General features: G+C 39.7%; 1 protein-coding gene across 3 annotated transcripts; it reads right to left on the bottom strand.

Annotated features, from left to right (window-relative positions):
- Nucleotides 1-29,564: 29,564 nt before the first annotated feature.
- Nucleotides 29,565-64,548, bottom strand: EHF (ETS homologous factor). 3 transcript variants are annotated; one of them, XM_031050310.2, is made up of 10 exons: nt 64,412-64,548; nt 45,775-45,874; nt 43,055-43,300; nt 42,680-42,739; nt 40,200-40,268; nt 40,040-40,108; nt 36,993-37,052; nt 34,409-34,604; nt 32,873-33,006; nt 29,565-30,900 (listed from the first exon to the last, which is right to left on the bottom strand). In XM_031050310.2, exons 2-9 carry the CDS (start codon nt 45,869-45,871, stop codon nt 32,907-32,909), a joined length of 897 nt encoding a protein of 298 aa, XP_030906170.1. In that variant the 5' UTR covers nt 45,872-45,874; nt 64,412-64,548; the 3' UTR covers nt 29,565-30,900; nt 32,873-32,906. The 3 variants fall into 3 exon arrangements, with proteins under 3 accessions (XP_030906170.1, XP_030906169.1, XP_005150679.1); XM_031050309.2 differs by lacking the exon at nt 29,565-30,900 and having other exon boundaries at nt 31,716-33,006; nt 64,407-64,548; XM_005150622.3 differs by lacking the exon at nt 29,565-30,900 and having other exon boundaries at nt 31,716-33,006.
- Between the last annotated feature and the right edge of the window lie 7,541 nt (nt 64,549-72,089).

Below are 72,089 nucleotides of genomic sequence, written 5' to 3'. Positions count from 1 at the left end.
TCTGCATTCATAGTTCACCTTTCTCTGCAATAGGGGTCAGGCCAGAGACCTCCTGGGGTCCCTTTCCCACCTTTATGACCCTGCACTGACCCTGTGAATTCACCTTTCCTCAGGACTACCAGCCTTGGAGCCTCCATCAAGGAGGTTGCAAGAGAATGCTTCACTAGTCAGTGGATACCATGGGGGCATTGTCTGAGGTATGCATTTCATGAGGACACATGTCTCTGCACATGAGTGTGTGTGTGCACGCACAGACATACACGTGGACACATGGCAGCAGTCAGAGACTGTGTTCAAACTTGGAGGCTTTCCAAGGCCCAAACGTCTATCATTTATATAGATTTTGATGAAAGATTAAGAGAAATAGTTGAGTATTGCTTGGCTCAGAACACCCAGGAAGGAGAGGAACTATTCTGAATTGCCTGCAGGAGTTGACAACTAGGAGCAATGGGGTAAAGTCAGGTAAAGAAAAACAGCTTGAACATCAGTAAAATTTCCTAACTGTGACTGTTATTAGGCTGGAATAATCTCCCCTAAGGGAAGTAATAAAACCTACATCATTTGCATCTTTGCAAACTAGACCAGACAAAGCACTGGGAAATATACTGTGGGGAACAATCCTGTAAAATGATTGCACTAATTTTTCCCATCTGTTGTTTCTTCATAGGATTGCTTCATATGTGGAATGTGCCATACTCTCTTTCCTATTACTTTATTCCCTTTCCTGTGGGCTGAGTTAAAAAGCCCTGAAGGAAATTATACCATCCTAACTGGAAAGTAACTTAAGACAATTTGCATTTTTATTTTAAAAAATACATATTTTCTCTTTAAAATATAACCAGTGATAGACACAAGAGCATATTATCTAGGGTAATGACACACTTCAGTACAGTAGGCAATTAGGTTTGCCTTAAATTAATTATTGTTTGACATGCTGCTCATACAAATACTCAGAAGGAAGTCAGTTTGACCTTAATTATTGCCTGTAAATAATCCCTGAGTTGTAACTAAGTAATGCCTTTTAAAATGTAATTATTATAATACTAAAGTTACAGAGCTCATTGATTTATAATTACTTAATTATTTATACCCATTATATCACAACTGTGATAGGTTCATCATGCCTACATGCACTAGCCTGGAAACTGATAAATTATGGCAAGGAACTTGGATTCATGTTATCTCCCACAGTTAAATGGCTAAATAATCATTCCAGTCTAGTCAAGGTCAGTAGCAGTCATCAGATGGCTGATAGACTGGGAAATGAGCTGGTCATTTCGGTACACATCCTTCAGAATAATAATGAGGGAAGGAGGGGATAAAAATGCAGGCACCTTCCGGATTCTGGGCTTTCACCAGCTAATTCAGACAAAAAGCTGCTGCTTTGTCAGTCTGATTTTACACATTTAGGGTCGTAATGTATAATGTGCTATTAGAAGTTCTGGTGACTGTGCTCCTGGGAAACAGAATACGCATGTAATTATGAAATTTCACTTGCCCCTAAACACATGGTGTGTGATAGGTTGCACACTTGCATGCAAGGGAGAGACTCGTTTTGCTTCTCGTGCCTTGCACCTTGACACAGTAAGAGCATTCCACAGAGAGTGTTCAAGCCACACTGTCATGGTTTAACCCCAAACAGCAGCTAAGCCCCACACATCATTTCACCTCCCTCCCCAGTGGGATGGGGTAGAGAATGGCAAAGCAAAAGTGAGAAAACTTGTGCCTTGAGATAGAGACAGTTTAGCAGGTAAAGCAAAAGTTGTGAACACAAGCAAAGCAAAATAAAGAACCCATTCACTACTTCCCATCAGCCATCCCCAGGACAGCAGGGCTCCATCACATGTAAGACAAAAGGCTTTGCTCTGAACTTCCTGCCCCTTTCTTCTTCTTCCCCAGATTTTTATGCTGAGCATGATACCATATGGTCTGGGTAAACCCTCGGGTCACCTGGGGTCAGCTGTCCTGGCTGTGCCCCCTCCCAACTCCTTGCGCATCCCCAGCCTGCTCACTGGTGAGGTCGGGTCAGGGGCAGAAAAAGTCTTGGCTCTGTGTAAGCACCACAAATCCAAAACACAGCCCTATAGCAACTACTATGAAGAAAATTACCCCTGCCAAAACCAGCACACACACACAAGGTCCTCTTGTCTTCTATATATTCAGTTCTTTCTCTGCCACTATCCAGTAATCACCATACAGACCACTCTGTTGTATTACATGAATTTCCCCATAGTGAGTGGGGAAAAAAGGAGCTATGAGTAATAAAGTGTTTAAAAGTAGTCAGCATGACACACTTTCACTTAAATTGTAAATCCCACCTATCAAAAGAGTAGAAAAGCCGACACTTTTCTTAAATCTTAGTTCTGAGAAACTGAATCCTGCATTTTGCTTTAAAGACCCTATATTTTGCTCAGAATAAAGAGGTATTTAGAAATAATCTGTATAGATTTCACAGCATTAAAAGTTTGACTAGGTTCGAATAAGCTATCAAAACCATCAGCTAAGCAGCATGTGAATTCTGTATGTTACAGAAATAGACCCTGGGAGGAATGGTAGAACTATGATCTGACCACTCAAATACCCATGCTAGCCATAAGAGTACTCATAAAGCAGATCTCAGAAATAAGAGATTATGTGTGTTCTCAGTATTCATACAAATTTTTACCTATTTCTTAAAAATCTGATGTTTTGGAAACCTGAGAAAACCTGGACTTTTAATATTGCACCATTAAAAAAATTTCTACTATGAATTTCTTCAGAGTAAGCCCAAGACACTGAAGATGAAAATGAAGATTTTTGTGCAAGCTGTACATACAGTTTAGGGGTTAAAACAATTAACTCTTTAAGTATTTGAGTACTATGTTCTGATCTCAGGTTTTCCTGGTCTGTACAGCATAGAGGGGAAAAAAAATTACCGGCACCATTTGTCTTAATTTCTGTGCTCCTAAAAAAGGAATATGTAGGTTCACCAGTCAGGTTATGTCTAAATTCCCCATGGTAAATGAGACTAAAGAAATGCAAACTATTCTAGTACTGTACAATCCAGATGAAGTGATAATGCCCTGCTTGTTATTACCAACATTCCACAGCAATTAGGGAATCCTGGCAGAATCTTAAACCTATGGGAAGAAAATCAGATTACCTCAAAGTGTGGTCCTGTCCCATCATGTGACTGAAAGTGCAGGATTAAAGGAATCACTATCCCATGTTTCCTGTGTGCTTTTTAGTTTATAGTGAAAAGTGTTGCTTTTTTCAACTGTCAGTTATGCAAATACAACACGGGTCCATGCCCTTCTGTGTAGCCTCACCAGTCATCAGGCTTACTCCCCATTCTACCTGCACAGACCTATTCCTTTCAATCTTTCTGTGATATATCAACAATAGGCAAATAAAAACTTGCTTAAATGTAGAAGCCATCCATTCCCAAGTGTTGATTCTCCTGGGAAGGTGATAAATGCCTCTTATCTATTCTGTTTTTTCAGATACAACATGAAGAAAATGCATAAATAAAAAAATTCATTCATTCATCCATCCATTCACAAAAGTTTCATTTATCTTCCTTAGCTGCAATGCCTACTGAAGAAAATAATTTTTATATTGCTTGCATCTTGTGATTTTTCTTCCTTTTGGCATTTTTTATCTCAGGCTTTGAATATAAACTCTCTAGTGCAAGCGCTGTCATATCGTTCTGTATTCCTCCGTCATTATAACCAGACAAGAACAGTAATAAATCACTTAAAAAAAAAGAAAACAACAACGAATCAGAAGTATCTGGAAGACTAGTTGGTATTTAAAGTGTATCCTGAAAAAGTACAGTATTAGAAAAACAACATGGACAGCTGGACATCTCTTAGCTTCAAACATTTTGAGTTTATGTATTTCCTATACTATTTTACATTGGCAGATTGTAGCACTTAGCTGAAATAATCAAGTAACTTTAACCAGTAAAAGTAACTGTAGATCCAAAAGCATAAAATGATAAAGGTTAAAACTGGTATCAGAGTTACCCTGTGCAGGAAGTAGCAAAGACACAAAAAAGTAAGCAAATCAAAATACTCACAATACAAACAGTAGGGGAAAAGATGCAATTGTGAAGAACTGGTAATTAAATAATCACTGTAATGGGAAAAAATTACTTTCCTGACATTCAAAGGACCAAAGGAAACAAAAAGTAAAAAACAAAGGTCCTTAAAAAGAGAAGCTGATCTGGTTGTATGCTAGTAACCCAGGGACTGAACTTCTGCTAAGTTCTTCTCAGCTAAATAAACCCAAAGCCATGAGCAACAGCTGTAATTCTGTTTTGCAGTATTTGGGGAAATTTACAGTATTTTTGTTGGATATTTTAGAGCAGTAATTCCTAACTGAGGTCTGGGAGTGGTTTTTAGCTGATGAGTAGAACAGCAGTAAACAGCATTTTAGTTAAAACTTAACTGAGGCAGTGTAGGGTGGCCTTTAAGAAAACTTGAAGGTTGATTCTGATCCATCAAGCCACAGCATTCAGGAACCAAGGAAAACCAAGGGAAAACTGGGGACTTGGAAGCCCTGTGATTTGAATATGTGCACTGAGATACTTTAAAGACTTGATTTTCGGAGATGGCCCCTTGATACTAAAACATCCTAAACAAACAAGAACCCCACCACATCAACACACAATGATTGTGAGTGCTCAGAAAAACGATTTTCAAAGTCCACAGTAAACCCCTATACTGGGATAAAATGAACACGTAACACCAACGATTCCTAATGGAAGTCAATTATTAAGTAATTTAACATCTCCCCCCCCAGACAAAAAGGACAAAACAGTAAGGCATTCCCCAGTTCTGGTCTTCATCCCTGCTCCAATATTTAGTCTATACCTAAGAAAGTCTTTCTTCTTCTGCATCACTCTGTCTGACAGGGAGAAAAACCTTTCTTCTTCTTCGCCCTATGTGGGCATACTGGTGTAGGGTCCTGCACCTGTACCCTCTGTAATTACTGTGTATGTGTTAAAACAGCAAATGTATCGAAACAGTCCTCTATGGAGGCAAGGCACACCCTTAAGGACTGATTTTCCATAGAGGAGAATCAGGCACAGTGATTGCTGAAGAGATGTCCGCAAGTGCAGACAGAAAGGCCAGTAAGGCCATAGAATACAGCTCAAAGCTTGTGCAATGCACATCTTAAAGAGAGTTGCTCATTCAAACTCATCAGTAGAGGCTTGTTTGCTCCTCCTCCTCAAGCATGGCATGAACTCACTCTGTTTTTTAGAAACATTATCTGTATATATAAAAATAACCTGTACATAAAAAAAGCTACTAATAAAAAAAAAGGCAGAATTATAGTAGTACCAACGAGGCAGGACCTTAGTTTTTAAAGGATATGTGTACATAACAGAGACAACCACTACATCAAAAAAAAAAACAAAGTACGATCAAAGCATAAGACAACTTTGATAATTGACAGTCTCACTTGCAGACACCAAATGAATAGACACCTCCCTGTTCACTCCTCACTTCTTCCTCCCAAGAGGGGAGGTTCTGCAGGCATGGTGCCCTGTTCATATAGGACCTATTAGTACAGGGTCTAGCACAATTTCAACCCTCTTCTAATTGAGATCTGTAAGTAGTAAAATACAGATTGGTGTTGCTCCTAATTAAGTACATCTGTTTCCACACAGAGCACTTTTCTGTCAGCTTTAAGAAACACCCAGGACTGGCAAAACAGACGCCTTGAATTAGCACAGCAGTCATATGTGCTGACATGTGTAATGTAAGCAGATTGTCCCACTTTTCCACCCACTGAATTCCTGTTGCTAATCTAATTAATACCCTCTGGGTTTTTTCAGATGGTCACTTGGCTAGTGACAGAAAAGAGAAAATGCTTGGGTATCTCGTAACGTGTACCTGCGTTTTGTCTGACCCATCTGCTACACACTTTCTTTCTTTTCTTTCCTCGTTTATCTTCCTCCTTGCTGTTCACCCCTTGCAAACAGGGTGCCTCTGCTTCCTTGGAAGCAGCATATTGAGAAGTAAGTATTTAGGAGTATCGAGATACAAAGAACCTGGTTGAATTGGAAGCCCAGTCAGTGTATCTCTCTCTTTTCCCTACATTTTTCAGTTTATTGCCTCTGTTCTCCTATGTCCCTACACCTTTTGCATCACTTCTCCCACCTTCAATAGTACCTGCTTCTCACATTGCATGTGAAGATCCAAATTCCACCTAACCCAGCTGGAACAAATAAAGAAATTGTGAAGACATTCCCAAAAGTTAAGTAAGGTCCACTAAGTGAATGTAGGAAATATATCCAGTTACTGTATGTACCTGAATTTTTATTATTTCCATGGCAAGGAAACAGCCATAGTATGACTAAGCAGGCTTGTATGAAAACATAGGCCTCATATTATAAAGAGGTCTTTATTTAAAGAGGACTAGTTTAGCTGTGTATTTGCTTTTATGCAAACCTTACTCTACCAGAGCAGAATTCTTTAACAAAAAGGCTTGAGAGATAAAACTCAAACTGTACCAAGCCAAATATTTCACAGAGCTCTTGTTATGTTGAAACAACTTAACATGCTGCTAGCAATAAATAAAATATTTTCATTCAGCCAGACAGAACAAAATTAGGACCAAGGACCTGAATTATTTATCATCGTAGCCCTTAGACTAGATCAAAACCACTCCCTTTTTAGTTGCACCATACTATTTTCTCTTTGGGAAGTCACTAGAGGGCATCGTCACCTATCCAATCTTGCCTGCAGACCATGTCAGAGCTTTCGTACCCTACCCTCCAAGAGCTTGCCAGTGAACAGGATGGGTACACCTGTGCTGTTTCCTGTAGGACTGCCGTGTGGAGAGCACTGTAAACTCATCTTTCCAGTCGCTCCACAGCCCTAGCAGAGGGGAACCTGCAAGACACCAGGAAAACGAACTATGCTGGATCACAGCAGGGAGGATACAAGAGTATTTGGCTCTCAGCACCCTTTAACATTTAACACACACAACAGAAGAGCCTGGAGTACTCCCATGGTTAGAGCAATCATCTGCTTTGTAACCACAGCTGCACAGGAGCTCCCTCTAAACTATCGCTTTAAAAATGGCACTACCAAACAGAGATGTCCATCAACTGCTTGACACTCTTACTTCTTTGTAGGGTTGTCTGTAAAAAAGGTCACATAGTGACTTTTCAAAATTGCCAGGCAATTTGGGAACATGAATGCTGAATAGAGTACGAGAAGATGATTTGCTAGACTGAGGGCAAGAATAATCTCTCAAAGATTCATCGTAAATGTGTCTACCCTGCAATACTTGTACAATAACCTAGGTCTCATTTATACACTAACACTAGTACAGCAAGCATGATAGTGGAAAGGTCTGGGGGTTCCATGAACTAGAAACAGAAGGGAGAAGGCCCAGCCACTGACTTTAATATTTGCACACAGCTGCTTTACTCCTATTCTTTATCCCATTCTCTCTTCCTTCTTGTGCTTCCTAGAAAGTCCCAGGTGGGTCATCTCCATGGCTTCATATTCATCACCATGAGCACAATAGGATTGCTTAATATCACTACTTGGACAGCGTTGCTAGAGATAAAATGTGCACATACAAACTGGGAGCTTCTGAGCCCTTGAATCTGATTACAGACAATGCTACACACATACAAATTCACGCTCAGGTACTTGTTACCCCCTGCATACCACCACCATGTCCCAGTGCCACCACCTGGGAATGGTGTGGGCATGCTGGGGTCACAGATGTCATGTTCCCCTGTCTCAGCTAAATGCAGGGCAGAAGAGATTCCTCTCATATTGCACTGCCTACATTTTCCAAATCAGTTTCTTCTGTGGGTGAAGAGCTGTAATGCCTTGAGAAAGGACTTCATCCCTCAGAGAACGTGGAAGGAAGCACCCCTTTTTTCAGGAAATAATGAAGTTCATAGAGTCCACAGACAAGTGACATGATGGTTCATTGCATACAAGATACACCTATGCCTCAGCAGGGTCTTCCAAGAGCAATTTTGGACCATCTCCAAAGCCTGGAGCAGTGCAAAAAAGCACCTGAAGTTCCAGTGTTGGAAACACCTGTTATACAGGAACAGGTCTACAGGTCATAAAAAGTTTGTGGCATTTTGATTTTTACCTGGGGTTTTCCCTTCAAAGGGTAGGTACCTAGAGTTGTTCTATTCAGGCTGACTCCCATGTGTGTGCTTTAGTTTGGAGGGACTAAATAAGCAGAAGATGTATAGCAACCCTACCCTGTGCTATTAGCGCTGTGTACCCACTATAATGTGCCAGAGCAGCTTCATCATCTAGTTAGCAAAACAGATCAATTGTTGGAAGCACAACAGGAGGACTAGAGCTGGAGGGGACATAGATATTTATCTCTCTGAAGATGGAGGGACAATGCTATAAAAGGCAGGCAACATAAATATGAAAGTAGGGAAGAGAAAAAAGGGGGAAACATTGGAGCTAAAGCCCAATTAAAGGGGTAATATATTCATCATTGGGGCATAAATGATCTTGTCAGCTGCACTGTCTGAGACCTGGAAAAGATGACACTTTTGCATTAGAAAAATTGAAGGAAGAGACTCATACGCTGTCATACAATTTTGGGTATCAGAAACACCAAACTCAGTTAAAAACCTCTCTGAAAATTTCATGGAACTTTTTGTGATGACAATCATTGATGGTTCCATGGAACACTAAGAAAAAAAACACTGTAGAGCAGAAGCTTACTTTTTCCTATATGTACCTAATAATGAAGGTTTCCCTGGACTTGAAAGAGTGGCTCCTGCCTTTCTGTGTACATACAATGGGAGGATACTTAGTGATTATTATTCACTAAAGCTCCTGTACAAGGCAAAGGTACAGAGTGAGTCACCTTAACAGAAAACCACCCATTCCCAGGCCTACAGCTCTTACTCACAAACCAGCATTTAGATATGCAAATACCAACACATTGTTATCAGCAGCTTGTCCAATAAGATTTCCTTTGTTTCATCAAAAAGGTGTATCAGTTTTGTACAGTTGGCAGTGAACATGCAAAGAGGAATTTCAAAAAGCAAGACCAGCCAGAACAGCAGCCTCTGCCAGTCTGATTGCCGGCATTGCTGATGTCAGATGATGCATCAGGAGCTTAAGGTGCTAATGACTTGTTGATGTGTTTGACATTATGCAGCTATCCCTTAGCAGGTATTTTCAGGGTAGGTATTGTTTTTATAAATGTTGTATTACTCACAAGCTGGAAGTTTCAAGGGAAAATTTTGAAAAGAGGATGAAAGCTGGAGGGAATGGTGAAGAAGTTTCAAGGGAAAACTTGTCTGAATCCTCACATATACTTAGTCAAATACACAGAAACAAAAAATACCTTGTCCCTGGTCACAAGCTTGTTACAGAGTCAGAAATATAGGACACCTGGCTTCACCTTCTCACCTACAGTCATTTGTTTATATTCATGCATACGTATATATATAATCAGACGTAGTCCTTGAACAGAAGTTGAAACATATTCAAAAAAAGAGGAGAGAATTTGACGTAATAGATCTAACTAAATTATCACCCTGAAATAATCTGACTAGTTTATCTTCTTTGTTTTGGTTGGCATTTCTTTTTTTGTCTGTCTTTCCTTTGGAGACAATTTTTACAGCCTAATTAACATTTTACATGAAGATGCACTCCTTTCATTTTGGAGAATTAATCACATTTAATCTGCAGACACTAGCCATTATAGCAAATCTGTCCTTCCATCGTGACAAATAGATTATGAGAAAATAAATGGAAAGTGACATACACATTAGCCTGCAAGTGTTTTTGGCAGCAACTGACTGGCTTTTCTAGCTACTATGACTTTAACCCATCATCACTTTTTCATTACAAATATCCAAGTAGTTGAGTGGGTTAGGTTGCCAAGTGGCTTTTCCAGGCATTTATTATTACATTAATATTGTTTATGTTTGAAATTATCAAACCCCTTCTGAGTGAATTGCTTGCTTAAATACAGAGTATCTGCTGTTAACTTGAGACAGGCTGCGTGGGGTAGTTTTCGAGTCAAAGCTCTTTAAGGCAGGGAGGAGTACAAATCCAGTTGCAAACGGGAGAATTCATTAGAGCATTTTGGGTTGCAATATCCAAGGAAATTTGTTGCACTAGTGAAGGTACTGGAAAAGATGACATATTCTTACAAGGGACTTCGTGTAAAACATGAAATATGTGTACCTATATGAGAAGGCAACTGAGCAAGAATACAAATGCAGTGAAATATGACTAAGAAAGAAAGGAAAGGGGGAACTACGAGTTCTTTCTAGATGAAAGGATTAGGAAGTACGGAAAAGATTTCCATAACCAAAGAAAAAAAGACACAACTGTTGCATTTTGCAGAATTAATGCAGAAATAAGGCTACTTTAAAGAGTGTGTGTTCTAGGGTGACTGATATCAGCTAAATAAAGCTAATTAAAGATATAAAGGACTGAAGCAATAAAAACATGACTGAGCTATTCAACCAAGTGTGATAGCTTTGCATGACTGATTATTCATGAGCTACTCCTAGGTAGTTAAGAAACATAAAATATGATTAATAACCTCCAGAAAGAAAAACAGCTATTTATTAAGAAACCTAAATTTATGGTGCTCCTAAAACTAGTATAAATATTTGAATTCCATTCTTAAAACATTCTTAAAAATGAATACACCCATCCACATAGTGCACATATATATATACATACCTATGTTTCCTAACTAGCAGTTAGAAAACAGACACCCATGTATGAAATCTAAACACATATTCCAAATGTATTTTGCAATTAGTTATAATTTCTACCGAATTCTTACCATGTATATTTATGCAGATCAACTCTATCAACTAAGTAATATTAAATTAGCAGATCTTTAAAAAGGAGAAATTATGTACAAATTTTTTCTCTGATCAGGCTGAAAGCTCCTCTTCACAAATATGTAATTGAGTAGTATACTAAGTGATGACTGTAGAGTGTATTAGCAACTCTTCATTAACTCTTCACACGCAGTAATTGCAGCTCATTTACTCCATCAGTTAGCTGCTAATACTGCACTTTAAGTGGATATAAGTGGGGGTTAACTACACTATGAACTATCAAGTCATTGCATAACATCTTGGAAATCCCTAATTACAGCTCAGGATTCGATAATGAACCAAACAGATACAATCCTGAGAAACATTGTGTTAACAAAAAAAAAAAAAAAAGAAAATAATTCTTTTTTATTCATCTGGGCATCACAGCAGGAAGAGAGGCAAGTGTTCATTTCCATGTGATTTGGGGGTTTTGTTAAATCTTTTATTTTTCTTTTCTTTTTTTAATTTCCTCTATCCATTCTAAACATGACTATTTATCTTGGTTTGCTGGTTGTTTTGCATTGAAGAAGTACAATATGAAAATACGTGTAATTTTAAAAAGGCATGCCATTATAAGCATGCTTTATTGTAAGCTTTAAAGTAACATAAAACAAACACCAAGGAATACCTATCAAAGGTTTTGTAATAATGTTGCTTGACTGTCAAATGCTCTCATGGATATTGCTACAGTTGCCAGTTTATTTGCAACTGAGCTATTCAGGTGTTATGTGGAAGTAATTTTCCTGGAATTTCTAGATGAATCAAACACTAAATTTCACAGACTAGCTCAAAGATGGATATTGCAGTTTTTCTTTCAGGACAAAATCACAGCCCAACTTCTGCAGGATCTGATTCGGAATTGTGCCATCATATTTAGGCTTTCCTTCATCCTATGTTGCTCACATTGTATTGCAGAAGGAAGAGATATTTTTAAAGTATGAAAGCACAAAAGACAAACAAAAAAAAAAAAAACAACCCAAACCAGAACAAAAAAATCCAACCCCCAACCCAACCAACTAACCAATGAAACCAAATCCCAACAATCTAAAACACCTTCACATTGACTTCTACAATTGTTTTCCACCTTTTTTTTGCTCCAGCATTTTATGAATAATCTACAGCACTATATCTGACATTGATTTGCTCTGATTGCAACTACAAAGTTCCCAGAAACAAATAGAAGTTTATATTTAAAAATCCTTTATGTCACATGGGTATAGAAGTTACTTCTAAAGATACAGTGGTTCTTTATATGGTTGCTGCTATGTCTAACTCCACTGGAGTCTTGCTTACTTTTCTTTGCCACCGATTAACTGCTGCAGCTAAAGGAAACGGACAGATTTTGCAAGGACTCTTCTATGGGGAGTTCAGCTTTCTCTCACTGGCTAAAGTTTTTGTCTCTCTTACTACAGCCTGGTGATAAGCAGTCATAGTAAACGTATACATTCTCATTTTCCTCCTGGAAATTCTGTAGAATGTCATGGCTAACTGCTCTGTAACAACTTAAAAATACCTATGAGTTCTGCTACAGCAATATTATCCTTTTAAATTCAGTAGGATGGATTACAACATGCAAAAGTACTTATGCACAACTTGAAAAGTTCTCTACTGGACTTTGCAGGATTTCATCCCTTCATCTTTTCAAGACAACTTATCCACAATGCTTAAACACAGCTTGGAATCTCTAAAGATGCTAACAGCTGTAAAACAGTGTCAGCAAAATAAAGACAGACCTACTTCCAGAAACACATGCATACTTATGCAAAACAAATTAATAGTATGCTCATAGCATTAGATATGAAATAAACTGGTAGAGGTTGTCTAAGCTGCCTGTCTATGAAGCATTTAGAGACTAATATAACCAATTCCAGAGCCACTAACCTCATGTGGTGTCTGTTATTCGGACAACTGAACTTCCCGTGTACTGAGCACCTGCTCTGAATTATCCTCCAAACCGGCTTTGTTTCAAGAGGCCTTTGTAATAGCAGAACAATTAGCCTCAGTCTTTTCATACTGCAACATTGTCAGCTCAAGAGAGGAAGATAAACAATGCAAATGATGACTGGAGGACTCGGGGAATTTAATAAGCAAAAATACCACATGCAAACTCTGGTGGGTAGAGAGATTCCTCTAATATGTATGAGTGTTGGTTTTAGAGCAAGATGGAGTGATCTCATTGGCATAAATTATTGCCTAAGCATGGAACATTCCTCTTTGACCTGCTGGATTTGGACAGCAGGTTTATGGGCTGACATGCAACGTTGACCCTGAAGCTATTCTGCAGATACTGAGAAACACTCTGGAAACAACCAAATGGTCCAGTTTTCAGCTGGAGTCAAGGCATTCAGGCTGTATGATGCAAGCACTTGTGCTGCACGATAAAAAGCATTTTTGGCATCTAATAAACTCATTGGTTCACATAGGCATTCACTCCTATTGTTGTTGTGGTTAATAGTAGTAGTGCTAATATCCAGAGTAGCAGCTGCCAATTTCAGCAGGGACTGAGCTTTGTGGGGAAAAAAAAATCAAAAAAATCAAAAGCCACAATCAGTCTAAAAGAATTTACACTAGACATAAAATCTAAAATGTATAATTCAAAATTGTATTTAGTGACAGCTGAGGGGGTCATGAGTCACCACCACACACTGCCAAGTTTCAAGGCAGAGTAACACAAACCAGAAGTGAAAGACCAATTTGTGTGTATATATCAGCCAATGAGAGCATCGGAAGCAGATATTCTGCCTCATTGGCATTCCCAATTGCATTTTTATTATTACTGTTTTGTTTCAACTTGAAATTAAATCTAAAAGAAAATAAAAGGAAAACAGAAAAAAAAAGTAAAAGGATTTTCTTCTAGAAACGAATATCTAATGCTTGAACAGATGTTTTTTTCTTTATAAACTACTTGCCAAAATACATTTTGCAGTGAAATTATTCTTCCTCCAATTCTACCTTCCTTTCTTTCATTAAAATCACACAGAAATAATATTCTTAATCCCCAAGAAGCATCAATATTTTTGCTGCAAACTGTTGCACAACTTGCGGTATGGACTAATGCCATGTATTAACCATGAAGCAAGGTTTGACGTAGCTAAAGAACATCAAGTACAATACCGCATTTTATCAAAATCAAACAGCAGAACAATGCACACAAGGCTCTTGCAAATATACCAGACCCATCAGATTTCAATCTGATAAAGTCAATACAGGGAAGAAATATAGGGTACAGTCTGTCCTCATTAACAGAGAAATAGGCCCAGCAGTTACATTCTCCCTCTGCAGCACTGTTCTTATCCCAACAGACTTGGGAACCAGCCTCTTGGGCTGAAATATCATTAGTTTGAAGACCTGTGGTCCTTTCACCCTCAGAAATGCCATAAAAGGGACTTACCCAGCTTCTCCCCCAGGCGGAAGGACCACACAGCATCTTGGTTTTATGGGAGTGCCTCCTGGGAGACCTTCAGCATGGGACTGACTTGTCCCCAGCTCTGCTGGCAGCTGAGAGAGGCACACACACACGGATAAGCAGCCATGAGAGGCTTAACATCCACCATATGGCTTAACATGGTTTAATATGTCCCTTACAATGAGGAAGAAATGCATTAAAAAAGAATATGGGGTGCACTACAGGGAGAGCAGCTGTAGAGGTCTGGCCATCAGTGTTGAAATGAGGCAGCTCACCAGTGCTGCAGCCATCCCTCATCTTCCTGGATGGGTGTCAGCACCAGGAGCACCATAGACACTGGATGAACCCCAAGGATGAGATCAGGCAGCACAGTGCCAGTGGACTCCAGCTGCATTCACTGGGGCTGGCAGGTCTGGCTGGGGTTGTACAGAGCAGTACATGGACTAATTGCCCCAGGGGTTTAGCCCACTTCCCAGGCAGGTTTGGCTGTTGGCCATGAACTCCCAGTTCAAATGCCACCTGCACCTGAACAGGCTAAATGAATGCTACCTCTGGTCCATCTGCATGCCCAAATGACATATCCTGTTATGACATGGAGAGTCTACACTGACAAGTTAGTGGAGTCCATGTACCTTTCATTGTCCCATTACAGGGACAAAGGACCTGATCAGAGTGCATGCCAGTCCAAACACCAGAAATAACATAGAATCACAGAATGGTTTGGGTTGCAAGGGACCTAAAACTCGTCTAGTCTCAAACTCCTGTCAAGGGCAGGGGCACCTCCCACTGGACCAGGTTGCTCCAAGCCCCATCCAACCTGGCCTTGAACACTGCTGAGGATGGAGCAGCCACAGCTTCTCTGGGCACCCTGTGCTAGTGCCTCACCACCCTCACAGGGAAGAGCTTCTTCCTAATATCTCATCTCAATCTCCCCTCTGTCAGGTTAAAGCCATTCCCCTTGTCCTGTCACTTCAGGCCCTTGTCAAAAGCCCCTCTCCAGATTTCCTGATGGCCCCTTTAGGCACTGGAAGCTGCTCAAAGGTCTCCCCAGAGCCTTCTCTTCTCCAGGCTGAACAAGCCCAACTCTCTCAGCCTGTCTCCAGAGCAGAGCTGCTCCAAGTCTCGGAGCACCTCCATGGCCTCTACTGGACTTGCTCCAACAGCTCCATGTCCCTCTTGTGTTGTTGCCCCCAGTGCTGGATACAGGACTGCAGTGGGGGTCTCACCGGAGCGGAGGAGGGAGAATCCCTTTCCTTGACCTGCTGCTCACTCTGTTGGTGATGCAGCCCCACACATGGGTGGTTTCTGGGCTGCAAGCGCACACTGCTTGGGGGGGAGCTTCTTGTCACTGAACACCCCCAAGTCCTTCTCCTCAGGGCTGCTCTCAAAACATCACTCTTAGAGCAGTGATCCATCTAATGATGTAAGAGATGAACCCTGATAATTAAGGAGCTACAACAACCTTGGGCAGCAAGCATAAAACCACCTGTGAGCCATTTTTGCTGCACTGGGTGCTGCGCACAGACAGCTCTGCCGAGAAGCTGTACCAGTTTTGTGTCTAGCCTGCTTCCAGCACCCAGCCTGGCTGCTCATGATGACCCAGGGCATCCCAGCACTGCACCCTGCCCCGAACTGCAGCCAAGCTGAACCAGCTGGCTCTAACACAGAACCTTGGCACATCACAATGCTTTTCTAAAAACACTTTTACTGGCATTGCCAGATTCCTCACAATTTTTGCTCATTTTGGGGGATATGTGTGTGATTCATGCTGTGGAAGGACCTGACTGCACTGCATAGCACAACAGTCTGCCAGGCTACGTGCTTCCCTTCAGTGGAAAACACTGAGTTAAGGTTACATTCCCGAGAGTCCCACATCTTCATGGTTTGCATTCTGGTGTATGCCTCCAGTGCAGGACCCACCTTGCTGAAGTCAGTAGTCTATTTGTGAAGTGAAACAGCAGTGCTGTGAGAAATTATATTTGGTGATTGTTCTTTCTTACATCTTGTAAATACTCTTCATGTACCTTTGAGGATTTCTGTAATGTTTTTGGCAAGAGTAAGCATATGCAAAAATTTTTTTCTTCTCTATTTCATTAATTAGTAATATCTAACTCTGCAGCCTTGTATATTTAAATCTACATCCATAGCATAACTTGTGGTCAAGATGCCAACTGTTCTTCCACATACATTTAATTTGCCTGGATGAAATGCTGATTCAAGTGGACTTCATAGAGAAGTAAATCATTTAAGCATGGAAATGAAGATGTTGCATGTGAGAGATCTTCCCCAGTCATCTCATTACTGAAGTTTAATCTCCACATCTTTTTGTTGGTCTGATTAGGCATATCCTGGTTCCTATTAGGCATCAGGAAGAGAGCAAGTTATCCTTAGAAGATAGCAGTGAAGCTCAGTGCTTGCTTCCTGGCACATCCAAATCCCACATAATTTCATGTGCCTGAGGATGACAGTAGCAGGTGCCAAGTCATTCTATGTATCCAAAATCCTTTTTGCTGTGGTCTAGCAAGCTCAGGAAGACATTTCCATCTTGTTAACTCTTGGGTCATCTTCTCTGTTTTGATTTTGCTCTGAAGTTCTCCAAACACGAAGGTAAGGAAAGGTTTGTTCTAGGTAGTAGTACCAACTTAGCAAGTATTAAGTATATTAGTCATTAGAACTTATCTGTAGTTGCTACAAACATATCTGGTCTGACACCAGAGCCAGCATGTTTTGCATAGGTCTTCTACTCCTCCTGGAGTGCTGTACAGAGTGTGCTGTTTAGCCATGAACAGTTTGTCTGCTGCCACTCCCAACATAGGCATCACATATTCTGCTTATCCCAAACCTAATGGTAAACAAAAAGCTTTCATTGACTACAGAGGACCTTCAGATGAATAGTCTGCAGACAGCCTTTTGTTACTACCTCCCTAAATACCAAGGCTTAGAACTTTTATGCCAATGTATTTTCTTTGTCTCAGCAATCACCAGAGTGTTTATGCCTCTTTTCTTGTCACTTTGTTGATAGTGACATGGACATTCCATGGTGGGTAAGATTTCTTCTTTTCTCTTTATCTACTTTCTAAGAACTCAGCTGCAGACTGAAACTAGAGAATGGAAGCATGTTGCAAAAAAGATGATCTATTAATGATATGTGAAAGGAAAAAGAAATAGCATAAACTTCTTTAACTTGTTCAATTTCTTTTGAAACTGTTTCTTCCACATATGCACCTTCACATGAGACTCCTTTGTCTCCCGCTAGTCAACAACTAGAATGGGACTGGTGAAAAGTTTTAATTTTCCATGTGGGGGGGGGGGAGGGGGGGGAGGGAAGAAAACGCAACTTGGCAGTTGGTTGACTGGATTATGTGTCAAACCAAAAATGCCTATATCACTTTGTATTTTACAGGTTTTGCCATTTTTTTAATGACTATTATTTTGCTAAAATCTTTCACTATTCATTTACCACAGTCCATTTTACACAGAGCAATGAGTTTCCATGAGGTTTTTAATTTTGGGTTTTTTTTGTTGTTTTGCTTTTTTGTTTTTTTGTTAAGAAAAACCCAAACCAAAGAAGAGATCTAAGATCATGTCAGTTCATCCCTCACCCAAATGAAAGATCAGTTCAGCTGCACTTATGTAATCCCCCAAAGACATTGGTCTAACTTGTTCTTACAGATGTCTACTGTTGGGGTTCCTATCCGTACCATCACAAATCTCTTACGTACATCTAACCTGGATTTCATTTGCTATAGTTTAGGCTTGTTATACTTAATTTTGTCTAACTGGAAGTAGGGAAAAGTTTATCTTCTTTCTTGCAACTTTTCATGTGTTTGAAGACGGTTATAATCTTTCTGTAAAATAACCCCAATTCTCTAATCTTTCCTCATAAAACATGTTACTAGATCTTTGGCCCATCTTGTTACACTTCCAGGCTCCTGGTTTTGTTTTGTGTGGTTCTGTGTTTTGGGTGTTTTAAAGTTCAGCATCCAAAACTGGACATGATACTATAGCTGAGTAGGCTGGAAGGTCAGTACTCTTATCTCACAGTTGTCACACCTATTTATATTCTCATCTATTTTTTCACAACAGCATGGCACTGCCAACTCATGTTTAACTGGTAATGCTATGTTAATTTTTTCTACAAATAAGCACCCAGTAAGTCATTCACCACCACATATTGGTGTAACTGTTTCTGCAGCATATTGAGTCATTGATCATGCTTTTGTCCGTCTGGAATGGCCTTTCACTTATTTCATCTGTAATGTGTCATCATTGTTTTGATGTCTGGCATGACCTGCAAACTCAGTAAATTGATGTTCCAACCCCCTTGCCATAGTCAGGGACGCCTTGGTGAAATAAAACTGGCAGACCCAAAGTAGTTAAAGGTTTATGAGCAAACAACTCCAAACACCACTACCTGAGCTGTCTCATCTGTGGATTATACCATAACCCTTTTGTAAACTATTGTTTTCTCTGTATTAGTGCAGAAAATAAAGGTGCATAAGAAACCAGAAAAGCATTAATCTATATTATTTTCAAGGCATTACAGAAATGTTTTCAAACATATCACACTCAAGAAATAATTTACTGAGATGAGGTGTTGCAGCTAGACCTCTGACATATACATTTGTCATAAGTCAGCTTTCTGCATGCAATGCTTCAGCTGCAATTACTTGAGGCATTAAGAAAGATTTGTGTCTGGAATACAGCATGGCATAGTGATAAATAAGGAGAGCCTCTGTCTGAAATGGGTGATAGCAACCACTGCAAGATCCCTACAAGTGTTGAAAACCAATACAGCACATTTTACATTCAGACGCAAGTCCCTTCTGAAGTAACTACATAGCACTCCACAGAAGTATGAGCATACTGCTCTGTTTATCAAAAGCAGGATCTATTTAGAAGAAACGTATTTACAACTGGACTAAAGGAAAAAAGAATAAAGCTTCCAGTTCCATTATCTTAAGGCAACAGTTAATGCACATAGCATGGGGAACAAGCAAGTGGAGTTAGAAGCGTGTGCACGCCTGAAGGGCTACAACCTCACTGGCATCACAAAGATGTGGTGGGACACCTCCTATGACTGGAGTGTTAGAATTGAAGGATACAGACATTTCAGGAAGGAAAGGCAGGGGAGATGAGGAAGGGGTGTTGCTCTCTACATCAATGACTAGCTGCAGTGCACAGAGCTCCACCTGGGGATGAATGAGAAGCCAACTCAGAGCTTATGGATCAGGATTAAAGGGAGGTTAGGAACAGGGGGTATTAGAGTGGGCTTCTGCTACAGGCCTCACTATGATGTAGCGGTAGGAGAAGGGGTAATGATTTAAGGTGGAAGAGGGAGAATTAGATTAGATATTAGGAATAATTCCTTCACTGTGAGGGTGGCAAGGCACTGGCACTCAAGTTGGACAGGGCTTTGAGCAAACTGGTCTAGTGTAAGGTGTCCATGCCTGTGCAGGGAGGTTGGAACTAGATGAGCTTTAAGGTCCCTTCCAACCCAAACCAGTCTGGGATTCTATGGTAACAAATGGAGGAACAAGAAAAAAAACATAAAAAAAAAAAAAAAAAAAAAAAAAACAACTAAAAAATAAAAAAATCAGACATTGCATATGAGAAACTGAGAGATCACACGCTGGAGTGATTAACACTTTTGGACTTCAGAGTTAAGATAATGGGCTTTCTCTGGGAAACAACTTGTGTATGAACACATGGGTACATTTTCACATGCAGGTAATGATCCAGGTCATATTTATGATTTATGTTTTATTCCATTTGGCAGATAGAAAACAAGATACTCAAGAACATCTCCAAATACTAAAACTGTAACTCCTTCAGTGCTATCCCTTTCCACTGCAAGGCACCCTCAGTGCACTTGTCTGCTTTTTAGCACAGCATGACAGATACGTGAGGATGGAGATAGTTACTACACTACCTCGGACTCTCTAGCTATAAAGAAGTCCACTTTCTGCTAACCAAATATTTGGACCACAGATCTCTTACAACTTTGCACTTCTTATGTGGGGCTAGACTGAAAGGATAATTGTAGCTATCTTGCTTCAACCACCCCTCCCAAATTCACTCAGCAAAAGTCATATTTTATTTCCTGACTATTCCTGAAAGTAAGTAATATCTGCTCCTCACAGAGCACTTTCCATCTCCGCTTTTTTACCACCTGAGTCAGAAAAGCATTGCTATGACTCCACTTGACCCCTGTGCCCTTGTTTTTGGGAAGGTATGTATGCAGAACAAATGCCTGACCCAGGCATCACTCCTGAACACAGACATATAGTTGCTGCTCGCCATTAGGTGAAAGATGTGTCATTCTGCCTTGCTCCTTTGGACAGATTTGTAAACCCAAGGAATAATCTAACCCAAAGAAATTAATTGTCTGCAATCAAGCCTTTGCAGTGTTGTGATGATCCACTCTGCTTGTGGTTTCTTTGGGTTTTCTTTCAACCAAGCCCTTTGAATGGACCAGGGAATGAAGGTGTGGGAACTAACTGAGGAATGGAGCTGTGTGGGTTGATCACACAGTATTTTATTTTATAATAATAGCTAGCATATCAGCTGAACACATACAGCCAAATCATAAAAGTCTGAGATGGAAAAAAACATCTTAGGTCACACCTACCCTATCCCTCTGCCGGTAACAGATTGTTATCTGCAGTTTATTTTACATCGTGTTTTTTCATGGGTTAGGCGATTGCTCACTGCCTCTGAAAATCAGGCCCTACTGGTGCTTGGTGATTGGGTCTCAACCACTTCCCTCAGGAGACATGAGGTAATTGTTCTCAGATACTAATATGCAAATGCAGCATCTAGAGTTCAAAAGGACTAGATGCATCACGCTGCAATTTCAGTCATTAGACATAATGGTTTCTAATTCTGATTGTGCACTGCAGCAGGGTGAGAACAGCACACCTTTGTAGCCCAAGCACCTCCAACTACGCAGGCGACCCCCCAGAAGGACAAACTGCCCGACGAAGTGCTTCTTAAAACTCATCTTCATGGTTTCTCCTTTTCTTCATTATGTTCCACCCCTTTTAACAGATCTCTTCTGCTTGGTGATATACCCCCCTATCCCACTCCCCCACCCAAACCCGTATGTCAGTAGGTTTGATCCTCTTTCTTCCCTTGCTCCCAGACCACACATACCCCCCAGGTAGCATGGATGTTGGAGCTGCAGAGATCCCTGTGACTTATATGACCTCTTCACCACTCTGAGAGCACTCACCAGTGGGAGGTATTTTTCCCAAACTAGCACCTTGTGTTACTACCTCCTCAACAAACTCACCCTTGCCACTTAGCAGAGAAAACATTCAGTCATCCCAGATTCCCATGCTTTGTGTTAAGAGGTGGGGCAGGGGACAAAATTCCCCAGTTTCACATCCCCATACTCACTGGTCCCTGGAGACCTGTGCTTTCATGGGCACACAAAAACACTCTTCAGGCCAAGGAAACATTGTGGCAAAAGGAAAACACAGAACTTCCTCTGCAAAATGTAAGGAAATGTGTCGCTATATTTACCTACCAGTCCTCTCCATGAAGCAGGTGATCACTTGATGTTTCACAAATTGACTTATGCCCTTCTAACTGGAAATATCTGCTGAAGAGGTAGGAAGTCATCTCTCTCTCCTGCTCTGACTACTGCAGGTTACTACCTTCTCCCTTGAGTTGAAACTGATGATTCTGTGCCCCCGGGATGTGTAGATGAACAACAAACTTTAACCTTTCTCACTTCAGACTTCTTTTGGAATTGATCAGTCAGCAGAGCCAGCCTATGCACCTGCATTGAGACCAACACAAAAGACACACAGCAACAAGAAAAGAAAACCAGAACTGTCTTTTCAGGGCGCATCTCATATGCTTAAATAGGCTATGACTAAATTAAGCTGCAATCAAGCTTAAGGCATTTCACATGGCAGCTAAGCTGGGACATATGTTCCTCATAAGACTCTACTTCCAGCCTTGCTGTTTTCCAAGCTAAGGAAAGGCTTGATGGTGTATGTACTTTTTGAGGTGGGGGTTCTGCTTAGAGGTTCTCTTCTCGCAGGTGCCCTGTAAGTTGTCACCTTAACATTGAGCCAAAATACCAACATGTAATATTTCTCCCACCGTGTTGCTGGCTGTTACAGTGCGACTTTTGCTTGAAATGTGAAGAGGCTTTAAAAACGCTGATGGCCCTTGGGCGTAGCCACATAAAGTTATTATCTTGTGAAACCATTTATTAAAGGTGACAGCAAAGCTTATTAGCTGGCTTTGTTCTTAACTTGAGTGTAAACAAATGGGTTATCCATGCATAGTGAATTAAATTCTTTCTACACCAGAAAAAAAGGGGGTTAAGCTCCAGCACATAACTTTTCATTGTATGTGTATTGAAAAATGGCACCTGATGGAAACCAAGATAAAAGGCAGGTCTCATTACAACTGTTTAGAGACCAAACTTCATGGCACTAGAACATACTTGGGATGAGACGGTGCTTGCTCAGATCCTGTGACACTGACAATGGGTCTTTGTATTCTGCCCCCTTAAATTTTATAGCAGTGGGTTGCTCCTTGCCAGTATGAGCACACAGCCCAGCATGTGAATTGCTTTCCTTCACTGACATAGTGAGTTCAGGTTTTAGGTATCCAAAGGGTGATTGTCACTCTCAAAATTTATTGGAGTCCTCCAAACTTTCACATTTAAAGCACTGCCCACCCTGATCTCTGTTTTCATAGTTAAATAAACTAAATGCTCCATCTGACATGTTGGCAGCTGCCAGCAGTGGTGGGTATGAGTTGGGTTGACACGATGGGAGGTTTGCTCCTTCACCGACTCCAGCTTGGCCAGAGCTCTACAGAACTGCATCAGCTTGCAGGGCCATCAGGCAGCCCCTGAGCCACGAGTACTGTTATGGTTGGCTGGGGGCATAGCAGTGAGCAAGAGCCAAGCTGTGCCTGGGGTAAATCTGGGGACATGGAAGGGCAAAGTGTGTCCCTCTGCCAGTGGCAGCAAGGTAATAGATTAGATTAGCTTTATCATCTAACCCTGAATTTCCTTGAAAGCAAATAAGACTTCTATTATCCCCTCACCCCAAACCTACTGGAAAAGCAAAGAGTGTCTATATGCCATATGTGATTGCATGACAGCTGCTGAATATGCCATACCTCCCTGTACAGGGTGTCCGTCTCCATTAGATGCCTCCTGGCATGCCAATGATTTCAGCCTGAACATGCTGAAATGTTTCAGTCATGAACTATAAAATAGTGAAAAATATTGGTTTGGCATGAATGACTGGTGAATCATCAGCATTTGTAATTGTTTGGGGGTATGGAGGTAGTCTTGGCTTATTTGTATTCTGGTTTCACATGAGAACATTGATATGAAACAGCAGTAATTGAATCTGATAAGCTCTGGTGAGCCTTCCCCCAGGAGAGGAGGTACGATTTAGAGAAAGATACAAGAGTACAGAGGGAACTCTGGAAGGATGCATGGAGACTTGCAGGTTGCCTCACATCGCAACTCATAGATTTTATATACTCCTAAAATGAGTGATCATCATTTCAGGTACAGCTAATTACCTAAGACTAAATTACGATTGTATCTGCCATGAGAAGGATGAAATTCAAGGCGTTTCCTCCCCTCTCCCCCTCCTTTTTTTTTTTTTTTGTCTGTCTGTTAAAGCTTTCTTTGAAAATACAGGGATCTTAGACAGCATAAGACTGCAGTCTGTGAGTCTGTGGTGGCAAATGTTGTTTCTCTTCCTGCCAGTGTTTGTGCACAGGCTTAGTGGGGTGACTGTGTTGAGGAGAAATGCTGTAGTCCACAGGAAACAAGGCAACATCACACCTGTGGTGTGGTCCTCTGTTCTCTCCAAACTGAAATGGCTCAGTAAGAGACCCCTGATCTAAGGTTTGGATTGCACTTTTACATTTTCCTGACTTGCAAATTCACAGGCTATAGCTATGTGAGCTACAGCCAAAGGGGTATGTTGGTCTTAGCCTATGAAAGCAGACTCAGAAGACCAAGGGGCTGATGGACAAACTCTTTACATTCCCTTCAGGGAAAGAGCAGTTTCTGTTGGTACAACCAGCAATGCTATAACTGCCCCACTTGTGAAAAGGGAATGGGAGTAAAGGTTGAAGGCAGGAGCTGAGAAATAGTGAGCAAAGCTGGCAAAACTTGGAGAAGGTGCAGTTCACTTTCCCAAAGCACTTCATGATCTCACTTCATGAGCTGTGTCTCATCATCCTGGGAGAGCTGGGCTTGCTCAGCCTGGAGAACAGAAGGCTCCAGGGAGACCTTAGAGCAGCTTCCAGTGCCTAAAGGGGCCAACAGGAAATCTGGAGAAGGGCATTTAACAAGGGCCTGTGGTGACAGGACAAGGGGAAATAGTTTTAAACTGACAGAGGGGGACTGAGATATTAGGACGAAATTCTTTACTGTGAGAGTGGTAAAGCACTTCTCCTTACCCCGTTGACTGCTATGGAGCTGTCCTGGGGCCTTCTATAGAGAGCTGTGATGCACAAGGATCTCCTTGTCACACAACACTGCAGGTCGCTTACTGCCCAAAGTTTTCAAGATTCAGAAAGCAGATTAAAAAAGCAGCTTAAAAAGGAATTTGATCCTCACTGAAATAGACTGAAATGAGGAAATCCTAGTGTATATCTATACTTAGGTAAAAATCTGGGATCAGTCAAGATGCGTCTGCCAATGGAAATAAAGTAATTTTCACAATGAGTGATATTTGCAATAAATAGTCTGCCTGCTAATTTCATTTTGTGGTCTGATTGACTTAATAAATCACTTGATCTACATCACTGGAGGAAAAATCTATCTCAGCTTCTAGACTGGCACAAAACTGCAGACTCAGATACAAATAAAGATACAAATACAGACAGAAACAAATAGAGGACAGAAACAGAATGTTTAACACCAGTTGACAAACAGCTAGGAAGCATTCCTACTTTCCCAGGGCCAAAAATTACTGCGTATTCATAAACCTTGTTTGTAAAAGCACAGGGCAAAACCCAATGTGTTGCTCTTGCACTGGCCTTGCAGGCCATCTCTAGGAACAGAAACTGTACTTCTGGCACAGGCTGTCTCCCTGTTCCTTGACAAGATTTGAGGGGCAGTGCTGAGTTTTTTGTAGATTGTGTGATTCAATGGAACATATTAGATCAAATGCTTTGCACCAAACAGGTATTAAGGGCATGCGTCAGGGATGACAGTGTAATGTGATAGAGGTCCTGTGACAGAAAAGAAGGTAAGCAAGGTAGCAGCAATGATCCACCAGGATGCAAAATTCATGGTGCAGATCCTTAATTAATTTAATTTTAAGGAAAAAATAAAATTGCTTATGTCAGATCTGCTGTGAGCAGTAACGCTTAAAGCAAAATATAATTCCAATTGCCAGATCCAGGTGATTTTTACCCAGAAATTTTCGTTTATAAGGTTCTCCTAGAAAAACCTCAAACCCAAACACACTTTCCAGCAAGGGGCAGCTGAATGCTAATCTACTGATGCCAATAGAGCGAGTGCAGTGTTTTCATAGATTCTTGCGCTCACAACTCCACGTTTATCTTTGCAACTCCTAAAACCAGGTAAGTCACTGGAGAAGCACTGAAGTGTCACAAGCATTCCTCTTGGAGCTTCCTTGGACAGTTTGTCTGCTTTTGGTGCTTCTCACCAGGTTTGAATTTACATTACCGCTGCTGAATGGTTTGCTTAACTGACCTTCAGTCAAATCTTATTAATGTAACAGTTTCTGAAAGAGGTTTAGCCAAGCCAGTTCCTATGGGAACATCCCGTCCAGTAGGGTATGTCTACCTGCATATGTCCCAAACATATGTGTCTACTTTACAGAGAAATATATTCAATGGCTGCTGTCAGAAATTAAAATTTCCCTGTGTCTCCATCTGCTCAATAGGATATAGAAAATACTTTTCAAAGGGTTACTCCACCTATTAAATTAGAATAACTGCTGATGCAATGACTATAATTTAAAAGACAATAATACAATTATAAAAGGAAGATTACTACAAAAACTTCTCTCCAAAGTTAAAAATAAAATGGTAAAAGAAAAAAATTATCCTGATTTATTTTGTGTAGTTTATTTTGGGAATCTGCCTGTTTTTCAATAACAAAATTTGCCAATGAGAGCTTTTGAACACGAAAATACTCTTGTAAAGTAAATCTTAGCATTAGGCTTTTCCTGCAGAAATAATACAGGGTTACTGAAATTAAAATGTAAATGTAAATACTTAAGCCTCTTTCAAATCTCTCACAGAAATAATCAGACTTTTTAAACCACAGTTAGCTATTCTACAGCCTCATCCCAAGAGAAATAATACCACATGGTCCATTAACTGACTGGGGCAGATGCATCAGAAACTCAGCTGTAGAAAAAGAAACATTTGCAATCTTAAAAATAATTTTATTTTTCCTTTTCATTTTAGTGCCATCACACAGACTAAATTTATCCCCAGCCTCATACAAAGCGCCTTGTTCCCAGGAGCAGTAGAAATGCTGAATAAGGAATTAAAAAGCATAGGAAGAAGAAGCTGTAGTTTGCCTGTTTGTTTTGCAATACCTGCTACATTATTACAGAGCATCCAGCTCCCTTCTTCATTCCCTGTGTTGAGGCTGAATCTTACTGTTGAAAATTCAAAACTAGATGAAAGCAAAGGAGTATGTCACACCATTCTGAAGACAGAAGGGAGAAATTCTGCAGCAGCAATAGTGCTTCAGTCATTTTACTTTCATAATTAAATATTTTTTAGGCTCACAAGATTATGCAATGCACATAGGCATATTGCTCTTAATGTCTTGTTCTCCTTACAGTTATAATTAGACTTGTAAACACTAATTTATGTATAATTTTTGCAACCAGCCTCTGATGGAAATGCTATAAATAGACTGACTTGGATGGCATCAAGTTTTTTGGTGCATACAGCCTTTGCATTTCCATTGCTGTTTGGTGCAGTAGGACCTGGCTGTCTACTCGTTCTCTTTCTCCTGGTGTTGCTGGGGTTTTATTTTCTATTATTTTCTTTGACATTTCCGTATGAAAATGTTGTGTGAACATGCTAAACTTCTGGAGAAAAGCAGTAAAAGCAATTGTCACAAGAAATTCTTGGCTGGCACAAAGCTCAGGACTTTGCATTGTGCAAAGCTCTGTCAGCAAGGGAGCAAATGCTGAAAGCCCTGATGGATAATCTATCTTTCAAATTATTCTATCACTTACACTTCTTAGAAGCTATCAGTATTCGTAACTTGTAATTGCTCATCTTTCTACATGCCAGATTTCACTCACTTGAAGCAATTCACACTTGTCCTTGGTGCAGACATGCCCTCAAATTTCTATGAATCAGGTTTAAATGTATCTTGGTAGCCCACTTACAGTATTCCTCTTACTTATTCTCAGTTTACATAAGATTTGCAAGCTCTGAATTTGGCCTTGAATTTTCTTTTCACATGGCTTTAGAATGCAGCTGAAAGCTGAAGCTTTCCCTTCATTTTAAATCACAAGAAAAGAAGAGTTTGGAGGTTTTAAGCATGTGTTTATCTGCATGTTTCAAAAAATATATTCTTATTTGTCATTTTCTCAAATATTGGCCTTATCTTGCTTCAAGCAAAAGGCCTGTTTGGTTATTTACTGGGAAACCAGCAGTGTGTTTGTTTAAAATTCAGCCCGAACTTGCTTGAAATCTAGTTCCAATTCCTTTTGAAAACATCCTTGGGCCTCTCAGGTTCTCAAACTAGGACCACTCTTTCAGGGCACAGGTCTGGTTTTGCATGCTAAATGTGGGGGTTATACCTGTGTTTAAAATTGAAACAAGTTCTCCTGTTCAGGTAGACAAAATGCTGGAGTCTCTCTGGGTACAACTATAGAATGATTCAATATAGTCCTAACACTTAGAGCCACCATCCTTATTGACACCCCTGTATACAATTTCAAATGCAGTGGAATAACCTATTTAAAATTAGAGCACATTTGCAGATTATAGAGCATGACAACATGATTTGTCCCATTGCAATGAATTTCATGGTTTGCAGTTCAAGCCCAACTCCAGATGCGCTGGCAGAGCAACAGGCACTGTTGTCACAGCAGGCACACCACACTGCCCCACACTACCAACCAGCTTGGGATATCCAGAGAGGCGGGGCTACAGCTTGGGTCATTGCAGGCCCATTCACAGCACTCTTGCACTGTACTAATGCAGCCACAGCCCCCACCCTAGTGTAAATGCCATGTGGGTTCACTGAAATTCTATTAAGGATAGGGGTTTCCACTTTTTTCCTCAAGCTGCAGACCAAATCAGGAGAGATGTTCATAGAATCACAGAATGGTTTGGGTTGGAGGGACATTAAAGCTCATCCAGTTCCAACCCTCTGCCATGACCATGGACACTTCCCACTAGACCAGGTTGCTCAAAGCCACATTCAACCTGGCCTTGAACACTGCCAGGGATGGGGCAGCCACAGCTTCTCTGGGCAATCTGTGCCAGCACCTCACACCCTCACTTCTTCCTAATATCCAGTCTCAATCTCCCCTCTGTCAGTTTAAAGCCATTCCCCCTTGTCCTGTCCCTGCACGCCCTTGTCAAAAGTCCCTCTTCAGATTTCTTGTCAGCCCCTTCAAGCACTGGAAGCTGCCCTAAGCTCTCCTTGAAGTCTTCTCCAGGCTGCACAAGCCCAACTCTCTCAGCATGTCTCCATAGCAGAATTGCTCCAGCCCTTGAAGCATCTTTGTGACCTCCTCTGGACTCTCTTCAACAGCTCCACATTCCTCTTGTTTTGGGGGCACCATAGCTGGACACAGGACTGCAGTGAGGATCTCAGCAGAGTGGAGTAGAAGGGGAGAATCCCTTTCCTTGACCTTTCTGAGTGTTCTTGTAGCCACCACTTAGATGGAAAAATAACATCAAGGACAGGATTTCAGTTTTAGCTGCTTTGATTCAGTAAAGGGAATGCTCAGGGTGAGTAATGGCATCTTTAATCAGCCTAGCCCTTGCACACACTTCAAAACACCTTAAAGTTAAATCAGTGCTGAAGTAAGACCTTTGTAAAGTTAGCAGCCAAACAAGAAATGCAATCTAGCTGTGTCGACATAATTGAGTATTCCAGCAAGGCCTGTGAGACATAAAACAGGTTTGGAAATCCAGTATCTTCACAACAAATGGGCTATGCAGCATATTAGTAAATTTAAGCTTTTGGATTTTGTGGTAGTTACATCAGTTGTTTCAACAATATTAGAATGTTTTCCAGTATAGAAAGAATTTGTATTAGTCACTTCACATCTCAAGGCATAAATAGGTAAAGATAAATATGAATCAGAAAATTTCTTTCATGTTTTATTTGAATTTATATCACATCCACAAAAATAGAAACATTCTTTAGAACCATTTTCTGATACATAGTCTCCAAGCTGAGATTTACAGTGGCAATAGTGAAATATCTAACTTGGATTTGTCTCCACATGTATGCATTGAAGATGATGTGAGAAGCAAGCAGGAATTATGCAATGTGCTGCAGAAAGGAAGATGAAAATGTAACTGAACATTTTAATGTCTGGGTGGTTCACCAGCCTACATACAGTTTCTCAGGATGTTTTCAGAGTTAATTGCTCTATTTTTGTGCAGAAAATATAAGTTTGAGAGTGCTCATGCCAACACATTTAACATTGTGATTTGCATGTAACTATATAAATATAATATACTTTCCAATCTAGAGCTTTATACATATGAAAAATTATGGTACAACAAAAATCTATACACATGGTGCTACCAGTTCAGCAGCTGTTAACTCAAAGGATACATCTAAAAATATGATTGCTCAGCTTCTGAAATATAAAAGAGCAATCAGAAATGCTTTTTGTTTAAATAGTAGTTTACATAAACATTCATCTCTTCATTTTCTCCATTTGCTTAGGTCTGGTAAAAAAGCCAAAACCCTCCCTTTGGCTGTTTGGATCTGTCCTTGGCAAGAACTGTAATTTTGAAAAGTCCTTTGTGTTTGTCTTCAGCAAAGGTTAATATGTTTGTAAAACAAAGTAAATGTTGGCTGGTTTCTATTCCAACTTTGTGCTATTGTAATGCTGAATGACAAATACCTAATCTGAAAAGTTCTGCAGAATGGGAATAGAAACTTGCACAATTTACGTGTGCTGAACGACGTGACAATGGAAGACTGACATTTATACTGCGCCCAAAATAAATCACCCTCTAGATTTATACAGTATGCTTCTAAATAAAGCTTTACCTTTCAAAACTTTTAAAAGCAGGTTTAGCTGCTGCTCTGTAACCAAGTGGTGACACGTGTCTGTCACAAGTTCATTTTTGCTCCCCAGAAGTCTGGTGAGAGGTCTGGGAGAAAGCAGCTTTATGAAGATACTACAATCAGTTACTGTGAGATGTATGGTCCTGAGATAAGGTACAACAGTATTGTGGATTTCTGATGGTACCAATGATTTCAGATTTCATCCAAGGTGTGGAGGGGGGTGGTGGGGTGTGAAGAGCATGGAGCAAAGGGCTGCAAATAACCATGGGTTGGGGGGAAGGAGCAGTCTTTAAGGCAGAGAGAAGGTGCTCTCCTTGTCTGGTGTCCTGGTTCTTGTTATATGCACTACAAAATGATGGTAAAGGCAGTGGAATGGAGCTAATCAATCTAAAAAAAAAGGAAATTCTTGAGTTGCGCAAAAGCAAGCACAGTCAGTCCAGAAAAAAAAAACCCAGAGAAATAGACTGAGAGAAGAAATGCTTTGAAGTACAGAGGCTCATTATTTGATTTGTAAATAAGACGAACCTCTCTCCACCCAGGTTATGAAAAGTAAAAATTGTCGTGTATGTGTAATTGATGGTGACAGCTCTGGCAAACACGGTGTGGGAGGTGGTGTTATTGTTTGACATGCCCTACATGCGTAGATAACAAGTTAGGCTCTCATGTTTGCTTATAAATTGTCTCTAAGCACATTTGATACCCTTTATACTGATAATTCTGTTGTCTCTTGGTTTCATCTCTAAAAATGGAATATCCTACAACCTCCAGCTGCACCTTGCTGTATTTCAAGATAATATGGATTGAAGTCCAGGGGACACCTGTGGAAATGGATATTGGATGGACTTAATATTCTTAATTGCTTTTTTTTTGGGGGGGGTTGGTGTTGTTTTTTTCCCCTGGACTTCTCAGCCTCTGTTCTGTTTTCCAAATTCCCCATCCCTGAAAAAGTGGGTTGGAGTTAATATTGGTTTCACCCCTGTTAACATCACCAAGAAAATTCTGTTTCTCAACTCCCACATCTCATGTCTTCAGTGACTCAGTAAAGTGCTGCCTCCTCTAGTTTTTATTTCCCCATGTTCTACATGTACTTGGTACCAGCAGGAAGCATCTGTGACTTGGATAAAAAAAATAGCTGCCAGTGAACATTCAGTCTCCACATGGGACTGCTAGAGATGAGCCCAAGATACTGACCCAGATCTGAATGTCCCCAAAAATCTGTGTCTTTATGTTGGTGGGTCTTCCTCTAAGAACAAGCACAGTTGACAAATACAATATACAATTAGTCTTGAGAAAAGTAGGGGAAACTAATATTTTACATGCAATAGAGCTATGCATTTATCAAAAGGTTTTGAAACTATCTGTCCAAGTGAGACTTGACCTGCCAGGAGGACCATATGACTTGAAGGAACTGGGGAGATTCTCTCTCATGCCATGGGATTAATATAAGTTCTGTTTGCCCACCTCCTCACTGTTTCATATTGCATGGATGTGAATGCTTTAATTAGGCATATAAGAAGGTGGAAGGAGTATTAATATTTCTGCTGAGAAACTGGTGTCTTTTAGTAAGTTTGCCCAGTTGGAAAACAGTCGTCTTCCTTCAATAGCTTCTGGTCCTGAGATTGACTCTTTTCCTGCAGTTCACCTCAAAGATGTTAGTTAAAAACAAATAACCCTTTTCCTGGGATGAGCTGAATGCCCTTTGGAGGTTAGGGAGGATACTCAGTACCAGGTAAGCTCAGGTCCTAAACTTCTGCCTACAAAAGAAGGTCCCAGTGGAGGAAGTAGGATGGGTTCTCCAAATAAATGCTGACAGACACATTGCAACACTACTGTTCTCAGTGACTAGGATAAGCTAGCTGAAAAGGAACCCACCATCTGATTCAACAAAAGCAATTAGAAGCCAGCAAAACACTCAGAAATCAGAAGGGAGGAACAAGTAATATCAGCCAACTGAAGCTATATACCAGCTGACTATGGAAGAAGACTACTTGGCTCAGAGATGCTGTACTGTTTCCTCCACTTATGGTTGCCTTCCAAAGTAGGTTATCATACTCCCTAAATGCCCTAGTATTTAGCTCCTTCCCTTTCTTTGCATGAGTTGTAAATCACATTATGCCTGTATGATTAAAAAAAAAAAAGAAGAGAAAAACTTCACAAGAAGGGAAAAATAATCATAATTCTATAATGTTAACTTATATCACAGAAAACTGTGTACATTTTTTCCCCATACAGGACATACTTCAAATAAAATAATTTTAACACCAATAATGATAATGTTCCTTCTTCCCGACAGAAGTAGAATTGGTTTTTCACCCTAGTTTGGTATATAAATATAAGAAAATAGTCTTTGAATATTTACATCCAGATGTTTAAAATGTTATTTCTTAACATATTTAATTCTCATTTTCTCTCCAGCCACGGGCATTCTTTCCAAATTTATACACCAATCTCCGACCATCCACACGCTCCAGGATTTCTCTTTTATAATAGTATCTGTTGAAATAAAAACATAGAGAAAGATTTAACATTACATTCACCTATGGTCCCAAAAGGCCATTGCCAACTAGGCAATCTCTCAGCTAGCTGAAAAATCTTTATTTTCTATTGATACATATAATACGTAAGATTATTATAAAAGAGAAGAAAAATTGATGTTTTCTTTTTACTTTATATTAGTTATCTTCTGAGTTGGAATTTCACTACTTTTCAGGTCATAGCTGTCATGGTTCAAGTCCTGTCAGTAACTCAGATCTATGCAGCCCTCTCACTCACTCCCCCCCTTCAATCCCCCCCGGCCCTGCTCCCAGAGGGACAGGGAGGAGAATCGAAAAAATGTAACTCCCACGGGCTGAGAGAAGAACAGTTCAGTAACTAAGGTATAACACAAACCACTACTGCTACCACCAATAATAATGATAAGGGAAATAACAAGGGAAGATAATACAACCGCTCACCACCCGCCAACCGATACGCAGCCCAACCCAAGAAGTGATCTAGCCCTTCCAGGTAACTCTCAGTTTACATCCTGAGCATGATGTGCTGTGGTATGGAATATCTCTTTGGTTTGTTTGGGTCAGATGTCCTGTCTCTGCTTCTCCCAGCTTCCCCTCCTCCCTGACAGAGCATGAGACTCAGAAAGCCCTTGGTCAGACTAAACATTTGAGCAGTAACTAAAAACATTGGTATTATCAGCACTGTTCCCAGGCCAAAAGTAAAAAAAAACAGTGCTGCACCAGCTACTAAGAAGGAGAAAAGACTGCTACTGCTGAACCCAGGGCAATAGCATATAGCTATATTTATTACACGTTCTTATGAGATTTCATGGGGGTTTTCTCTAGATAAGTCGGGACCTGAAATCTGACCAGGAGAGAATGTCAACTTCCACTTAAAAAAACATTTTGAACTTCTATAGAGTGTGGAAGAATGCTCAAAATATTGAAGCAGAGAGCAAAGAAAATCCTCACACAGATCTTGTAAAACTGTTTTTAGGTAATGGACAGTGGTATGTCTAGTTTCTGAACACTGATGGAAATAACAAAGTCTCCAGCCATTACTTGGCCATTTAAGCCTTCCGACACTAGCAGCATGTGAACTTTCAGCTTGCTACATCCATGTTTCCTTCCTGCACTCATAGTTTGGGTGGAGAGCAACAGAATATATATTATATGCATAACACATATGTGTGTTATATATATTATAGCATACAGGAACATGAGGGGAAAGAAAAGACAGAAGAACATAATGTTACAAAGTCAAAATTATTGGGAAACACTCAGTTGTCAAAGAAAGCAATTGGTGCTGCTGAAAATTAATTTTTTAAAATAAGTTAACCAAATTCTTCATGCAGGTAGTGTCTTTACATGCCCCAGTGTTCTGCAGCAACATCTCTGCTCACCTCATGGCCCGGCTGAGTTTCTCATAAGTCATGCTGCTGTTGTTTTTCTTCTTTCCCCAGAGCTGAGCCACAGCTTCGGATTTTAAAAATCTGAAGACACCTTCTGACCGATCTTCCCACTTGATTAATCCTGGGTTTTTCTCAGGATTGAGAAGAATATCTCGAATAAATTCCCAAAGGTGAGTTCCTCGAGGGTCTGAAAGAGGATAGGGGGCAAGAGGAAGGAGTATCTAAAGAGGCTTCCAGCATATGCTGCCGTTTTTATGTCATGTTCTTACAGTGTGCAACATACAGGTGGTCACTGCTTGGTAGGGACAGGCCATAGTCTTGGAGCGCAGGACCCCTGCCTCAAAGATAGATAGCTGAAAAAACACTGACAGCCTTTACACTGAGGTTGGAGGTGTCAGCCTTTGGCAATCTGAGCCCCATGGTGGCAGATAGGAGCCCCAACAACCAGCAGAAGTAGCACGCAAACCACCCCCTGCTTCCTTCTGCCTTTAGCATTGTTTCTGCCCTGGAGATAACACGTTTAAGTCTCCCCTTCATCTCATTTGCCCATTTTTCCTGATATTCTTCTACAGCATGTCATATAACCTGATATTATCATGTGGTATGTGAAAGAGCCAAGATAAGCTTTTAGAAGACAGACAGAAGGCAAAGGAGGTGAAATGCTCTTGACATCAATGAGTATTGGTTCCACATCTCTTAGATAGGTTTAAAGAAGTAAGAAGGTGTAGAATAGAAGGATAGTGACAAAACTGGCCAGCCAATATTGCATGTGAAAAGGGTTTAAAAAAGTTTGGCTGTGATATTAGAAAAGGCAAAAACAGATCTCTAAGTTCAGCAAGTAGACATCCCAGTTTCAGTGCAAATTTCTCCCACAGTTTCTGTAGAGATGGCATCAGAAAGCCCAGGTCAAAAAAATAAAATATTAAATAAATCAAACAAGTCAGATGCAGTAGTTTATGAATGAAGAATAACAAACACAGTGATGAGGTGGGCTAGAAAGATAGCAGTTATTTGGTCTGACTTCAAAAATATGCAAGGATATTTAGACCAAATTAAGGAAATAAACTTGTCAAAGACATGAAGGTAAAGAGAAAATGGTATACAGTGAAATATCAATTAAATCATTATGTTTCTTTGTAAAAATTGTTTTCTATAATCAACAGCTTGTGGTGGACCTACTCTATGTGGACATGTGTAACATACTCAATAGATCATGATACAGAGCAATAATGATGAAATTGGAAATTATCATGCCATCATGGCAAGGTGACCTTTTCCATATGACAAGGCTGTGATTGAGTCATAGACTACCTCAAATCAGAAGGGACTCATAAAGATTATAGAGTCCAACTTCCCACTCCACGCAGGACTACCTAAAACTAAACCATATGACTAAGAGCTTTGTCCAAACACTCCTTGAACTCTGTGAGGCTTGGTGCTCTGACTGCTTCCTTGGGGAGATTGTTCCAGTGACTGTCCACCTCTCAGTGAAGAGACTTTTCCTAATGTCCAGTCTGAACTTCCCCTGATGCAGCTTCATTCTATTTCCTTTTGTCCTACCACTGGTCAGCAGAGAGAGATCAGCACCTGCCCTTCCATTGCCCTCCCTGAGGAAGTTGTAGACTACGATGAGGTCACCTCTTGGCCTTCTCTAAGCTGCACAAACCAAGTGACCTCAGATCTTCACAGATCTGTCTTCAGACAAGTCCTACCGAATCCTTTCATTAGCAACCCTGACATACAAACACACACACAAAAAAGAAGCAAGATATCTGTCTGCAAAGAAGTTTGGGAGTTCTGGCTGGGCAAAGTCCCAGAGCAGGGTAAGAAGAGGAGTCAGGAAGAAACACATAATCTGAAGACCAAACTGAAACAGGGTGAAATCAATTAGTACAAAATGCAGCAAAGGTCCAATATTAACACTTTCTGACACAGATAAATGATGCAGGATGCAAAAGACACACACAAGATATTTTCAGCATTAAAATCTCAGCAAAGTACATAATAGAACTATGTCCAGAAATCACAGTTCTGGTAACATGTCTTCAGAATCAGATTGAATCAGAACTAGAAGATGAGGGGAGTGGAATGACTGTCAGATCAGAGGGGAAGAAAGCGGCAGGATTGAGGGGCAGGTGCTTGCTTGTTATGACATGCATGAGAAGTTCTACAAGAAGATTCTAAGCAGGGTCTCTGCGGCATGCTGCACCCGGCAGGCATAGACACAAGCATGGCCATGCACACACAGACCTTCCTGATTTAGTCCTGGGTCTCCTTCATCATTCTTTTACTCCAGTCCACCAGCCCAGCTCAACATAGGGCAGAGGCAACTGGTTTCTGGTTGCTTCCCCATAAGCCCTTACTGATAAAAATTTGAAAAGCATAACAATACTGATGCAAAAATCATGATAAGCAAACAGTACTAGAAACAGATCGTTGGACAATTCAATTACAGTAACAATCTAACCACTTTTGCTTTTGAAATGCACCTTTTTCCCTTCTGAAGGGAATTTGCTTTCAGTGTGTTTCTTTTCCTTCAGCCAATCAACCATTATAAACACGGATGTCGACTTACTGTGCTTCTTCGTGTGGGATTTCGGTATATGGTCTTGCGATTTTTTCACATCTGAAGACTCTGCACAGAAGGAAAATGAAACCTATTTGTAAGTTTGATTAAAGGCTTTCCGTTGACTCTCAGGTTGAAAGAAATATAACCACAAAAAAAAAAGAACAAATATCTCTTTTAAAGGTAATCACTTTTCAGAAGGTAATCTAAGTGAAAAGGAAGGGGGAGAGTTTTGTTTTCTGTACTATATGTTAATCAGCACACTTCATAAAGAGACCGTTGATGAATAAAGAATGAATCCAGAGGTAAACATTTGGCTTCTGAAACCTAAATTTGATTAACAAATACCTCACCTTATGCTATGTGTGTGAGAGAGAAAAATAAGACGATCACGTCTATAAAAGGAATCCTGAATTGTCCCATTATGTCTTAGACTTTGCAGAAGCATGTATCTTTGGGGGCTTATTTGTTTCTGAAGTGGTGATCTAATGTAAAATGTATGCGCTGGTACCAATGCACAGAACACCTACCTGACTAAAACGTAATGAACTGGCAAAGCATTGTTGTTTGGGGGTGGAGGCAGGATGGGGGAACAGGACTGCACTGGTGGGAGGTTTTGGCAGCTGGATATGCATATATTGTTCTGTGGCTCGGAGCCATAGGAACAAGCCATTTCTCATCAATAGTACTTTATCACCTGCAGCCAGACAGAGGAGGAGTAGAATTTCTGGCACAAGCACTTCTACAGAAATGAAGGGAAAATAAAGTTCCTCCTGTTCATGACTGTAACCTACCTCGCAGTCTGCACGTTCAACCCTCCTGCCCTCAAACCACCACAGCTTGGCTCTGCTCTTGTCATTAATGAATAGCTTTCATCTGATTGCTCCAAGTCTCACAAAATCTGTGGGATAGTCCTGAGAGGGAGCCCGTTCTGTGTTTGCTTTTCAGCATACTTTGTGCCTGAATTCCATGAAGTGAAGCTTAAGGTCCCACGCATGTTTTCCCAGCTTCTATGAATGCATGATTATCATACTTTTCATGGAAACTGGGAATTTGCATGGGAAAATGACTCACAGGAAACATTCATTTGCATAGAAACTTGTTGGATTTGCACAAGCAACTGCAAAGACTGCATGTGAAAAGGTAGATGCAAAGCTATTCACACACTCACTTTATTCATACATAACTGGAAACGTAAACTGAACAGGTCAGTGAGGATAAGCCTAATCTCCATTATTCTGAGCCTGACATAATTATTGTCCTTGACCCCCAAGCAGCAAACATTTTGCCTGTCCACTCTCAAAGAGCAGGGAATAGCCTGAACCTCACTCAGCTTGGAGGGGGAAAGCAAAATGAGGTTTGTTTTATTGCCTTTCCTCAGATTATAATTCCCCTCGTGTTATCAAAATCTGTGGAACCTCCAAGCAGGACCAGTCCTTTATTTTTCCTCTTATATAAATCTGTCTCATTTTTAAATCCTACAATTCGCTTGCAAATGTTTGTTATGCTCCACTTAGCTGGAGATTTATTCTTGGAAGTTCAGTTGCCTTCTGCCTAGTTGGTGATTTATTCTGGATTTCAGCTGTGTAAATAGCCTCCCGCTCTGCCTCCGCTCCTACGTGGAGACCGGTTTCAAACATGCCATGTTAGGAGGCTGGGGCCTGACAGATGAAAAGAGTTACGATGCAGTTTCAACAAAGCTGTCTTGCAAAACTTTTGACAAAAGGTTGCACAGTATTTGCATATGATTCAGGAATGAGCCATTTTTTTACGGGATATACAAATTCAGTTTTTACAGGAGGCTGTGCCCTTGGCGTGCCACCCTAGCTCTAGGCTTAAGCAGTCAGCAGGTAAACACACGGTGCTAAGATCTTGACAGGTCTCCAGTCCTGTCGGAGAGCTCTAAAATCCTTGTGGCCATCTTGTGAGAGTGGGTGGAGGTGGCAGGGAAAGCAAACAGAGTACTTGAGGTATTTTAAGGTTTGGTGGTTTCGTCTTCTGGTCAGGTTTTCTCTTTCGTGTTTTTTTCAATTCATGGCTGAGTGCACTGATTTGAACCATAGGTCACTCAGCAAGCCTGGCTGTTGCTGGGAGGCCAGTGGACACAACAAACAGGCAGGCACAGAGACTGTGCTGCAGAGACATAGGTCTGCCCCCAACACAGAGGTAGCACTTGCCAGGCTGTATCTACCGCAGTGTGCTTGCCTTTCTCATTGTCCCGTGATTCCCACTGCTTTCTCTCTCGGGTCTGTTCACTCAGCTTTCTAAGGAGGACCTGCCTTCCGCTGGGCACTATGGCAAACAGGTTTGCTCTTTCTCTTGCCCTTTGGCAGGCAGATTGTATCTGCCTCGTGGAAGCACAGTGCACGGGTGAAGGGGCATGGGGTGCCTGTCCTGCTCTCCACTGAGACAGGCACCAGCAGGAATCCCTTCTGCTGGTGCAGCTGGGTAGAGGGCTTGCTGCCAGGCCTATGGCTCCCCAAACCCAGCCCCAAACCTAGCAATCTACTAAGCATGAGCCACTTGCTCTCTAGGGAAACACAGCCAGTTCTGGGAAGGAACAAGGCACTCAGTTACCCATACTCAGTTACACCACAGAAAAGTGTGATGGAGCTGGAACATCTCGTCTCTCTGACACTAACACCTTCCCCTTTGACTCAGTCACTTTAAAAGATATGTGGAGATTGCAGATTATTTGATCTTCCTTTTTTTGGCAGCGAAGCATTTCTTTAAAGAAAGCTATGCACAAATGATAGTTAAAAGAACTATCAGAATCAGTATTCATAGAATCACAGAATGGTTTGGGTTAGAAGGGACCTTAAAGCTCATTCAGTTCCAAACCCCTGCCACAGGCAAGGACAACTTCCACTAGACCAGACTGATCAAAGCCCCATCCAGCCTGGCCTTGAACACTGCCAGGAATGGGGCATTGCTTAATTTAAAATTACTGGAGGCTCAGATTCAATCCTACAACAGAAGACGACACAGACTATTACATGTCAGTAGCTCTGGGACAAGTGACAAAACAATTAACAATATAATTACAAGTTCCTTACCAGGAGGCTGATGACTAGGTGTCGTCATAGAAATCTGAGAACGACAGAATGTTTTACTGTCCAGTAGTTCTGGGAATTAAAGAGAAGACATTTAAAGTAATAGCCTCAGACAACAATAAAACTATCTCAGAAATACATGAGGTATTGCGATGTTAGTTACCTACTGTGCTACCATAGCCACTGTCATACAGGTAATTCTCTTCTTTCCAGGACACCATTAACGATGGATCTGAAGGTAAAAGACCAAAAGGAAAAGCACTTGAAGAACATTTTTTCAACACAGAGGTGAATATTGAGCACTGAGAAACTAACAAATGTTCAAAAGCAAAGCTGTGAAGGGAAGAAAGAAGTGAAGGGGCTGTGCAAGACATTATTTCTTTACACCCAAATTATGGATGGGTTTTTGCATATTCAGGCAAATTTACTTACACAAAACACCAACTTTTCGAAATAATGTCGTAGACTCTTCCTTTTAATCATAGAATCATAGAATGTTTTGGGTTGGAAAGGACCTTAAGGTCATCTAGTTCCAACCCCCCTGCCACATCATTTATGCCTGCCCTTGAAGGGGGGGTCTTATGCCAGATCAACTCTAATTCTACCCAGTTCAGCCCCTGCTGATTATGACAGTGCTTTGGTCCCCTAGAGATTAAAGTGCTCTCAAATATCTAGTAAACAGGAAGATGCTTAACATGAGTATTTCTATAATGGTAGAATTCAAAAGTCCCCTCTGAAACAGAGCTTCACTGCACACAGTGAGAAACATCAAAGCCCAATACTAGATGAAGGGCCATTTTACTCCAGGCACGTCATGTCTCCATCCTTAACCTGAAAACCACCTTCATAATTACAGAAGAATATTTTTAGTGACCTTCTAGTCAGATGGATCAATGTCAGCAGAACTGAAGTACTGCCTTCATGACCCCTACATTACTCAGGAAATTATTCTCTTTGCAGTGCATTTTTGAGATTGGAAGCCTTAAAAATCTCATTTTTTATTTGAATCCAGGTCAGAAAAGATAAGATAGAAGGTTCAGATTTAGGTTTTACTTATTTTTTTTGTGTCCATACAAATGAAATAAAAGAAAAAACAAAAATGAGTTATAGCTAAATCATCATGTTTGGCTGAGTTAACTCTTATGACATAGGAATTTAGCAGGCATGCGAAGTAATAGCTGCATGTTTGGGCATCCAGAGCTTGCGTTCCTATAATAGCACACACCCTTTGCTTGCTTTGACACCTGATCTGCCTAATGTTGCCTCTGAAGGCAGGCCTAACCTAGCCAGAACATGGGCAGACAGCTTGTGGTCCCATTTGTCTGTTTTCAGTACCCATGTCTTTGCAACTGCAACGGTCTACTTGAATGAGAACAGCTTCCCCTCTAAACCCCCGTCCCTATCCCTGCTGCCCCACAGGGAGTCCCTTACCCAGCAGCCCCAACCCTCCCCATGCAGGAGCTAAACCCACTTCCACTGCCCGTGACTGCCATTGCCAGTGCCCTGCCATGCCACTCCTGATCAGTGCAGCTTGAAGAACCATCCTTTAGAAGTGGGCTCTGACCTTTCTGGGCTGTGCCCTGCACTGTGTATCTCTACTGGGAGGAGGAACTAATATAACACCAAGATTTATAAGTCAGGACTTAAAGGATTACTTTAGTTTTCGATATGGCAAGCACCAAGGCTGATGCAGGCACATCACCCACACTACATGGGCACAGGCACGGAGTGGATTGCAGATTGCAGTGCTTGCCCACTTCAGGGGGAAGATTCGTAGTGTCCTGTCCAGGAAGGCTCAGCTCCTCTGCATTAGATGAATACATACACTGGCAGGACTTGTCAGAGACACTGCACACTACAAATCTGTATTCTTTCTGACAGCAGGTACTAAAATGTGGCTCGTGAATACACCCACATATAAAGAGACCGGGACTAGTAGGGTAGAGAACATCTGAATACGGACAGAGGTGCTCTGGCAAATGACCCAGGAAAATAATTGTGACTGAAGAGGAGGATTGAAACAAGCTGAAGTTACTTTTCTTGTTGAAACAAAGTCCTGGGAGGAAAGGGATTTAGCAATGAACACACTGGGGGAAAAAAGACTGTAACAGGAAAAATGGAGATTTGCTCAAAGCAAAATACTGCATAGGTTTCAGTCTCACTGAAATGTGAAGAAATTAAATAACTTTTTTTTTTCTCTCAAAATTGCTTTGTTTGGAAATTTCCTCATGTTTCAAACATTAACAGCACTTCACAACAAAATATTTTTATTTTCTTTCTTTTTTTTTTAAATCCGAGAGTACCGTGAAAGCATTTGTTCTGAAATCTGCTGAAGTATAGAATTAAATCCTCTCCAAAGCTGCACTTGCTGAGCACTGCAAACTGTTTTCCAACTCTGAACATCAGTATAGACTGCTGATACTGCAGAGGTCTCCCAGGAGAAGTGGCCACATGCAAATTAAGATATGATGGTACTACTGAATACTTCAAAAAGTAGACACTGACTAATATTTGTGTTACTTCTTTTATTCTGCATGATACACCTTCCATTTTATTTCACACCACTTTGATATATCTCTCTTGTAGTGAAGAGTTTCCCATTTTTCTCACCATCAAAAGACAAGTTACCCAACTGTTACTCACCTGTTTGCTCTGTCTTCACAATAACATTATGAGGTTGGTACATGTCACTTCCACACTGGCCTGCAAGAAAGCATATGGCAGATAGGCAGTATGACAAAGAGCACAGAGGGATCGAAAGTATTAGCTCCAAGCAGCAAGTGATACAGTTGATCCAGAGGGCTAATTCTGGAGTGGGAAACATCCGTTTCCCATGGTCCTTCAGACTTCTGCCTTCTCTCATATTAAGCAATTTACCAGTACAGTGAATGAATTATAAGCAGTATGTCAAACACAGCAAATGAGATCTCCCAGATTGGTGCCTGGGGAACTTAAGCAACTCTGAAGATCCCAGAATTCAGATCACCATCCGTGCATCTCTGCCTACTATCTATTTACCATTCCATTTTAGGTGCTGAAGGTTGCTGTAAAGCAGTTGTCCTGCTGTCCCAGCTGCCTGAGTGAATTCTTGCAGGCTCATACTGCACAGATGTTCCCCGTTGATATCAAACTCCTGGAAAGGTATGCAGTTAGCATCCAGTTGGTTGGTATCAAGCAGATGCTGCAGCCATTCCCAGACTTGAAACTTAGTCCAGTACTGCGGGTGTATTTCATGCCACTGTGTTCCATAGAAGCTGCTGGACACTGGAAAATAAAATAAGTATTTACTGCCTCTGTTAACACCATGGGATTATGCCAACAACAAGAAAGATCTATGGCAGAACTATATGCCCTGGAAGTCCACGGATCTATATTGTTTTCTCAGTCCTTAACACTAGCTCAGTAGCTATTGCTGGAGAAGGTATTGGGTTGTTTGGCTTGGGTTGTGGGGTTTTCTTTGCCTGTTTTCTTATTGAAAACTGCGAATTATTATATTATACCTCTCAGCAGATTATATAGGGATTTATTTATAAATGTTGGCTGAGTACACTAAAATTAATGGAAGATGTGTTACAGAAATACTGTTGAAAAGGGATATTGATCCTTATGGGGGAAAATAATTTTAGCGTCTCAGAAAAATGATGGAAAAGCCTTGCAAAAATCTCATAATGTGATGTGGAAATTTTCTTTGAATAAGGACTAGATATGAATTGTGGGGTTCAACCAAGGAAGGATAAAAGCCAAGGCACTCCCATATTGCTTGCCAGTAAAAGCCTATCAGTATGGTTGGCAGGTTTATGATAGAGCTCGCATTCTGATGAATGCACATTATCTCTGTAGTCAGGTAAGGCAATTGCTGAATGCAGTTGTAAAAGTAATTTTTAGTTACAGAAGCTGTATAATATTCTTGTTAGGATGTCTGAATCTTCTTTTGGCAATCTTTGAAACTGCTCTCGGTTACTTGTGTATCACTGCATGACAATAATGTCTGTGTGCAAATGAAAGAAATTGTATATGGGGGATACTATAATTATATAAGGGTAAAGATAGGACTGCTTTAGTCTGTCCTCACAGGAGTTCAGTGCAATTTATTCTTTGAGAAAGGAGGACAATGTAGTATGCCAGGCAGAGACAGCATCATGATAAAACGCTCACAAGTGCATGAAGGTTTAATGATGAGGGAAAGCGAGATTGAAGAGGTGGTTGAGTTATTTACAGGAGGAGAAAAGACTGCCATGACCTAGCTCTACAGTAGCCCCCCTCCAGGATATGGCATCAGTTCGTTCTTCGCAAGAAAAAGACTATATACACAGCTGTGAGAAATGATGGCAGCAGTGGATATTGCTAGAGGACCACAAGTAACAGAGTTGGTATATTTTAGGAAACCACCTCCCATCAGGCCTCACTAGACCTCATGTCTCTTCAGTTGAGATACAGGGTGCAGTCCTAGTTTCCAGTTAAACACAAAAAAAGCCCCACAGTTACTTAGGTTTGTTTATCATTATTTGCCAAAAAGGTCTGTGTCAGTTTGCAGGACTGTTTCTCATCCTCCTGTTGAAGGATCTGGGGAATGAGTGTCGAAAAGATTAAGTGCAGTATGTCAGAGAATAAAGATTTGATTCCCTGAAAAGGAGGCTGATATTTATTCCCATCACTTCAGAAGAGTAAAGGAACTTCAGAGGCCACTAGACTCCTAATGTAAAGGAGAGCCATTAAGTGAAAGAAAAGGGTAGTGAGATAAAAGTGGTGAATGATTGCAGAGGCTGGTCTGACCTTTTGGTTTCTTGTCCCTCTAAAACACAAGTGAATCCTAAGAATTTTCACACTGGAAACCTGAAAATAGACACCCCCCCCCCATTACCCTTCATGAAGTCATGTGCAAAGGGACACTCTGCCAGGACTTCTTTTCCCCACTAATCTGTTAGAGACAGGTCAGCACATTTATTAAGTGCATACTTATGTATTCCTGTGTATTTAGAAATTACACATAAAAAAGAACAGGAGTTTTATTCAGTAGGAATTTTCATTGTTAGTTTTGTTGCAGCATTATTTGGCTTAGAAGGACAACTGCAGGATATGTTTGTCTGCCTAGATTTTAAGTCTACCTGTCAACTGAGTGATTAAAAGAATTTCAATATTATATTAAACTGGTCATATATAGATATATGTCTACATCTGTATTTTTTATACTGAGGAAGAGAATATATATAAACACATTTTTATATATAGCCATATAATCAGAAAAAGCTAAGGAAAAAAAAAGTTTTCAGATCACAAGCTATCTAGTGCTCTAATGCCAGTTTCATTAGAAAGCTATGTTGTCATTTGAGCTGAAAAAACAAATACAGTAAAGGAGTAAGAGGGCTATTCCCCTGGAAAGCCAGAGTGGTGATTAGCATTGGAAACTAATGTTGGTTCAGAGAAGGTGTGAGGAGTAAAGAGAAGAGAGAAAGAATTCTGGACAGAGGAGAAATTTTGGCACTTTCAGAACTACTAAATTAATTTTAAGAAAAGGAACCATTAAAGAAATAGACCATAAAATGTTCACTTTCAGAAACAGTGTTGTGAGTTCAGCTTTTCACAAATACAGAAACAAATGGAAATCTTTCTTATCAGAACTGAAACCCCAGTAAACTAGCATTGCTGGAAAATAATACTTGTGCATGCTTGAAGGTGTAGAAACCCCTTCCCTACCTCCCCATAAAAAAGATAGCTTAGAACATTCAAATTCCTCCTACCATTGCATGTGGAATAGCCGTCTGTCCAGGAAGGCTGCTGGTGAAGTAGATTGCTGCTGGAATTGATACTCATTCTGCCAGCTCCTTCCAAAATCATGATCTGTAAGTGAATCAAACAGCTTGCTTAGTAAGTGGTGTCTAGTCCAAGAGGTAAATGGCAAACAACAAAAAAAATCCACTGAAGACGAAGTGAGGAAGCCAATTCCATTTGTAGAAGATACAATTGAAATCAAGAGCATGTTGCCACAACCCGTTTTCCACTGCCACAAAATCTCCTTATGATAAACATTACCATGATTGATTTGCATATGCAGGAAGCAAGTTTCTACAGCTGCCCATCCATAAATGAATAATCTGTAATCAGAAATGAAGCCGAATAAAGACAAGGCTCCTGACAGAGCACTACAGGAAAATTGCCAAGCACTGAGAAATTAAATACTAAATTATTTTTTTTTTCTAATTTAAAGAGAAATGTGGTTTAAATATTTTTCTTTTTTTTCTGGGTTTTTTTGGTGTTTTTTTCTGTTGTTTTTTGGTGTTTTCATTTTTTTTTTTAGGAAAGGGAATATACTTTTCAATAATTGCAAATGAAACTATATAGTTGTCAACAACCCATGTCCAGAAACTCCCTCACACAGAAGGATGCACATGTTAGTGCTGCAGGGAATTAAAGTTAGAGGAAATGTCTTGTCAGCTGACCCAGTTTCTTATCTGATCTGTGTCAGCAGTGTCTATAACACTTCTCAGTAGCAAATATCACAGATCATACATTTCAAACCATTGAAAAACAGATGGCCAAAGATCTTATGAGACAGCCATTGTAACAAAAACAGCATTTTGGAGTGACACCACCTCCAAGGTAGCATTTGCTAAGTGACAAACTTTCCTTTCTACTTAAATGTTATCATCAGCACCATGAGTAAAACTGGTCTTTATTTTATTTATACTTTAAAAAAAACCCAACAAAATCCTTATATGATATTTTAGAAAAATATCACGTATTTATCACATGCCTAATCATTCCAGTGAAGGTTTACAAAAATCCCCAATTACAGGTATTCTTGATATTTTACATTATCTTTCAGTGGTTTGAAGTTGCAAAATTTAAAAAATTTACATTATAACCATAGTTACTCTTCAAGAGTTTGTGAAAGGTATTAGTTAAATATTACAAAGGCTTCAGATTGTTATTCTTATATTAATACACAGTGGAAAAAACAAAACAAAACAAAAATGCCCAAAACAAAACAAGAAACTCCAAAACAACACAAAAAACCCAAATGCTGTTTAAAAATATTCTAAATTGAAAGCCAAAACATCTGCAAAAACAACATGTTAGCTATCGGGGTGGCATCTGCATGCAGCCAAGACTTCACCTTTGAATTAAAAAGAGAATGAAATACAAAACAGACATGTGAAAGTTAAAGTCACTGGTCTTGGCTGTTCACCCACTGAGGCCAATGAAAAACTTCCATTGAGGGCACAGCCTGAGTCCCTACAAGCTCAGACCGGCAGCCTTGTTTTGGTAGAAGAAAAGGACTCAGTTGTAATACTCACTGCCTTGGTTTTAAAGAACAGCCTGAAAGTTACCTGATTTGGTATTTTCCTATGTCAATTAAACTAAATTATGTAGCTTTTAAAAGTTACAAGTCTTTCTCTCTCTTCCCTTCCTCCTGTGTATATGTTTAGAGAGGGACAGGGGGAGATACTGGTTACTGAGAATCTCTTAAAAAGCCTTAGGAAGTTTATCAGCGACTTCAGATCAATAAATTGAAATTCAATATAAAGTGCATATTGTAATATCTAAAAAAGAAGTGAATTAACAAAACTAAGTTCCTAAAAGTGTTTTGTTAATTTATTTTTCTTGTAAAGTACTAGCAATAGTACTTTACAGTATAACCTAGTTCAGGGATTTTGTAGCTATGCAGAATGGCAAAATCAAACCATAGATGTCTTAACACTTTCTTTCCACTCTTAATTCAAGCCATTCTGGGACTCAGTGACCACCAGCAAGGAGAAATTAATTTTTCATAGCAGGTATGGGGGGGGTATAAAATATTGACAGTTAAGAGAGATACCTATTGTTCCACTTCGGCCAAGTAAAAAATGACTGTAATGTCAGGGGGTAAATCTTTTGCAAATTAGAAGAGAATACATTTTTTAGTCCCATGTTAGTGCCAAATGACTTTGTATTGTAAGGGAGAAGGTATAAGGAAGCATTTAAATTCATAATACTGATTATAAAGATGTTCAGCATATAACATGAATATAATTTATCTCACACACTTGATATATAATACATTTTAAGCAATAATGCATGTTTGACAATACACACACTTCTGAGATTGCTGATGATGTATTAAATTATTTATTAAAGTTGGGGTTTAATCATTAAAACAAATAGGTATGTACGAATGAATGAAGTATTTATGACAAAGACATTATGACAGTATCAGAGGTGAGATAGAATACCAGATATTCTGGGAAAACCATGAAACTGGAGGATTAACAAACACCCATAAGAATTTAGTTTGTTAAATTTGTTTCCTTTTAAAAATTAAAATAAGTACTAAATATTGAATTTCAACTTATTGACCTAAAGTCAATCAGAAGTTCAGAAGCCATCTCAGAATTTCAGGTACTGTGTTACATAGTTTTGTCTTCTGCAGCTTCTTCAGTTTCTGGAAGTCTACATAATTTTCATGCCTGATACTTGTGCAAATAAAAATGTGTCTGGGAAAATGTGTGCATATGAACTGAAAAGATTTCTGTGTTAAAGCTCCTATGTAATTTCACCCTGAAAATTCGGTTCAGGTAAACTCTCATTTTTCCCTCTTTATAATTAATTGTGTGAATTTCCAAACCAGAATATCCTATGACACTGATTCAGCAACTGAAGCTATGGATAGTTAAATAAACCAAATAATGTGTTTTGTGCTGTTTTTCCACCTTAGCAGGAACCAAAACAAATAAAAGGTAGAGATCTGAGAAGAAGCATTCTGACAGCTTTTCCCTAAATTTTGATTTAATTTTTTCCTTTAAAACCTTCTTCCCTGTTATGGTCTAACAGATAGCTACTCTCTACAGTATTCCTAATCAACATTAACAACATTTTCAGATGTGTATGGAATTTGCTTTATAAATTAATCAGTCAGTACATCCTGATCTTGAATGCTATATAAGTTATCTCAACCAGGATAACTTAATTAATTTCTAGTATCACCTATAGCAACAATTATGCATGAAAGCTAAAACTAGTAATATGATATTAATCACGGTAACAAGATGGATTTAGCTTTAAGTAGCCTGCTCTAGTGGAAGGTGTCCCAGCCCATATCAGGGGGTTGGAATAGGACAAACTTTAAGGTCCCTTCCAACCCAAAATAGTCTGTGACTATGATGAACCCAAACTTTCCCAAAGTTCTGTGTATTATCAAAGGTACTGGTTTTTTGGCAACTTGAAAATTGTCAAGTCACTTCCTTTATCTTAATGCAAGGGTGTTCCTTATTTGGAAATCATTCTAGCTCTTTGTTCAGAAGGAGTATAAAGTCCTGCTAACATAACTTCCACGCCTTTGCTTGGAAGGATACAGCATCACGTTCAAGAATGTCTTCCCTATGAAAACTAAACTGTGATTTTCTCCATTTCATACTGTATATGCCTTTCTTTGATACAAGTTCATGGAAGATTTATGCTTATAGCAGTGTCTCATTCCATACTTGGACAGATTCTGAGTCAGGATATTGGAAGGGGCGTGGTCTCCATTACTTTAAGGCCAAATCCTCAAATCTCCCTTGTGTACAGACAAACCTGGTTAAAGGGTGTGAAGCCTCAAGGGGAAGGACACATAATATGTTCAGTTTTCTTTTAATCATATGCCATGTATCAAAGCGAATGGTGGAACTAATGAAGCCTGGTTTCCTATGAATGTGTATCTTGTGGTTGGATTCTCTAGTGTCTAGTAAGATGTGAGCGCTGATTGAAGTTTTTCCCACGGTTGGGGCATTCATAATATCTCATTGTCTCAAAGGAGTGAGCTCAAGCTTCACTCTTTCTTTCAGGTGGAGTATTAATAGATTTTCCTGCCATACTTGGCAGCCAGTTTTCATTAATCCTGCAAGAACTTCATATCTTTGAGACTCCTACCCTCATATCAAATTTAATTAAAATTAGCGATGGGACCTAAAGATTGTCAGAGGCCAAAAGCAAAAGCCAACACACAGACAGAATAACTAAAAAGCCTCATTTCCTCAGGAAACCACGTTAAAAAGGGATTCTAGCTGAGCTGAGATTTCAGAAAACAATATAAATATATTGGGATCTGTCTCTTTACTAAGACATGGTACGTCATAAATGAAAGCACACATGAATATCATACATGTATATACACACATGCATTCACATACACATATGCCTCTGTGTGTGTGCATTGCAGGTACCTGTACATACACTTCCATTATTTTCCACTGAAGAGGAACTATCTCTGGAGTATAATCTTATTATTATTATAATCTATTATCTTACTAGGAGCATTGCACAGTTATGAGAGGAAGCTAACAACACTTTACTCAGTCAGCAATGTTAAGTACAGTTGTGCACTGGTGTTCAGCAATATTCTTTCTACAGAGAGTCTTATGAGAAGGGACAAATGCATCCAAAAAAAACTATCTTTTGCCCCCATTCATAGGAATGGTAGTCAAAAGGCGGTGGTATTCAAAGACCAAACCCTGAAGACCTCTCCTGCTGAAAGCTCTCACTGGAGTCAGGAATAGTTTTGCCTGAGCCACAACCCAGCAACTTGGCAGTCACAGGAGGTCATTTGCTCTGTTCATTTTGTCTTCCTTGACCGCCTGACCACTCTGAGCAAACAGCAGTAATGGAAAGAGCAAGGAGCCATGGTCTGCCGGTGGAGCAAATCCAGTGTTGCAGAAAAACATATTTACAAATCCTTGAACCTTGAACACTGTACAGTGCACGCTATGCAAATTGTTTTATTGCACTACAGGTGCGCTCAGAAAATAAATTACTCTGATCCCCATTTTCACATTCAACCCAATGAGTCTTAACATCCAGATAATGAGTTTTTCCTTTCTTTGAACCAGAATCTTTCAAGAATAGCTCATACTAAGTGACAAGAAAATACCAAAAGCAGTATGAAAGGTGAATAAGCAGTGCAGAGAAAACAAGTGGATCCTAAAGTACTACAACCAAAGTGATTGTTCTGACATTGATTTGTGCAGTTGCTTATGTTACAACACTGAACTGAACTAAGGGTCTCATTAACTACAGATATGAGAGGGTGTGGAGCCCATAGGGGAAGAGGCCTAAAGCCTTCAGGTTTGTAGAGATATGTACTTTATGCAAAACACAACAAAAGATGGCTAAGGCAGAACTGACTGAAACTATTAAGCTATGACTCCACCCTTAAGCTATGCAAAGTCTAAGAGTGACTTCTAGCTGAGACAAGCTCAATGCAGCTCCTCCTGGCGTGTCCAAAAGGGTGGATCTCTTTTGGCATATTTACCTATGGGATCCTTCCCCATTTTTCCCCTTTTACCATCATGGATGAACTTCAAATGTAGATTTCACCTGGGCCTATTCTCTTTGAAGTGTGTTATGTACACAGTGAAGACACAATCCCTGCTTTTCAGGGCTTGGAGTTTATGGAACAAGTATCTACAGAGAATGTTAAATATTTTAGATCATTACTGCATCTTGGATTACAGTCAAGCACTTAAACATCAATCTAAAATAAATGATACTGTGTAATAACTGCAGCTGCAGAGAAACAAAATCTGGATTGTAATCTTTTCTTTAAAAAATCAGAAGACAACTAAGTGGGTTGAGTTTTCAAGACAACAGAAACAAGGGACATGTACAACAAAGCAGGTGGACCCGCTTTACACACATGGGTACTTCAGAAACATAAACACATTGTACTTGTAATGTATAAGATCAATTAGTTGCTTTGCATTCTAACCACCTATTTTACATCTTCAGTGATGGTAAGGGCAGGCACAAACTGAATATATGAATGCTGAAAGCCTGTTTGCATTTTAGCATGTGCTTTGGGTCTTTTGAGTTTTGTTTGGGCTTTTTTTTTTGTAATTCTTATTTAGTGTGTGTTGCTACCAGGGCTCCAGGGTCTTATTCTAAGCAGTGTTCCTATACATACAGTTATGGTTGACCCTAAGATTGCCCTATGATCTCTATCTCTCTAATTTGCAAAGGTCTCAGGTTCATCTGTGGTGGCTCTGCCAGACCTCCAGATAAGATACCATCCCTGCCACAGCTTACTTTTAGATATGACCTTTCCTGCAGTATGTTAGAATCTCCTCTGGCCATGCAGATCTACATGTAGCCATCCCACACTTCCTTGGTTCTTCTCCTTTATTTTAGTGCCTCAAAAACAGAGAGAAGCTTCAAAAGAAACAACTCATCTGCAGTCCAATTCTCAGCAGCAGTCCACTTAAAGCTCAGTTTTGGGCCACTTTGCTATGACACATGATGTACCATTTAGATGACAGCCTGGCCTGACTGATGATAATCTCAAGACTCACCATTAATGTCATTGCAAACATACACCATAAATACTAGTTTCCAAACTTCTTGAAAGCTTTGAAGAAAGTCTGTATCAAGAAGCACTATGGTAACACTCAATATTTGTTGCATAACATACAGAATGCTTGATGTATTTCATTTTTAGTCCATCATGTGCACTTTTGGGCCACAGTAACAAAATGTGCTCACTGTTAGTGTGAAGTTCAAGGAATTATTTTTACAAAAAAAAAACAAATTCTAAATAATCTCCAAAGCTCTTTGTATTCAGGATGCTGGGTTGAGTCTCTGGGGCCAATCTTTTTCCATTATACACCTATTTGAACTGCACATTCCTATGCTTCTGTATTTTTGGCTTATACAGCTGTGGTTCATATGCATAAACCCCACCTTTGCATGTGCAAAATTGACTTTTGGTGAGCTTTCAGAGACTACATTCAGACCTTGATCATTTAATGTTGTGGGCTTTTGGAACGGAAGAGTTGGGTTTATTCTTTTGTTTTCTTTGAACCTTATATATTAAATGTATACATGAAAGTAGACTGAAAGACCAGAAAAAGGAAGATGAATAGAAAAGGAGGATTTAACATTTACCTACATTACAGATAGGATCATGATAAACAAAATCAAATAAAGCTTGATTGGAATCTTTTATTCCTGAATACCTGATTTTCATGATGCACTACAAGGCAACTTTTGTAAGAGATACGTGGTAGTTGTTTTAACATGTTCATATACATGCTTCAGAATCTTGCATATATATTTTAACTAAAGAGGAGCTTAGGTTGAAAAGTTAGGATCTAGATCTGTATCTAAGCTATACCTCTGCTCCAGGGTTTGGGTTTGGTTCTTATCTCTCTTTTAACAATGTAATTTAAAGACAAAACCATAGTTCAGTTTCCTTTTTGAGAGAGAACAAAGTTCACTTTATGAATGGAAAAAAAATTACTTGATGATATGCAAAGTTTCATAGGTTGTTTTTTCTATGACCCCTTTTTTCATAATCAACAATCTTCATATGAACTAACTTCAATTTTCAAGGCAGTCATTAGTATAATGAAAATAAAAGGGAGAATTTTAAAAGAGGTTTTGTTTGTTTGTTTGTTTGTTTGTTTTTCTAAATCAGAAGCAAACAAAAGGCCAACTGTGAGCAGAGTCCCCAAGGCATAGATGTGTCTGACAGTCTTAACTGCCAAAGGTTGGTACTTCTGCAAATTTTACCTATAGTTATGTTACCTTAGCAGGGGAAACAGTGAATAGGAACCTGCCACTTAATAAGGATCCAGTGTTTCAGATCCATGTTCCTTGCCACATCACAGGCTAGATGCACCTCTTCTTGCCATGCCACTAGCTTGCAAATATGAGAAAGAGAATATCATCACTTATTTCACTGTCAGAAAGATCATTCTATCTTGCAGAAGATCTGTGCACAGATCTGTATTATTAGTGGAATTGTTAGTCACAGAACTAAGACTAAAGCAATTCAAGAAAAGAATTTATTTCTTTATTTCTATGTTGGTGTAATTTTTGCATTAATGTATCCTCAGAATGTCTGAGAAAAGTGGTTTCATTTGCTAAAATATAGCAAAAGGCAGACTTTTTATTTTTCAGATTTGGTGCTGCAAAAAGTGGCTTTGACTAGCGTACGGCACTCCTTTCATTACAGCGTGCATCGCCTCAGCAAGTTCATGATCATTTGGGTCAGCCATTTTTCCTGAATATTTAGAAGTTATTTGCCATAGATTCATCAGTCTAGCCTCAGGGATACAGTCTTGGAAACACTATAATGGGAAAAACTGCCTTTGCTCTTTATTCTTTTTTCATCACTTAATACCACACCTCATGGAACAACTCCATACCTCCTTTCATGCCCTTCCTATCTCTCTGGTACATCCTTCCTCTAACCAGGAGCCAGCTCATCTCCCTAATCTCATTTTGCTAAACACCTTTCTTTTGCTTACGATACACTAAATATACAAATGGCCAAAAAATCACTCTAGATGGCCTTATAACTTGACAAGCCACATGTCTATAATTAGGCAAGAGCCTCATCAGCTAACAAAATATTACCATCATGTTCTAACACCTTCTCTCTTTCCCTTGGCTCTGGTTACTCAACCACTTCTCTCTGCCTTCCATGACAGCTTCTCTTTACATTACATTAAAGGCTAACAGCATATTGAGGGAACTGCTTTCCATACTGCTCATGTAGCCTGTGTGACTGTTCAGTTATTAGTGAATAATGACAATAATGACAATAATAACAATAATAGTTGTGTTTGTGTTCATGTTTGGCTCTTATTAGGTGTTGAAGTGTTTCTGACATAACAACCACTCAGATACATGCTGCTGCAGAGGCCAGTATTTCATTAAGTTTGTTTTAACCACTATCAATCACCAGCACCACTTCTCTTTTGTTATGGGACTAGTCTGGTTTTCAACAGTAACAACCACTAATTTGCCTGCTTCCCAAATAAAAAGATCTGGGTTTTCTCTTTTCCTTTTTGTAAACTGTTTTATACATTTTTCTTTTATAAAGGGCATCTGCTTTGAAACTGAAGGTTTCCTCTTTGGGGTTGGTTTCTGAATGAGAGCTAAACTGAATAAGTAACATGGGATGGAGACCTAAACCAGGAAAGTGTCTTGAGCAACATGCAAATTTTCCCCTTGGGACTACTATTTTTTACATGAATTGATTCCTTCAATCAACAAACTAATTGTGTTTCTTCATTAATTGCATGAGGGGAACAGCACAAATTAGCTAAGATGGGAAAGCTGGAAGTTGAGTGTAAAGTATTTTATCATAAATTAAGTAGCTTGCTGGAGAACTAATCCAGTAGATAACAGTGTTTATACTTATTGCAACCCAGTGCCTGACTAACCACAATCTGATCACACCCTTTTGCTGGTCTGATAGCAAAAGGATATTTCAAGAAGAAGAAAACTGAAGCAGCACAGGGGTCATGGTGGGAAGGATTATTCTGTACAGCCAGTGGGGAAGGTTTATATGGCTAATTATTAACTCCTCTGCCTCAGCTAGCCATGATCCTTAGTACCAAGCTGGGACTCATCAATCCCACCTGCATGACAGTTCCATTCAGGATGCCTGCTCCTCCTGCATTTGTCTCTAGATCATACCAAGTATCCCAAGGGAAACAGTGTCCCAGGCAGGCAGCTGTCACTGAAAATAGTTCAATGGAGCTCACTGACTCTGTTTCAGAAACCTGCTCTCAGACCATTACTTTGACTAGTGTTCAGCCTCGCAAGTTTATGTGCATTTAGTAAGCATTTGTTTGGAGCCCAGTCATATATATGTATATATTCTTCACACTGTATTTGTTGTGTAAAGAATAGGATACTGCAAGATCACTGTGGCATCTCACTCCACTGGCTGCACAAGAGCTGTCTCCTTCACCCCTGGGTGTAGCAGCAGGCTCACTTGCCCCACACACCCAGTACTTCGAGGAAGACCTGAGCCTCCCAGAGCTGCATGGCACTGGGAGAGGAGCTGGCATATGTGCTGTGGCTCCTTGATGCTCCCTGCTTTCACTAAAAGCAATCAGAAAACAGGGGGAATGAAGTTTCTTTGCTCTGCAGCCACCTGCTATAGGTAAGGCAAAAACCTGTGGGAAACAATGCCTCCCCACTTTGTAAAAGCCATGCTCAGCTTCCTCCTCTCTCTCTTGCCTGTGGTTAGAGGAGCAACACTTCCGTGGCGTTGCACCTTCTCACCTGGCACAGCGAGAGCTGCCCATCCTGTTTCCATTGATTTCTCCAGTGGTTGCGTTAAACAATACAATGGAGTATTTATGTGTCAGTGTTAGGAGCAGGTTATTAAGTAAAACCCACCGTAAATAGAGCCGTTAATTCAGTTGCTGGCATGGCTCTCTGTTATCTTCTCAATACCTCCCAGAGGGTATTAGTCTTACCCTTTCGTTTGAGTTGGCAGCAGAGTTATTTTTTTGCACCTGCTGCTCTACTCCGATAACAACACAGGTCAGCTTTGATTTGTTGGAATATAAACAAAAGAGCAAAGCCAGGCATCTGCCTCAACAGCCTGGGCCGGTTTGACGATAGAGCTTTTCCCATTTGGTTTTGTACAAATGTACTCTTTTGATTCTTATGTGAGCTCTCTCCTGCTTCCTAAATAGACCATTGCTACAGAGCAGCCTGGTGTCCGAGAAGAGCATGATACTGTACTTTTCCATCAACTAAATCCTCATCTGGTTACAGTAACACAATATTCCAAGACTTAAGTCAGATGAAGTGTCATACAAAATGCATAAAGAAAAACCAGCTGAAACACTGGTTCGAGAATTAGCAGAAAAAGGCAACAAATAAAGTGTAAGAAGTAAAGGGACTTTACTGAGAGGTAAAGAAAACCCAAAGCACTGAGAAGGTTTGTTTTCCCATATGAACTTCCACACACTCCAACTCTTTACTATTATAAAAAATAAGCAAAATAGTGCAGTCCATGGGAAGTAGGAACTCAGCTGGGAACTGGGTTGCTTTTAAATCCTTCTGAAAATTCAGCCTGCAGGGCTCATCTACTATAAAAGCATCTGTGGTGATGGAAGAACTCCTGAATCACTGACAACCATCCAGCAGAAGAGTCCAGAGACAGCAAAGACACAAAGCACAGAAATGAAGGAAGGAACTAGTATTACCTCCTTATTACAAAAAGAAAAATTGAGACACGAAGCTGAAATTATTTGCTTAAGTGATAGTCATATAACAAGTGAAAGGATAAGTCAGTCCAACTCATATCTTCAAGCTCAAGCTCCATTGCTATCCAGTATATCACATCTCCAGCAGAAATTTCAACATGCAGATGAGTTGGGAAGATCATGGAGGTTTTGAGGCCATAAAAAAGGTATTACATAAGGAAATAATTTTCTATAAGAGACCCATTTAGACTGAAACCAAGATTCTTCTATGCATCATGGCTATTATGCGCCTGAATGTCGTTAGCCAAAAAAAATTAATAATCTATTAATTCAATATATATTCAATAATATGGAAGCATTAAATAAAAATAAGTTGTCCTTGACCAATGTATGATCCTGAAAAGGAGCTAGAAATTCCTAAGTAGAGCTTGCTGAAATTCAGAATTTCTGTTCTGTGGAACTATAGTTATTTCAAAGTGGGGGTTTTGGGGTTTGGGTTTGTTGTTTTTTCTTCTATACTTTCTTGGAGGTTTGTATTGTTTGGGGTTTTCTTGTAATCGTAATGAAAGAAAGGAATTTTGAAAAGCATGTTCCTAAGCAACAGAGAGGGAGGATTGCAGTCCCAATCAACAGACATGTAAAAACCTATATTCAAGTTGTCCCAGTAACAAAAGTACAACTCAGCCTGTTTTGTAGCATTGTTTGTAGAAGACAGAAAGCATTGAATACCAAGCTAAGATATCACTGCAGACAGCCTGTACTGTCACCACAGAGCAGCTGCGCTGGAAGCAATAAACTAAACCAGCCTAAAATGGCCATTGTGCGCGTCGTCACCAAGGAACCTTCTCCAGATCCTCACCACAGTAATCCTGAAATGCAGCCTCTGTGGGCTACCAGATTTGACCATCTCAAATGCTACCTAGGATCTGAAGTCTGCAGTCCTGTTCCTTATCTTTCACTGGTTGCTGCCATTTCTTCTTCCTTATTTATTTTACTTCTCTTTTTCTAATTTTTGTTTCATTTTTTTAATCTCTTTCAGTTTTTGCCTTCTACTTAGACTTACTGACCTTGCTAAGGAAGCCCTTTTTACCACCACCATAAGCCTGTAACCAGTAAACCGGGCAAAAATATCATCTTCAATTATCTATCTATCTGTGGCACAATACTATCAGGTCTTACAGCAAGCTGATAGCTTGTAACTGGTCTCTAGGATGGAGGCTAGAGGAGTCAGAAACAGGGCAAAAAGCTTTCTTCCCCTCAGTTCTTTTTATTCCTCTGTACAGCTATATATCTCACTTAGTCCTCAAGGTAACTGGAATAGGTTCCACCAACAAAACCAATAAAAATATTTCTGGACTATTTCAAACAACTTTTTTTTTGTCAAAAGGAGATTTATTACCATGTGAATTATGCCATCTTTAACATTGTTTTAGGAAGGGAGTGCTAGCAGTGTCGTATCAGCTATTTTAAGATACCAAGGAGTTTTTTTTTTCTTTTTATCTTTAATGATTAAATCTTCATAGGATTTTTAATATTGAAGATGTGTCATAGCATACAATAGTCTGATACCTTTGTTCTTCATGACCCAAAGCCCTGCTAGCTTTTGCGATGTATAGTAGCACATGTTCCTGCAAGAAAAACTACCACAGCACAGAACAAAATCAGGGCTCTTTTCCTTTTATATCTTTCTTCTTTTCTTTTTTTTTCTTTATTCTTTTTTAATCACTGCAGGACAAGGCTGATCACTCGTCTATACCTACCAACAGAACACGCATATATACCAGATACAGCTTTACATTTTAAAAGATTAAATTTAGGGATTAAGGAAGAGTTATTCAGATAAGCCAATAAAATTGGCTGAAATTGAGGCAAATATTTGAACTTTTATTTTAAAAAGCAAAGCAAAAAAAGCCCATGCAGGAGCTGAAGGATGGGCATGTGCATTTACTTAGTGCGGCATGTATGTGTGAGTGTATGCGTACCAGGAGTTACTACAGGCAGACTAAAAAAACTTTACTGGTTTGACTACAGTTTGACTATAATCCAAAAACATGCAATCATTTGAGATTTTTAAAAAGGAAGACAGGTTTCTACCTATTCTTACAAAGTGTTACAGCTTCATCAAAACAAAAAGTCTTAGGGAGGGTGACTTATAAGTCACTAAATGAAGAAAAATTTATTTCATTTTGTACATCCTGCTTTTGATAAGTACAGACTTATCAAAAGGATACCTCACTCATCTAATCACTTATTAATTCAGATTTCTAAAGCTTTTTCGTCTTCCTCTCTTATGGCAGCTGCCTGGGAATATTACAAGTCTGTTTTATGTGAGCAGTGTGTTCGATCCCACTGCAGGCAATGAGAACAGCACTCTTGAATGTGTCAGAATTCAACTCCCTGATAAGGCCCCTCCGTAGCCATGCCAGTCTATGAGACAATTGGTTAACCAAGCATACTTTGAAAGTGCACCATCAAGATGCAAGCTTCTAAACTGTTGGATAATAATAATTACATGTTTCAGTAAAAATCATTAAGAAAGTTTTGGGATAATCATTATTTCATGGACTTAGTCTGATTCCCAACCATAGCATCTTGGGCAGTTTTAAATGGGTTGGTAATTATATAGCAATATAAATTGGTTACCTGCTCACTGCTAGATGAAAGAAGACCAAGAGCAGTATTAAAAAAAAAAGAAAAGAAAAAAAAAAGAATAATTCTTCTGATTATGGCACTAGTAATTTAGGCAATAGAGCATATTTTTACACATAGTTTTTTAATCCTTAGTGACTTGTAGGGGCTCAGGAGACTATGCAGGCTGACGAAACTTCTCAAGTGTTTATGTCCGTAACCTCCCTCCATAATATTTTTTCCATAAAAGGAACTTTTATTCTACGTGTTTTCATATCCTTCAAGAAGAATAACCTTCTTTTCACCACTGCAAAGCAATTCTCTTTTATTGCCCCATCTTACTGATCTATGACTAGTGATTATTCCAGCCCCAGATAGCTGTTTTTTCTACTAATTCTCACACTCTTTCCTGTGGAGCATATTTCACAGGATCAGCAGAAGAATAGGTAACAATACCCATGTGCAATGTCAGCTTTTGGAAAGGGAGCCTTTGAGGTCTCTTGCTCAGAGGGAGACACACAAAAAGCCAAATGCCAGTTGATTGCTCCACTGGCTACATGACTCCATGTTTACTCATTCTCACCTGTCTATAGACCAAAGACAAATGTCCCAAGTATTTTAGGCATTCAGTGAGTGAACTGGTGCAAGCTGCATCCCCAGTAGAGCCCAAAGGAGCTCACACACTAAGAAAGACTCATGATGATTTCCACAGAAACAAAATTCATCCTTATTTTCTCATATGCCAGCTGTGTGAGCAAATCTTTTTCTGCTTACCCTTTCTTTCACTAGTGTTACAAATTCCACCCTTGCCAAGTTTCCTTGAAAACTCACTGAAATAAGTCCTTGGTTCATCAGCAGCCAAAATACATGTAAGCTGCAAAGTGTGTTGAAGGCAGGGACAAGGAGAAAGGGAAGCAGACATTTCTGGTTGAACATCTTGAAGCATCCTTAAGCACTAGGCTGGCTCAGTAGCTGAAGCCAGGACGCTTTGCTGAAGATAGCGCTGGACTTCGCCAGTGCTCACAGGACACATTATTAGAAAAAAAACTCCATGAGTTTATGGTTTAAAGTTCAATAGTAACAAAAGCTGAGAGACTGGGCAGAGACTTTGCTTCACTAGACATCACAAACTATGCAAGCTACAAAAATTATTAGCATTTCTGTTCATTTCCTCATGTACAGCAAAGCCTTTATATTTGGTTCTACCACATCCTAACATCGTGTGTCATTAGCAATGACAACTGACAATTAAGTTTGTGACCCTTTTCTTTTTATGTGCTGCTTGCTGCAGGAACGCCTAGTCCTCAACAAGAATACCTACTTTACCACCATAGGAAGGCGGATGAGAAAGAGAGCACTGCAAGACCACAGAAAATCCTATGAAGGGTGGTCATATTAACCATCAGAATAAGAAGGGGTCATTCATCTTTATCCATAGCTTGGTCTTGGCACACTGACCAATTTTTAAGCCAGACAGGTCTGTCCTGTAGCACCCACTTTCCAACCTGTCTCTCTGTACAGTAGGTCATTACTCCAGTTCACAGAGATGGTATTCATTGCTTCACAGAAAAAGCTCGGACACTTGTCTGGGAATTGAATTTAAACAAGTAAACAGCAATAGATGGATGACATAACTGTAGACTCCACAGAATAGATCCAGACTACACTGCAGTCTGTGGAAAGTTCGCCTGGGAGAAGACTGAATGGTTTGTACCTAAGACTAAGTTAGACATGTGTATAAAGAGTGCAGAAGGGGTGAACAAGGGAGGGAAGGTAAGCACTGATTCTGAATAGATTTCAAGGCTCATGGACAATTCTCTGAGTTCACTGAGGCAATAAAATCATTAATCCTCTTCTGTGAGAATTGTACATAAATATTCTCTTCTTGAGCAGGTGTAGAATTTCATCCTCACAGAGGGTTTTTTTTTGGGGCAAACTGCTGTGAGACAGGCAACAGGTTAACATATCAGTCCTGTCTGGACACAGACGCACCTAAAGAAATCCTTCTTTACCTTCTCTAATCTCTCTTCATCTGTGTCTCTGGATGATTTTTCTTTTATAGTTTGATCTTTCTCCATTGCAATTTGTTACCTTGCACCTCCCAGAAAGAGCAAGTACTGATGTTAACAATGAAATTCATTGGGAATGGAAAAAATTAAGGTAGTTCTGTGGGAGCCAAATGATTTAATTCTTTCTCTGACGTCTTATTGTTTGCTCCCACCAGTGCTGAAAACTCACAACACCCTGAGAATATCTGTAGTAATACGAAATTACTATGACAATACTATAGCATATTCTTTCAGGTGACATGAGGGTCATAATATTACAACTTAAATAGACCACATTCTATTACCTGATCTCACCAAGACTGGGGTAATATGTGTCGTCACCTCTAAATTGCTGTGAAGGGCTACCTAATTTGTGCCAGGGCAAACAAAGTATTATTCTTGTCAGATATGAGAGCCTTTACTACTGTAACTTGGGAAAAATACATTTTATTACCATCCTTATAGGCTTTACAAATCACACTAGGACTTGAAAAGAGTTAAAAATAAATACAAGTAAACAACATCAACTGTACTAATCATAACCCTGTCTCTGCAGGTAGGACAAACTCTCAAAGGTGAGAAGGGTGTCTGGAGGACAATGAAAACTTTGGGCACACTTTATTAAGCCTGACCCTGAACTCCCAGTATATTGACCCACATTACCTTTGTGGTTGGCCCTGCTGTTCCTACAGCCTATGTCCAGTCCCGACATCCAAATTTCACAGCACATGTTGAAAAATTAGAGGAGACCAGTGAAGTAATTAAAGGACGGAAAAACTTACAGCGGAACAGGTTGAGGTACCAAAGGTTTTCACTGGTGTGCAAGTTAGTGTAAGTTTTTCCGTGACAGGAACTAGACTATGGAATTTGGACTACCACAATTATCCAAGACTAGACTAAGGAAGGACTTGTCCCCAGCTGCCTACACGAGGAACAGAAATTTGCCACCCAGGGGAACCGCACACATCCAAAGACAAAAAATATCAGGTGGCTGAACACTGAAGTTAGACCACATCAGACTGAAAATGAAGTAAAATATTTTTAGAGGAACGGTATTTTATTGCTGGAGCGCTGAAAGTTCGGGTGAATTTCCCCGTGACTTGTGGAATTTTTCTCTGCTTTTTGAGATCAGAAGTTTTCTAGAAGATAAGCTCCACTTTAAGTCATCAAATTAAACTCTGAAAAATTCTGGGAAGTCCTACGTTGTTACTGCAGCAATCACTTCTGGTTTTGAAAGCTTTAAGCACCACAAATTAAACTGTCATTGTGATATTTGTCAGTGAAACACCTTAATCCTGTTGTTTTTCTAGTTTTAATTGTGGCTGTTTTCTTTGGTTTCTGTCTTTCCATTAAATATAAAACTGCTATATTTTCTAGCTTTGGTGTTTTCTACAGTGTGAAACAGATATCAGAAAACTGATTTAAATATCTACCTGCAAATTTGCCATCAAAATAACACTTAAGCAAGTGCATTTTTTTACTACCCCAAGGTTTTCACCCATTACAGGAAATACTCATGCAAGATAAATATATTTAATACAGTCCTATTTGACACAAGTACAAATAAATTCCTTAAATAAAACTTTAACCTCAAGGCTCATTTCTGTCCTTATGAACTGGTTTCATTGTCTAAAGAATAGGGAAAAAAGAGTAATTGGATGTACTCTAGAAGAAAAGGTGACATATGATATTTTTAGGTGAAGTAATCCAAAGCACATTACTGATAAAATTCCATAACTTTATAACCATATACACACGAGTATTTGCCTAAAATGCCTGATGTGGTGAAACACAAACATCTATCACTAAGCCACATTACACATATTTTACAAAATCAACACAGATTTTGAGAAACTTTTTCTTTACATTCACTTCTACAATTACTTTATTGTGTCTATACCTTAAGGGACCAGTTCTGGTTCTATTAAAATAAAATTACCATTGGAAGAGAAACAAATTAAACAGGCAAAGACACTGCAGGCCTCTACTGACATTGTATTTACCTACCTAGTGCTTGAGCAGGGTTCTGTGCAATGCTTTAGCTTAGAAAGGACTAAGATCAGGAGAACCCCCCTCACCACAGGACCTGCCAAGAAATTGCCTTGAGGATAAAACTGATCTAAGTTATAAATGTACTGTAGGATTATAGTTTTTAATTTTCAATCGACACAATTACCATCAACATCCTTATCACTAAAAGCAACAGAAACATATCACTGTAAAGTGTCTCCCAGTTTCCTGACACCAGCACATACAATGGTATTGAGGAGGTCCACTTTCTCACCCCTTGCCTTACTGAACAGATGACCACTCTGTGGACAAAAGCAGCAGATTTAGGACCCAGAATATTATTAGATACATCATAATAGAAAGGATCCTCCGTAAACTATACGTAATCCTGACAAAGCCACAGGCTCAATTCAGTCTCAGTGACATCCTGGGTAAGTAAAGGCAGCAGATCTGGCCTCAGTCAAACATGAACACAACAGAAATATATAAACAGAAGTAAGATACAAGTTCAAAATGGGAAATAGAAGTCTTTATTGTAATGTTAGAAAGCCTTTGATCAAATGAGTTTAGCTGCTGTTCCAAAGAGAGAAGAGAAGGGCTCAGCAGGCTGCCCATGAGTCCAGTAGATACTTCTCTTTTTTTTTTTCCCCTTTTTTTTTCTTTTTTTTTCACTGGTGTTAATTTAAAGGAAGTATATTAAAAGAAAAATAGCCCACACACCTTACCTCATTTAGCTGCAGATTCTGGAGTGGAAATCCTTAACTGAGGCAATAGGGAACTTGTCTACAGAACAGTGGGTTGGGAAAACACAGAGGTACAAGGTTATGTCTCCTAAAGACTCCCAAGAGTGAAGATAAATGGATGTGATATTAATTTTAAAACATTTTGCTGAACACTCAGGCAGCCAATAGGGAAATTCCTTAGGTCACTTCCTGTTCATTTGATTGGATCTGAACGACAACAACGAAGATGAGGTTGGGATCATTTGCATAAGGCCAGCTCAGTCCTCAGTATTCAAAGAGAACAGGTCTAACCGGGTTACACGCGTGGCTCCAGAACAAAAGAAAAACCTGGTAATGGATGAGGGATTGATTTCTTTGTAGTTGTTTTTTTAAGACCATCCCTTTTTTTTTTTCTTAATGGAGGTTATTTCAGGTAGATAGGGAGATTATAATTAGAATGAGAAGTGAAAAGCAGGAATGTCCTAAATTACAATTAGTCTGGAAATAACATTAAGAGATGCATGGTATGGAATAACCTTGTGCTTGCAGGGAGGTGGACTGAGTGAGTCAATATCATGGGCTCAATTCTTTCTTCCCTTTCATACCCTGAGCATCCTGCAAAATGCATCTCTGCAGGAGTGGGAGTCTTGTGCTCTTCCACCTTCCCTGGGTATCTGAGAGAAAGTGAAAACAAAATGAGGGAAAAAAAATGATCCCTATATGTGTACATGGGGTTGAGTATGAAAGCTTGGCTACATGCAGGTTAGCCAAACAGAAAAATGTCAGGCAGATGTGTGCTCAGTCTTACATTTCTCTGTTTCTAACCTTTCTAATTCTGAAAGTTAAGATCAGCAGGTGAAAACTGAAACTTTCAAGGCAGCTGCTCCACTGCTCATGGAAGTCAGGCAAAATATTTTCCCTTGGTCCTCTGAGTACTGCATTAGAGGCCTTTCACTAATTCAGTTGTCAGTTCAATTATTAGGTAGGGTGAAGAGCAAGGAAAGGCCGTTTCATCACAGAAGATCTCTGCTTGCAGGACAGCTCTAAGAGTTTTGAATACAATGTTTTCCCTGACCATGTGTGAGTTACCCTCCAGCTAGCAACCATGAACCTGAGCAGCAGCAAGATGTCTAAATCAAAATATGAATCCTCATCTGTCCCTCATTATTTCGCTAGTCAGAAAAGGTTCCTAACATGAACACAGCTAAAAATGCAGTAAGGTTCGGGGGTCTCATTAAGTCGTATGCATAAAACACAGGAAGTGCTGAATATTATTATACAGTGACTGTTCAGCAGTCTGTGTGAAGTAAATTTTCCAGTATTTGATCACTTTTGGTTCCAGGTCTCAAAATCTCCCTCCCAAAGGATGCTGACAAGCATTCCTATGCTAGATTTACCAGGCACGGGGAATGAATGTTCCTTCAACATCCAGAAATACTATTAATTATTAATTAAGGCCCATTGTCAGTGTAGGGGAAACATTTCATACGTGTTATTTATACTGAACCCGATGTCAAGATAAATAGTGGATCTCAGACTCAAACAATGTCACCTCTTTTTCTAGTATCCATCCTAACACCAATTACATTAAAACCTGAGTTTCTTTTGTTCACATAGATAAGGAGCATCCCTGTCCAAGTGTTGCTTGGAAAGATCTCATTGATTTTCACCCAAGTTATAGTCAAATTCCATGGCTTCTCACCTAGATTCTCACCTACCAAAGAAAGTTGTTCTTGAGAAAGAAGTGAAGCTGTACTTGTCTGTCTTGGAAAGCAGTGTTATCTTGTAGTTACAACACCAAGGGTTAAGGATGTCACTGAAAACAGCCAGGCAATTGTTCGGAGTTTTCAAAGTAGATCTAGTACCTGTAAGATTTCTCCAAGCATTCATGTCACCCAGCCTAAGTATTTGCATGCCAGTTCATGCCCTGATGAGTATTATACTAAAGCTTTCATCATCAAAATAAAGTTTTAGCATCATATCAGCACGAATAATCAATCCAGAGCAGGAGAACAGGAAAAAGCTAAGAAATAAGCAAAGAATGAGAAAGCAATAGACGACATTTCCTTTCCCAAGAAAGACATCTTTAACAAGGAACCCACCTGTTACACCATCCAGCTGAGCTAAGCATGGGTGATTAAGAGTCACACTGAAGTACATATCATTCTTGCACTGCAGGAGGATGCGACCACTGGATCTCAACATAGGGAAATCAGATTTTTCCTACTGCTAGACAAGACAACAACAAAAGCAGCAGAAATTTGGTTCAAATGTTGTACTTTGACTGGTGTGTCACTTTTTGTTTGTGTGGCTGTGAACATTTTCTGTCTCAGGTCCCAAGGGCAGAGACAGCTCCGGTTGCTAGGACCCACAATACTTCCAGACAGACAAAAAAGCACATTGTACCAACAGGTCCGGGCAAGGTGAGGCTAACTTAGTCGGCACGCCAGCATGCATTATTTAGAAGTGTGCTATTTTCAAAGGCAGGGTGCCACACAGGGTGGTGGCTCCTTAAATTTACTGCCCTGCCTGCCCAGCTATGCTGCCCCCATGCTCCCAAGTATGCTTATTGACACTTACATGTGGTTCAGAACCGAGAGGATTACGGGTGGCTTTCAGAGACAGGCAGACCTTTCCTCCTGCATATCCTTTTCTAGCACTGCAGCCACAAAATTAACATCATTTTGGTCCCTACACAATTTTAGGTGGCAGAGAAAACATGAAAACCTCTATAATTAGGAGCTAGGAGGCCACATTCACAATATGGCAGAAGTGTCAGTGCAGATTCCCAGAATTAATTTAATTATAGCCATCAAGCATCGAGGAAATTATCTAAAACTGTCTAGATTCTTAAATTGGCGTCTGTTACTGTAGTGTCTGACACCTGATGAAAACAGAGAACAAATGTATGGTAATTTCGACTTCTCCATTAATATTAATCTCTGTTTCATTTGTTAAATTCCAGTGGAATATCAAAAGGGGAGTGTAAGAAGCTGATACGTAAGTTAGACATGCGAAGCACCCAGAGAAGTCAGGGTATGATGCACCTATTTTCATTCTGCTGCAGCAAAATCAGAAGTGATTCATAAAGTTTGTTGTAAAGTAATGTACTTTTGGTAAAGCAATCACTAGAGAAGCCAGAAGAAGCAGGATGGATGCTACTTCCAAGCTGTGTTTGAAGTTGTAGGCAAGCACCACGTACTGCTGAAGTTACCCATTACAGAGGCCTGCACGGCCTTGTCATTTTTGCTTTGACAAATTCGAGCCGTTAGTTGTTTGGCTAAATTGAAAACTTCCATCAGGGACATTCGCTTTGCAACAAAATTTTGAATAATTGTCATCCATAATAGTGTAAGTTTTTCCAGCAAATTAAAGATGGGGGGAGGAGCGGAAAGTACTGCTCTTTCTATTAGTAGTAAAAAATTTTCCTGCCTTTTCCTTGGAAAGCTCAGGAACATTTGCATTTGAAGAAATGACTGATTACAAGGCTGTGCTATTTATCATTCCCTATAAAATCCAACCAAAATTAGCCAGTTTAAAGTTCATTGACAAACCATTGTCCACGTACTGGATTCCACAATGGAGAGCTTCATTCCCTGCAGCACCTTTCTGCACTGACTATTCTGCACTTCCAGGCTTCAAAGGGCTTTCCCAGCACCTAACATAGGCTATTTCTGTATGTCTACTCTCCTGAAAAGGCAAATTTGCCAGCAAGTCCCACATTTGGCAAAGCAGCTACTCCCTGTGCAACTAGAAACCATACACAAGAGGGAACCAGAAGGACATTATTAACATTGTGACAAGTTAGGAGATGCTGTACTTAAGACACAGGCAAGATGTCACACACTCGAAGAGAAGCTGGAGGAATACTACGCATCCAGGGAGTGGCCCTGAACTCTATGTGCTGCACATGAATCAAACTTGCTCTGAAAACTTCGGTCCATTTCCTCATGAATTTTTGTATAGGATTCATCCTCAAGGTATTTGAGGCATTATAGTAACACATTTATCATGGAAATAAACATTTAATATATGTATATATTAATGCATTAGCGCTAGTATTAAAGTATTCACACTAACACTTTTATTTATCTTTATGCTTCCCTAGTGAAGCAAGAAAGTAATAATGCATTATCCCTATTTTACATGGGGAATCCTGAAAAGATCAAGATAAAGGTGTTTAATAACTCAAGGTACCCATTCTCAGATTCCCAAGCACCATGTATTTAGAGTATTTAGGATTCTATAGTTGTGTAAAGTACTGAAAGCACAACTCCCATTCACTTCCATTTCAGATCTTAGCACTTAAAGAGTTCTGTAAATCAGACTCCTTTCTCCAAGAAAAAAAGGAAAAAATCGATTATTCTTTTTTTTTTTTAAGATATGAACAAATGGTAGCATCAGTCTATAAGAAGAGACTAAGCATTTTGTCTGGGTTTTTCCAAACATATTCAATCACAAGCAAAATATAGCTCTGCTGGTCACCATCTGAATAAATTATAAGTAAAGGTAGTTATGATGAGGAGGTAGGCAATGGTTACAAGAAACTATCAGTTTGGCATACAGTTCTATGAAGGTTCAATTTCTAAACCAATAGATCGCATGTTAGTATTTCTTTAGCTTCCTCACACTCATCTCAGTCACCAGACAGACCCTAACTTGCTATATACTTGAAACAATGAACTGGAAGCAGTCGAGTAACAAAGCCCTTTTGTTCTGTACTTTGTCCTGCAAATCCAGATATTCCTCAAAAGAGATAGTGGACAACCTGATGAACAAAGGGATAAAAAAGGTGAAAATCTTTGCAGGATCACTGCAAAACTGCCCACAATTTAACAGAGTGATGCACAGAAGAAAACTACAGACACCTCTACTGGCAAACAGAATGAGGCTAGGGCAGAAACCAAATAAAATTAGCAATACTAATTTAGTTTAGTTTTTGATAGAGCAGATAAGGGTAACAAAGGGCTAGAAGGAACTAGCAAGGCATACATGAACTGCTTACACAAACACTGAAAGAAAAAAATGGGAGTCCTAAAGAGAATATAGTCTTATTATTAATTATGTGTTTGTTTCGGTCTTCTCAGTGAGCAGGTCAAATCAACTCAATGTTACACTGCATTGGCATCCAGACACCCCTTTGTTGCTCAGACTGTTGGGAATAAACTCATGAGAGAAATGGAGAGAGAGAGGAATTAATATTAATAAATAATGACTTTGGCAAACAAAAAGATATGTAACAATGAGGAGACCACTAAATCCAGTGCAGCAGTTACTAAATCCAGTCAGTTACATTTTGCTTCTCATTTGAAACAAAAATGTGAAAAAAGTCATAAGGGCTCAACAGGGCCAATTGGTGAGAAATTGTTTATAAGAATATTTTCTGCCCGTATGAACTGATGCAGTTCCATGGATTTCTGTGATGTTTTAGCAATGTATATCTAAAAGCATTTTTTAATATAGCTGTATATGTTACCATTCAGGAGTAAAAAAAAATTATTATGAGGCAATACTGACTGTGCAATGATCTCTCAGAGAAAAAGCTTCACAACTATGCAATTATAGGTGTTAAACAACAGGCAGGGCAAAATGACCTAATGGGTCTTTTCTATCTGTTGTGGTTTGAATCTCTTAGCAAACACCTTAATGCTGCCAGGACTGAAACAAAACAAAACCTTTGATTTTTGAGAACATAAAATTATCTTTCACTGAATGCAATCATGAACTAATACACAAAGATAAACAAAGGAGCACAAACACGGTGAGATACACTTTTAGCAGGGCTTAATATTTTTCTTCTTTCATGCACAAACCAGGACTAGATAAAAACCACAAGGAACAGGAGAGGCATAACCATTCATACAGGTGTTGCATCTCTCACTCTCAGAATCTGGTGGATATAGAAGTATGTTTGTGCTGGGATCATTTGTAACTACAAACCACTGTTTGATTCCCTAGGTGCCACTGATTCACAGAGATAGGAACTGGAGCACAGCTGCACAGCTTAGAAGAGATCTTGTGTCATGTGTATACCTTCTTACTAAGCTATAAATACAAGAAAAGTGGGGATAAGCACTGCAGATTGGCTGGACAAGAGCTCAAGTTCATTCCTGCATCAGTGAGAATGTGTCTGTATTTTGCTATGGCATTTTATATACAGCATATAATATCAAATCTTTTAGGAAAACAAATAGGAATGCTGCTCCAGCTGCAAAATGCTGATTCTAAGGTTATCTTGTCAAATTAAACTCTTCCCTGTTTAAGGGTGTTGGATTCCCTAAGGCCTCATTAGGGTCTTTGTAAATCTAAATGGTTTGAACATTCCCAAAATTAAAAGCTGGTCAGAGGAAAGGATTTGATTTGAGCTGATCTCCAGCAGACACCTACAAGGAGCATGCACCATTTCTTTTACATGCTGGGAAAGCAGAAAAGTAAAAAGGACAAGAAGCTGCCGAAGGCCAGTTACTTGTCATAAGGACAGATCGAGCAGCCAATAAAAAGGGGAAAAATCCCTTTTCATGCATGACAGGGCCATTAATGTGAAAATGGAAATTGTTTACAGTGTAATCAGCTACTTTTCAAGGCAGTCACCCCTGTAATCCATATGGCATGGCAAAATGAAACAGAGATGAGGAGGCAATGGCATCCCTGGACACAATACCCATGTCCTGATTTAGATCAAGAGCAGTTCAAGGACAGGACAGAAAACACAGGTCCTAACTGAGAATACCAATACAGACAAGTTGGGATGCATAGTATCTGTCTGGGAGATTATGGATTTTATAAATTAGGAGGAATCTCTGGCACCAGTACTGCTCCCCTGGATTACTCAAATAGGAATACACCAAACAGAGACCCATGGCAGCATGAATATGTGAGTGACCCATATCTTCCATGTGAGCTTCTCATTCTTCATGACATTGAAGGGTAATGAGATTCTGTATGAGTGCATTTTAATGCATGTCTGCGTTCATGTGGGTGAGCAGTACATGACTGAATGGCTGAGGAGAGGGTAAAGAAACTCATTATGCATGTCTGTCTTGGTGCATAAGTGTGAGCTGAGTGCATTCAAATGGGTACATTTGTGTTTTTGGGAAAGTTTATTAAAGAAGCCTCCAAGATTTCAGCATTTGGAGTCAGGGAATGGATGTATCTGTCATAAGGCAAAGTTGGAATAATAGTTTTAACAGAAATTAACAAAGGGGGTCTAAGAACTTCATAGGTACAAATGACATTAAAAATCCAAACCTTCATGGTTCACATTAGCCTTAGGAATTATACCTGAACAGATCTTTTGGGGACATCTCAAAACAAGCAGCTACCTGCAGCATAACATGAGGTGTGAACAATTCATAGGCTAACTTCCAATCTTTGTGATTGAGGGGATTTCCTTTGCCAGCATCTGAGTGGGAGAGTGAGGGTTAACCCTTGAACACAGCTATAGCAGGCAAACCTTTCCAAACCAGTTTATCCCAACTCCAGTATCTACACAATGCTCAGTGCCCATGAGATGCAAATATCAGGTTTATGATTAACTGTGTTAAAATTCCATAGAACTGCAAGTGCTTTTATTTGTTTGTATAATGAAATTGAAACAAAGCACCCTTTTCTCACTGTATTTTCACTTTGCTAGCAGTTAAAAGGAAATCTTTCAGATATAAGTATATGGCACATATGCATT

Source organism: Melopsittacus undulatus, chromosome 8 (assembly GCF_012275295.1).
Source record: "Melopsittacus undulatus isolate bMelUnd1 chromosome 8, bMelUnd1.mat.Z, whole genome shotgun sequence".
NCBI classification, from domain to species: domain Eukaryota; kingdom Metazoa; phylum Chordata; class Aves; order Psittaciformes; family Psittaculidae; genus Melopsittacus; species Melopsittacus undulatus.
The sequence above is the reverse complement of the archived record's forward strand: the minus strand, read 5'-3'. Positions and strand labels throughout refer to the sequence as shown.

Bases quoted from the DNA above. Each gene is read 5' to 3' on its own strand.
- EHF (XM_031050310.2), bottom strand. From the start codon at position 45,871: ATGATTTTGGAAGGAGCTGGCAGAATGAGTATCAATTCCAGCAGCAAT. The intron at 42,740-43,054 runs GTAAATAGATAG...GCTTTCTTGCAG, and splicing joins TCAGCACCTAAAATGGAATG to GCCAGTGTGGAAGTGACATG. The intron at 33,007-34,408 runs GTGAGCAGAGAT...TTATTTCAACAG, and splicing joins AAACTCAGCCGGGCCATGAG to ATACTATTATAAAAGAGAAA.